The sequence below is a fragment of the Helianthus annuus genome, chromosome 12, assembly GCF_002127325.2.
Source record: "Helianthus annuus cultivar XRQ/B chromosome 12, HanXRQr2.0-SUNRISE, whole genome shotgun sequence".
Classification (NCBI taxonomy): domain Eukaryota; kingdom Viridiplantae; phylum Streptophyta; class Magnoliopsida; order Asterales; family Asteraceae; genus Helianthus; species Helianthus annuus.
In genome coordinates, this window is record NC_035444.2 from 158,027,787 (window position 1) to 158,099,875 (window position 72,089).

The following is a 72,089-nucleotide window of genomic DNA, read 5'->3' on the forward strand; positions in this document are numbered from 1 at the left end:
AGCACCGTTATGTGTGACGCTCTCATTGGTCCACGATTTCATTTTTTTGCAATCTTAGATTTTTCCGTCCATGTTTTCTTTTCCAATCTAAGTTGTTTCCGTCACGTTTTCGTTTTACGATTTTCTCGGCTTTTGTCGTGTTTGCTTGCTTACAACTCGCTCCTGCAACACGGATTTTAGCCCCCACTTTCTAAAAACTTTAAAAAAATCATGTTGGCTCACTCAGCTTTATAATACGTGTCGATACAAGATTGAGTTTCTCTACGCTTTATGCCGGGTTACAGTAAGTTCGCATTTGTCTTTACCTGCCTTTTACGTCACGTAACGATATAAATTCACGTTTTTTCTTTAGAATTTTTACTACTACCGATCGTCTTTTGCTTACTATGGTTTTACAGTTTGCTGCAACGCATGGGTTAAATACTGGTACTAGTTATAAATGTGAAACAACTCTGGCATAAAAATTAGTTACATGATGTTACTGTAGATTGTAGAAGCTTTTGCTTCACCTATCTCCACTAAATCCAAAAAGCATCATCCTCCAAACCAAACCAGAACCCTAACCGTTCTTCTTCTGTCTCTCATATATCATCATCATTCAGTCATTCACTCACACTCCAAACAATCAATAAATTGTATATTGTAAGTAATTCTGCATAAATCACTCACTATGGAAGATATCTACACCTTCCAGTTCCACTCCATATCCAATCACACTCCTTCTTCTTCACAAACTACCCTAATTCCACTACCGAACCACCACCGGACGTTTTACAGCTCCGATCATCCATTTCCGGCCACAACTGAAGCGGTTATCGTCACGCCTGATCAGATTCTTCATCAGAGTAACCGGCAACGTGATCCGAATAGATCAAACGATGCCGGTGTTGGATATAATAATCATGTTGATGCTTGTGCTTGTGGTGATACGATCAAAATGAAAATCGCTTCTCATCCTTTGTATCCGAAGCTGCTAGACGCATATATCGATTGTCAAAAGGTTTTGTTAACCTATTTAATTGCGATTTTATTCGTTTTTGAATCGGTTTCAGTTCGAGATGTTTTGTGTTCACGTAACAAACGCTGTAGATATCAACTGTAACTGAATCTCTTGCGTTTGCTGTTTTTTCTGTTACGTGCTTCTTGTTGCTGTAACCTACTGTTCTTCAATTTGAATAGGTTTTTTTTTTTTTTTTTTTTTTTTTTTTTTTTTTTTTATGTTCTTCAGCTTGAGTTATTTGTTTTTTTTGTATGTTATATGTTCTCCGTTTGAATAATTTGTTCTTTTTATATGTTTTATGTTCTTCAATTTGTATAATTGTTTTGTTTTGTTATATTTTATGTTCTTCAATTTGAATATTTTATTTTTTCTATATATTTTTCGTTCTTCAATTTGAATATTTTTTTTGTGTGTGTGTGTGTGTATTATATGTTTTTTCAGTTTCAATAATTTGTTTTTTTGTATGTTTTATGTTCTTCAATTTGAATATTTTATTCTTTGTTTTTTTTTTTTGTATACTTTACGTTCTTCAATTTAGAATAAATTTTTTTTTGTGTATTATATTTTTTTTTCAGTATGAATAATTTGTTTTTTATGTATATTATATGTTCTTCAATCTGAATTTTTTTTGTATAATTCATGTTCTTCATTTTGATGTTTTTTTTTAAAATTTTATTTTACAGTTAGGTGCGCCACCGGAAATAGCAGGTTTTCTAGAAGAAATCCGTTGGGGAAACGGTGGTTGTAATCGAAACGCCGTCGTTTCATCTTGCATAGGAGCAGATCCTGAGCTTGATGAATTTATGGTTCGTGTATCTATATTATTATGTTTAGCTTATAATATATGATGCATTAAGCTATAATAAACTATATATTTCAACGTGTGGTTGTAGGAGACATACAGGCAAGTGTTAGTGAAATTTAAGTCCGATCTGGCCAGGCCTTTTGATGAAGCTACTGTTTTTCTCAAGAATATTGAAACACAGCTTAGTTTTATAAGTAAAGGTAAGTTCATCTAAATCCTTCTTCCAAAATTTTGTGTGTCGGTGCACGATAGCATCATGACCTGGCTCATATTAGCTTCTTACATGATGTTATGACTGAAAACTCTTTCCTGTTTACCTGTTTTTTCTCTTTTTAAAGTTTTATATCTGTCTCATTTACACTACAAGAAATGGATATCAATAGCGGCGACAGCCCGGCAGGAAGGGGGCATTGGTCGCCGCTATTGCCACATTTTCTTGTAGTGTTAAACGTGCGTCGGATTTTACTATATCGGTAGTGCACATGCAATGAAGACATGCAATGAAGTCTTAGAAATAAGAAATATAATATGTGTGTGTATGACTTTATGTTACAGTGATTAGTAATTCATGACAAAAAATATAAGAAGGTAAAATTCAAGAGTGGGATGCAGTCATGGAATTTCTTTTCAACATCATTGATATACTTTTTACAGTTCTTGTGTATTGTGTCATGTTTGGTGTATATATTTTGGATTTTGGGTTTCCTTTCATTTCCGGTAGAAGTAGATAATGATTTTGGATTTTGGGTACAAGAGCCAATTCACATCGCAAAAGGCGAGACACGTATGGTTCAAAGTGGCCTTGGTGATCGTGTTGGTTTGTTTTTCCTTTTAAAATAGTTTCATAGCGTTGCTACAAGGATAATGTAGAAAGTACGAGAGCCAAGTAGCATGGCTAGGAGAGTAGGAGTGAGGCTTTTTTGGTTCAAAGCGGTCTCCGTGTATTAATTACTGGAAAAAAAGGTAAGTGGGAGATAGGAAGGAGAGATCTTGAATCCCTTTTGTGGCAGGGATAAGTTGACCTTTTTGTGGGGGCGATTGGGATAAACCCTAATGAGGCCAAAGTCTGTTGGTATTGTATTCGTCTACAAGTCCTCAACTTTAGTATGATCTTTTAAGTTCAATGAGCTTGAGGAGCGTTCAGCATGAAAGTTGAAGTGTTGAACAACCAAGGACCGTTCGGTGTGCGAACCAGAATGTAAAGGGTGTTTAGTATGCAAAGCAGAACGTTAGAGGAGTGTTTGCGCAAATATGTAATTATAAGCATGCGGTTTGAGAAACGCAGCAAGGAGTGTTTGATGTGGCAACCGGCACATATGTAGATTTAACTTGCATATTTATTATTTAGTGACATAATGATCATAAACCGATCAACAATGAAAAGGAATGCAAAAATTACCTTTAACACAAGAAAAGAAGGCATCATAAAGAAAACTCAATAGCCCACAACCCTTTGTGGTGTCAATATATCCATGATTATATGCACTAATAATCAAGAAAACCCGAAACTTCCTCACCCGAATTACATAAATTCAACCACTTGATCGATCTTAAAAATTAAAGAAAAAGGTTAAATTATGTAATTTTATTCTATCTTGGATGATATGAAGATCAAGATTGAACAAGGAGTTGCTAAAGCGGCAATATTGTATCTTGGCTGATATGAAGATCAAGATTGAACAAGGACTTGCTAAAGCGGAAAATAAACATGGAAGCCAAGTACCTAACGTGGTTTGATTTCTTGGATATGTTATTAGAACGACAATTAAGGGAATTTGCCTTAGGGTTGAGGTAGACGACATCTCTATGTATTTTAGGCCTAGATAAGTGGGCTCAAAAGAACAACAACAACAACAACCATACTTAGTAAATCCCCCAGATAGCAAAGTTAATGGAAGGGTCTAGGGAGGGTGAGATGTAGGCAAAACTTACCTCTATCCCTGAGGATAAAGAGGCTGCTTCCAAAGAGACCCTCGGTTCCGAAACCCACAACAGAGCAATCAAAAAGGACTTGGTTCCCTTTTTAGGGTGATTATGTCACCCTTTCAAAGGAGTTGTTCATTTCCCTTTTTAGGGTGATTATGTCAAACCATAGCGGGCCGGTTTGGAAGATCCCATGAGAGATTGTTTACACCAACCCTAAAATGAGTTTTCTCAATTGTCCATTTGATAAACTATCCAAGAAATCAAACCATGTTAGGTACTTGTGTCCATGTTCTTTTTCTTCGCCTTAGCAGGTTCTTTTTCTTGGTCTACACGGAAACGAAAATAAATCATGTAAACTTGAGGTTTTTTTTTTGATCATTAGTGGATATGATCATATACCTTGACATCACAAATCACAAAGGGTTGTGAGCTCTCAACCTTTCATGATGATGCATCTTTCTTCGTTTATTGGTAATTGTTGATCGATTTCATGTCTATTTTCACACAATCCATGTATTTAAATCTATCTATAAGTTAAACTTTAGTGGAGAAAGAGAGAGTTGGGTTAATGGATATGGAATTTATGGTAGATTAGGGAAGAGGATGGTTCATCATTAGGTGCCACGTAAACAGTTTCAAGAAAAACTGAAATTACAGAATTATAACGATATATAACGTAAACCTAGCTATATGATAACGCGTATATGAAATAACTTTTCTAAGAGGCTAAGATCATATGGTCAGTTGCTATGATCAAAATAAGCATACGTAAAACGGTACTCATTAACCATCTATTTATATACTAGCTTAACCTAAGATGCGAAAACTCCCTTCACTGTCTTACTTAGGCATTATAAATTTTACCATCTTGTTGTGGAAAGGTTTTTCGAGTATATTTGTGTGATAATTTTGCTCTGAATAAGGTCTTTCAAACAAGTTAACCTAGGATCGATTAAAGTTATTTGGGGTTCTTAGGACACATGTCAATGTGATGATAGTTCTTAATTAGTAATAACTTTAGTTGATACTAAGACAGTATGGATTATTGGGAAGGTTATTTAAACTATAACTTTGCTTATATCATTTAGGATAGTGTTTATCCAAACCACTGTTGTCCGAACCAAACGGCTGATACGAAAAATAATAAATAAATAAATAAATAAGGAATGCCAAACACCTCTCGCATGTTCCAATAGATTTTTATTGGAACTATAAGGCATGTGGGTATAAATTAAAATATGCATTGGAAATTGTCTAAAGTGTGTTTGTCTAGGTTAAAGTAACGCTTTTTAGTCAATTGGAAATTATATAAAACCAAAACGTACCTTGTGTAGAGTATATATAACATGAATAATTTATATAAAAAAGTTGATGAATAAAAACCAACCTGAGAAGTACAGATTATATGTAATCTAATCTCAAGGTACTACATTCTAAGTTGATTCTGGTTTCATGTGGTCCTGTTTGTGAATCATGAGATAACATTTTATGCACTAGCTAGTTGCTGTTCTGTTCTTTGTTCATATGGATTCTATCAATCTCATTAAATGGCTTGATTCTATGTATTTTTTTTAATTAACTGTACAGAAATATAATACTGTTTGTCTCCATCCCCAAATGTGATGGTGGAGATCATGCAAGTCTTGACTTTCTAAGTAGCCTTTGATGCTGAAAGCCATTATAATAAGGAAAGTGATTCAGATTTATGACAAATTAAAAACTTGCTTCGGACACTGAGATTTTACAGAGTTGGCAACTATTATATATACCGAGGATAATGAATAGTAACTTTATTTTTATAATAATATATAGTTTTTTATTATTATTATTTTATTATTTAAGATATTATAATAGTTTATTATTATATTTACTTTTAGTAACATATTTTTTTAAACATATATTTCCTTTACCTTTTTATAATTGTTTTTTTTTCTTTTTTTAAATATATTAATTTATCGATTGATTTGATACTTCTTTAATAAGTTACATTTATAACTTCTTTTCTAAAAACTGAAGTACGTAATTGTGATTGATTTCTTTCCCTTACATTCCGTTATAAGTTTTGTTAAAACGAGGTTATACTCAAAATAAAGTATTTATTTGGTATCATAAAACGGTACGATGATAAACTAAATCGTTCTAATGGTTTGACTTTCTAAACAACATGCTTTATTTTCAAATCACGTTTGTTTTACATTATCATTTACTCGGTTTCGCCGCAACGCGCGATATAAAAAAAAAACTAGTATATTAAGTATTATATATCTATAAGGTACAAGTTAACTTTCAGTAATGTTAAGATTATTTTTGCCTGATCTTGTATGCAGTTGTCTTCTTTTATTGCTCTTTAGTTGCTTGTCATTATTTTGATATTACTTTTATTTAGCTTGTTACTAAAACTATTTTGGCATTTTACAGTGTTATATATCGTGCTCTCAAACGGTACGTAGGGGGGACGTTTATCTGCTTACTGCGTTTTATGCAACATTTAGCCGTTTTGAGTGTTGTGAAAAGTGTTTGGATGGTTATGGACTTGTGGTTATGGACCTAGAATTAGTTAAAAAGTAAAGTATAAACGGGTTGAAGACAAATTAAGATTAGTTATGGACTTATGGTTATGGACCTAGAATTTATTAGAATGTTTCGGTTGTATGATATCAATTATCAATAGAGGTGGAGAGATCAAAACTCAAACCCTGCTAGGTGTAGGTATATGAGTATTTAGGAGTATGTTATAAGTTTCTTGTTCAAAAAACATGAACTCAATAGGAAGTTTAACTAGACTAGAAACACTTGATTACTTGAATACATGTATAAAGCCTAAAAACTTATTTCACTTATATAAGAGATTCACAAAAACCAATCTACATAAGTCCAAAGAAAACATAAAATCTAATAATATTATTATTATTATCATATATAAATTCTAACATTTACATGCAACACACACAAATACAAATACTATTACTACTTTTTTGGCAAAAAAAACACACACAAAGTTGAAGAATAATCACCCATGGGAAGCGGGGAAGAAAGAAGAAAGGGGTTTTCACATGGACTCCCGTGTTTTCCGCTGGCTGCCTTTTGCAGCTTTCACAAACTGAGTAATTACATACTAGACTAGTGCTGTCATTTTCTTCACTTGTCAACTCACTCCCGCCAATTGCTGTCGCTGTTCCACGTGTCATCTTGTGGGGCCTACATTTGCATGTCCTCTTCTCCCATATAATTAACTTCAATAAAAACACACACCCAGTGTATTTGTTTTGTGTTTAGAAATGCTTTCAGGATCTTATTAATTATTATCTGATTAGCTATGATCAAAACAGTATGTTTTTGTTACATGAGCTTTTGTAAGGAACTAAGGGTCTACAGTTTCTTATAAGAATTAGTTGTAGTTAAAATAATTTATTTTAGTTTGTATTATTATTTATTAATCTCAAACCCTAACTGGACACATGGAGAAATACACTATATGTGTGTGTGAGAGAGAGAGAGAAAAGTTGTAAGTTTTGTCTCAGATGACTACTCCGTAAGGATGCAGGATGCCCCTTCACCTCAGCGTCATGTCAACTCTCTAAGGATGGACCAGGGGAAATAGAGGATGGACCTATATATATGTGTGTGTTGTATGTATGTGTGTGTGAGAGAAGGGGGAGGCCCGGCCTCAGCGTCTCCGGAAAGACGGTCACGGCGACCACTAGAGGTGTACAAAAAATCGGTTTTAGAACCGAAACCAGTTTTTATAACCGGTTTTATAACCGAACCGCCGGTTTATGACCGGTTACTAATCTTGATCTGAAAAACCGGTTAATAACCGAAACCCGTTTTAAAAAAACCGGTTAAAAACCGGTTCTAACCAGTTACACCGGTTATTGTTTTGGACTTGAAAAACCGGTTGGTAACCGAAACCGGTTATTAAAAAAACCGGTTTTCATTTTGGGTGAAAAAACGGTTCGGTTAATAACCAAAACCGATTTTTGAAAAAAACCGATTGGTACAACTCTAACGACCACGCACAAGGGGAAATGGTGTTAGGGACCCGCGCGGTGGCTGGACAGGCCAGGGCCCCATACGAGTAGCCTAAGGAAACAGGAAATAAAGAAGATAAAGATATTGTATGTAGGTTAAGAGGGGTGTTTGGCTGACAGTTTGATTTGATGGTGGGGTATACCCATGCCCCTGTCAATCGCACAGTGTTTACTTGTTATGGACATTGATATGACCTAACCACCACTTGTCCTGTTCAACTATAAATGCTACTCCATTAAATATTTTAAGATTTAAAGTACAATATTTTTCACGAGTAACAAAAACAAAACAAATACTATGTTTGCATATCATTTAGAACTTGGTGTTTTGTCGTTATATATTTGGAAATTGTTTTGAAAGTGTTTGGGAATTGGTATTGCATTGCTAATATGTTAGTGAACTATAACCTATATTAAACAAGTAGTTTGAAGTTGTTTATTTTGAACTTTATGATATTTCAAAACAAATACTATGTTTGCACATCTTTTATATTATAAGAATGTATAATATGTAGATGATGGGACAATATCATCTGATGAAGAATTTAGTGGAGGTGAAAATGAAAACACACAAATGACCAGAAGAGAAGATCAGGAACTAAAAGATACACTATTGAGAAAATTTGGTGGTCATATAAGTTCCCTTAAACATGAATTCTCAAAGAAGAAAAAGAAAGGAAAGTTGCCAAATGAAGCAAGGAAAACATTGCTTCAATGGTGGGATTCTCATTACAAATGGCCTTACCCTACGGTATGCAACTTAATTAATCATTTCAAGTTTCAACTTCACTTACGTAGTTACATTTTGAGCATAAATTTTACAACTTAACCTTGACTCTTTAGACATTTTTGAGCATAAATTTTATAACTTAACCTTGACTCTTTAGACATATGAGAGCTCGAGCATGACTCGTTTGTTATATATTAATTATTTGGTTATCTTATCTTCATTTATAATTATTATGTACTTTTAAAATATAATCTTCATATTTTTTTTATTGAGTTATGTGTCATTTACGTTCCTATGGTTTGTCCACTTTTGTCATTTCAGACCAAATTTCAAAATTGTAACATTTTCCTCCATAACATTTTCGAAATGTCCAAAAAATCTAGTATAAAATTACATTTTCGTCCTTGAGCTAACAAAGTTTTTTTTAACTAGGCTTAGTTTTTTGGACTGAAATGACACATTTTGAAAAAATGTCAGGAAGAATTAAGAAAAATGGTACATTTTTTTTTTATTTTGGCCTGAAATGACAAAAGTGAACAAACGACGTAGGCGTAAATGACACTTAACTTTTTTTTATTTTATAATTTGATATATATTGGTAATTAGTAATTACTATGCAATATATATAATATATTAAATAAAAATTATATTATTAATTAGCTAGGTTATAGTCGAGCTCGAACGTGAGTTTGTTTATTAAATGGGCCACAATATAGGCTCGAGCTCGTTTAAGCTTTGGCTCAATTTGAGTTTTTAACGAGCCAATCTTTAAGTAGCTCACTAGTGGTAACGTGTAAATGGTCATACTCATGCCAAAGTTACTTTTAGAAAAATTGGCAATGTCAATAGTTGCCGACATGTTAATGGTCAAAGTAGCTTATTATGGTTCCCACCCGCTATATGGTTAGATTTATTTAAATCTTAATCTTTTATAGTTGGTTACCGTAAATCATTTTTTAAATATTTCCTTCTTTAAAGAAGTTGTTTTCTAAAATAAAAGTTAGGGTTTTTTCTTGGATTTAAACTGGCCAACTTTCACAATTTTTGGATTAAGTTCCATGATAAAAACTAAAATCGGCTTTATTTTCTAAACCCAGTTGTGTTATTCAGATCTAAATAATAATTTAGGTAGATACATTAAATATTGCATTTCTATGCACATAATTTTTTTTTTTTGACGGTTGATTTACTTATTGTTGTTTCATTTCAGCATTTGTTAATCTTATGTTTTGAAAATCAATTAAATGTAGGAAGCCGATAAAATATCGTTGGCGGAGTCAACAGGTCTAGATCAAAAACAAATCAATAACTGGTTTATAAACCAAAGGAAGCGACACTGGAAGCCGTCTGAAGACATGCAGCTAGCCATAATGGGTGGTTTTTCCGGTCATGATTTTTATGACGATTGAAACATCTGCACACAGTTAGTTTCATGCTTTTATAAAGGCATGTATATTTATACAGAAACTGTAATAACTTTATAATTATAATAATAATAATAATTCAGTGGTTACAATTGGGGTAGGTTAACCCTTAAATCAAGTCATTTTCGGGAAATAGGAACACTCTTTTAAGGGGGGTTCTCGGTAACCCTTGATCGATCGGGTACCACTCCTCGATCGGGTACGTACACCGATGCCATCTCCAGTCGGGTGATGGTCACCGATTTGTCATGTTGAATATCGCCATTGGTTTTGGTTAAATTTGACCGCTGGGGACTGGGGAGGAGTTAAAAAAACTAACCTTCTATAAATACATGTTTTTTTTTTCTTATTTTTTACACAAATTCTACCACCATTCCTTCTTAATACAAACTCCCCTGGTTAATTTTTATTGTACTACAAGATGGATGGCAATGAGCAAGGGTTATTCATTCGACCCGACACTTACGATGATGTTCTCATGCATACGATAGTAGCGTACTATTTCTCAAGGATCTTGTCAACCATCTAATTAAATATTAAATAGAAGTTCAAATATTAAAAAGAACTAGTTAAACTAGTTGAGAGCCCGTCCGTAGGCCGGGCACCCTAACGGCATAATAACATAAATACTTATAGAACATAATAAACAAAACGATAAAACATATTTATAATGTCACTAAACAAACAACGAAACATTAAAATGAACAAAACAAAAAAACATACTTAATGGAAATAAAAATCTGGTGAAGAAAGAGTCTCGGTATATATTGCTCCTTGTAACCCATGAAACCAAACTACAGGTAAGAAACAATCATCCCCTTTCTTTGTCGTGTCAATTTCATTAGCAACTCCATCATTTGATACGACAAGAAACCTGCCAGTACTTGTAATATGTGTAATAGAGCATGATAAAATAATAGGAGGCTGTATGCAAGGAAAAACCCATAATTTCACCCAACTTTCACCTTCCATCCTCCACAAATCAACCGTCCAATTAGGAAGCCCATGAGTAACAAACACATGAAGCTCTTTATGAACAACAACTAAATTTCCATCATAGTAAGCATGTGGAAATCTTGGAAAGGTTTTCAACCTAAATCTCTCTGATTCCACATCAAAGCCAAACAACATAACACCCTTATTCTCAATAAAACAGTTAACCAAAAAATATAAAACACCTTTGCAAAAAGTTCCATTAGACCAAATAGGCTTTCCACGCCAGCAACGAAGTTTATTTGCAAAAGTGATTTTGTGCCACGAGTCAAACATACTTGAATATACATGAACCCACATTCTACCACGCCTACGCTTTATGTGTAAAAGCTTGTAGTCATCCGTCTTATCCACATACAACCCAATTGCATCTGACTTAGGTTTATATAAACCACGACTATTTGAGCTGGACACCTCTTTAAATGCACGAGTTAATGGATTCCAAATAACCAATTTGCCAGTATTACGAAAACAAACACATAACAATCCTTCAAAACTTGTTAGAATATTTACTTTATTCCAAGGCGCTTCAAATGGAAGTAAGATTCTGGAGTTTAATAATGGACCTGAATCTTCACACGAAAGGGGGAATACAGAACGTAAGCGCGAACCAATTGCTATAAATTTCTGGTTATAGGATGTAGATATGTGACGACAATGCATCATAGCAAAATGACGTGTCGATAGAAGAGATAACCATTCCTTGCATACACACTTTGACCAACCCACACCCTTTGCAGGAAGCCTTATTAATATCTCATACACAAGAATGTCAAGACCAAGATCATCAATAGAAGTACTTTGTCGTCCATGGCCATGTAAAAACATTTTTCTTTTGCATGATTGTAGGTTGTTCGTACTCATTTCTCACTGGAAGTAATATTAGTATAATTATTGTTAGCACATGATTATGAATAAAATTACCTATATAATGTCATTCATTCATAAAGTTAAATCTACATGACGACAGTAATAGATAAGATTATTATCTTAAACTGGAAAACATTTTAAAATTTTCAACAAAAAAGGTAAACAAATGAAAAAACAAAACATATTAAGTACAAAATACTAAGTAATCCAAAACATTAAATAACATGAACAATAATTTTAACGTTGCATAGATCTAAGCAAGTGTGCCTCATGCACATTTGGTTCAATAACCATTTTAGTAAACTCCGTATCCTTCAACATATTAACTGAAAAAGCAGACATGTGTTACAAATTATGTTCATAGGTCATTTAAAAAATTAAAATATATAAGAAATACATATTAAGCCTATAACATACTTGACGACGTATAGACCAACTTGAGTTGAGAGACGTATATGATAGATTTACTGGATATTGCACGATATGTTCGTACAATATTTATATGCCTCGATGTGTCTAGACGCAACTTTATAACGTGACCACTGTAAAATAATCAAACACATTATATTAAAAAAATATGTATACATATATGTGTTACTTAAAACATTAAGGTCATTAATAATAAAAACGTGGCTTACGTAGCATCTTGCAAATTAATCTTAAAAGTAAACATATGCTTTATTCTTTTCCCCTTGATGATTTTTCCTATAACATCTACAATAAAGGCAACAACGTGTTAGACTTTTCACACACACACACACACACACACACACACATATATATATATATATATATAACAAATCCAAAAAAAAAATAGAAAGAATTTATGTATACCAACAATATGTTTGTGAAAACCCTTGTACTCTTTCAAAACATTAAAGCACGGCACCAGTGGATACAACGGAAAACCCTTTGAAACCTCATGTATACACGGAGTAAATTTTGTGCTTTCATTTATAACTATTTTGATACGACCATAAATTAATACGTAGCTTTTGTATGTTGGATAATCATTAAACTTGAAATTCTCAATTTGAAAATGAGAAACCGAAAAAACATGACCCACGAGTTCCATGCCATCAAATAAGTGAACCAAATTAGCGGGGACAATTGCTGCAAGTCTTCTTCTCTATAATATAAAGTATGTTACTTAAATATAATGTATGTAAACTTAAAAAACGAAATAAATAAATAAATGAACTTACATCTTTATCAAGTAAAATAAGTAGTAATTTGTTTTTGCTGACATCATACCAAGTAAATTCAACACGTACAACACTAAGATTATACCACACTCCCTAGTGAGTTAGTGAAGAAAAATCAGCTACAGTGTAATCTTCATCCATCTTCTATAAAAAACAAATACAAATACCATAAAAGACTTAAAAAAAATCTCTAATAACAAATTAAAAGAATAAAAAATGAAAGAACAAAAAAGTAATAATTATCAATAAAAATTAAAAGTAAAAAAAATGCAATTTCTAAACTATATATACAAATGGGCCAGGTTATTATATAATGAATTGAGGTTTTGGGCCATATTCACTTAACAGGCCAGGTTTGATCTAAACACAAATTGGAAATGGGCCGGGTTCGATATAGAAATACGGATATTAGACGGATAATCCGATTTAAGAAATGGATACTACATAATGCTAGTTAACTCAACCCTAGCCACAACTGTGATGAATCCAGCCTCTTTCTTGTCCAAAATCGCTTCTCTCTGCATCACGATTTCATCCTCATCATCAGTTTCCATGGCGATTCAAGATGGTTACACTTGTGTACACTCTCTTCAGCTCCGTCATACGTATCATCACTTCAATCGTTTCAAACTTTCAAGGTTTTTACCCCTCTAAACCCTAGCGTCTTATACATCATACTATTTTGTTCGATTAGGGTTCTTCATATTCGATTAACACCTTCATTGATAAACACTTGTGCAGGATAACGACTGCAGATCTGTGTTTCGCCATTTTTTCGGTTAATGGTTATGAATCTATGGTGTTAGGGTTCTTCGGATTCGATTAATACCTTTTGGATTTTAGGGTTTCAGCTATTGACACATGTTCGACCTGTATTTCCGCAGTTCTTAGGGTTAACGGTTGTGGAACGATGATATTAGGGTTCTTCATATTCGAGTAAAACTTTTCGGATTTTAGGTTTTCAATTGTTCAAATATGACAGATCTGAGTTTCGGTAGTTTGATAGGTCTAGGATTGTTCCTTGAAATGAGTATGTAACCACTGAGATAAAGACGTGGTCTAGATAAGCTCTAGAACATAGACAAATGGAGCTGTGCTGGATCCAAAACTTGGCAGACTCTTTGTAAGTTTTGTTTTTTATGTTTATCACTACATTATTGAATCAATTATTAAAGATTTTGTCTGTCTTAATGGGCTAACAGGAACGTTCAAATGAGGGACAGAAGCTAGACTTATCCTTAAGAGACTGAATCATCTTACAGACCTATTCTGCATCTTGCAACCCATGGTATTAATCATACATTATGGCACTGTAAGTGACTCTAACCACTGATTCAAACTCCTTACAATGCCTATTGGTTTGTTTTAATACAAAATTGTTTGAATTTAAGGATATAATTTACACAATTCTTGTTGTTCACAACTGTTATAGTATGTGTTTTCTATATAACATTTTACAGTAGTTAGTTATGATCTGAGACTGTTAGATTCTACACATTTGATGAAAAAATGGTCTACATATATTAACACACATATCACAAACCTAAATGCTTTTAATTGCATTGTTTAAACTATAAAAACAAAAACACAAACAAACCTATTTGTAATAAAAGCTAATCTAAAGAGATTAAGAAACCATACTTTATTTCTCCAACTGGTTCTGCAAAGGTACTCAATATGATGCTTTTTAAGATAAACAAAACTGAAAGAAAGAAGGCGACATATCAAAAATCATAGAACTACATTATATAGAGCTAATATCCGAATTTTTCTCAGGGAAGTTAATCTATATTTAGACAGTTAATAAATCATGGGATAGTGGGAAAGTGGGCTGACTTAGTAACCTCTTTATAATAACTGCATAATCGGTTACTAAACCTATAAGTTTTATATCCCAGCTATTTTTTTATTTGAATTTTTTTATAACCGAAACTGATCTTTTTTAAACTTTCTAACAAAAGCTTAAACTATTGATAGAAGTTATATTTTACACTAATAAAGACATCTTTTTAAAAACTCTTAAAAAATCTTATGAACCATAAATTTCTTGTTTATATACACATATAAGAATTGTACTTGTATATCCTTACTTTTAGAAAACCATATTATTATTATGCTTAACATTATATACTCTTTTACTAATCTACTTTTAGTATCCTGCAGCCCTAAGTGAACGCTACAGAACTGACTTGCTTGCATTTCATGCCATCTGGTGCTATTATTTCTTTCTTAAACTTTTTGCCTTTCCTTGCATTGGGCATACTTGTTGCCGGACTAGTCGGGCCGGTGGTTGCTGGGACACAGGGTGGGCCATCACCTGTTGCATTAACTGTGACATTTGTTTGAATCTATGTAATGCATTATCCGTGTTTGTTGTTTGGTTTGTTCTTATTGTCTAGTTATTTGCATTGTCAGATGTAGGTGGCTTCCTTGGCATGGTTTGCGGTGGCACCTTGAGTGATGAACCACTGATCTGACCCTCTGGCTCGTGATAGCTTGTTGAGTGTTTGTTTTGATTCTTTTGGTGGTATTATTTGTGAGTATGATTTTAACTTATAGCATATAACCAATTGTTCAAAAACAACATTATTCAAAGATAACAACGAAATAAAAATAATTCAAAAGCATAAATAACTTAAAATAAATGATAAACATACTTGAAACACAAATTACTAAAGGTAAACCTAAACTCTAAATGAAGTCAAGAAGTTATTGTAACATGACTTGCAACATGAGACAACCTTAGGCCGACAATAAGCTGCACATACTAAACATGTTTTACCATTCACAACACCTCCTTCACTATAAACCACACAGTTCTCTTCACTATCATCATTTTCTTCTTCCTCTATAACTCCATCAGTTTTTTCGACTGCCTCCTCTTTCTCCATCTCCACCCCCTCATCTTTTTATGCCATGTCCTCCGCAGCACGCACAATTCTCAAATGTTTCTTACCTTTAACATGAGTACTCAGATTTTCAGCACTCGTGCAAGTTACATCACAAAGCTCACATTTGAATCCATGAGTGGTAACAACTCCAACATTCTGACAAATGTAAAATTATATTTAAAAACCTACCAAAATATATTTATTTAGCAAAAACAACAAAACCCGAAAGATTTTACCTTTTTAATATGCCCTTTGGAAGCAATATGCGCATAGTACTGTTGCACACTATGACACACCTTCTTGCAAAGGGGACAACTTAAAACACTGTTGGGTTTTGCCCCGTTTTGTAGCACGATTTTAATTTTTTTATCCATTCTGAATAACAAAAAGAATACTGATTAAATTATTTATACTATTCTAAACGGAAGTTACTATCTAAAAAATAGGAATGTGGGATTATGGGAAGTTATTTGTGAGAAATTTGTGGAAGAGTGGGTGAGTGGAGATTGAAGTTTTATAACTAACAATTTTAAAATAACCGTAAGTTATAAAACTTAAGGATAGATGTTAATTTTATAAGTTTGGGTTTTTAACTAAATTAGACTACCAACTTTTTATATAAATCTAAATATTAAATGTACCAACCAGTATAAATGTTAGTAATTATATTGGCACAACTAAAATAATATTCACATGTATTCAATTTATCAAATATTAGTTTGATTTATATATACTTCTTTACTTTTAAATTCATACCTTTTACATGATTATTTGAAAAAACGTTTGTACTTGACTTTTAGTAGTCATACATTTGTTACTTGTAAATATTTGAAAGGTTATTATGTTGCAATTCCTTTTAAAGTGTAAAAATATATTTCTTCTGTAATAATATAAATGTATTTAAAAAAGAGAACATGTTTTGTTAATGAAGCATATAATACCTAAACAATTTTTTAAGAGTTATAGTTCACATCAAATTACAAAAAAAAAAAAAAAATTAGATAAGACCCTTAGGATAACAAACTTTAAAACATAAACAACTCAGTCATCACACTAACATAATTAGCACAAACATTCTTAAGACAAGCTAGGATATACACGAACTACTCGGTTTCGGCTTTGAATTGATACCCTACGAATCTTATTTTTTCTCTTAAAAGAGGCAATGGAATCCGCTGTGTCACTAAGCTCATGCTCTTCCCCATTATCTTCTTCAGAACTATCCACATCTATTACTTCTGTCTTGTTCTCTTCTCCAAGGGATAACGACCTTTTGTTTGTTCTTCCTTTTACCCAACGGTGCATCTATAATAAAGACGTTTAATATATTATATGACCACATGTATGAACACACCAACAAAATACCTCATCACTAAATTCCTGCTCTAGCTCTAGGTCTAGATTTGGATCCTTTAGATCTTTGGTGACTAACTGCTCCATCACATTGTCTGATACATAGACCTTTTTATCATCTTCTTCAGCCCTGTAAGTTGCTTTGACCTTACATGCATTAAAGACAAGTAATTTATCAATATACATGTTTGGATGCATACTCAAATACAATGCAGCATGTTAACTAAGAAGAGATAATATACATACAAAAAAGCTAGATTCATACCTGGATTTTTTTCTCAGTCATAAACTGCATCGCCGAAATTAGTTTGGGCTCATACAACTCAGTCTTGTACACCGGTTCCATCTTCCAATTAACACAAGCCAACAGTTAAAAAGTAATTGTTACCATCACACAACACACTAAAACATGAGTTCACTACATAAAATACCTTGGAATTATGTATTTTTTTCAGAACGATTTTGACCATTCTGTTCCATGCTGATTTAGACATATAAGATTTTAGGAGGAAGTATCTTCTTATACTGTCAAAACACATGTACACACCACAAAAACTTGACACGTGGCCACTACATCAATGCCAACTAATTCATTTAACTAAACATACGACGGTTTAGGAAGTTTTTGACTTTCAAATTACTTGGAGGGAAACAACATATATAATTAAGGTGTTCTATTTCAGTATAAATACATTTTTTTTGCAAACATAAAGTAAAAAATGATGCTAAACTTTATATAAAACATAATATTTCAAAAATGGGTTCAATTTACAAACTTTTACAACTTCCCGCATATACAGTTTTTATTCTTTTTCACAGTTTTGATCATTAGATTTAGGACATAATATTTTAATATTTTTTTTCTTGCTAACTGTTGTATCATGAATTCATCACACTAATATTTGCATGGAGATGGGAACTAACTGGAATTATAAGTTGAATCAAATGAAGAATGCATTCATATCTGTAAGGTAATCACAAAAACTATTTTACATATTTCATCACCCAATACTTATAACTTAGACATCTTATTTTGACTTCAATCTTATTGACATTACAGATAAGAAGGAAGCAAAGGATGCTCCCAAATTTTCAATGACCGATCAAGATGATGCAACAGTTTCAACTCCATGAGATAAGATCTATTAAGTATAAAGGACAAATTTTTCTTAACAATACGTTAAAGGATTCATTTAAAAACCAAGGAATATTTGATTCTGAAGCGGACAGTCAATTTGGCTTTTATTTAATCGAATCATTGGTAAGTTTTTGTTAGTTATTGTACCTTTACGGATTAATTATAATAATCAGACATACTATATGTTAATATTTAGAAAGATTAGTTTTTTTCTATTAGTTAGTATACCTTTATTATTTAAAATAGAATAGAATCAAAATTATAAACATATTTAGAAAGTTTAGTTTTTTAGTTACTTATTCTACCTTTATTATTTAAAATATAATACAATAAATCTATATACTATATATAAGCATTTCCCATGTCTAAAATAGTAATTTCCATTCAATTTTTTAAGATGGCATATGAAAGGTTAACTTAAAATCCTAATTTTTTACCATTTTGTTCCCTTTCTACCCTTCTCACATAAAATAAAATAGATACACAGATTAATCAATCTCATCTCTCTACGCCGGTTCCCTTCTCATGCGATTATCAGTTTCTTCAACTCAATCGTTCCTCTTTCAATGCAATCATCAGATTCTTGAATTCAAAAGCCCTGTCCGTTTGCATAAGTCCTCCTGAGATGACGCCGGGTCGGTGATGATGGTGTTCAGATGATGGCGGTGGTAGGTTGTGGACAAAGAGAAGCCCCAACAACGATGGCTTTAGGGTTCTGTCGCAAGTCAGTTAAGGAATTATTAGGATTCGGGCAGATGAATATTGTGGTAAAGGATCCTTCTTCAATTGCCCGTTTGTTTCCGCTAACATGATTTTGCAAAAAACTGAAAATTTTCTCAACTTAACTTGAGAAAACGGGATATAGAATAGTAGTATGTCGGGCGTGGCCTGGTAGTACCCAAAAGAACCGAAACGCTGATAAATCTTTCGACCATTCTAATTTACCAGTCGGCAGATCTGAGGTCTTTAGCTCTCTAATTTATCATTCTCGTTGTAATTCAATGAAGTTTCTGGACTGGTACCTGAAGATTGGAGTCGTATCAGCTGCAATCTATGGAGTATTTTATGATCAATACCGGCTTATGTAAGAATCATCTTTCTTATAATGATATAATCCACTGATGTATTGGTTATTTAGTTTTTATCATTTGCCAGTTGAATTTTGTTTATCTGTTTGTGTTTATGAAACTATATATTCTGGTTAATCATCACTATTAGGGTTTTGTTTTATCTTTATTCATCACCAATGAATTTTTATATTTAATCTGATTTTATTTAATTTTTTTGGGTTTGAATTCGGTTGTCGAATCGTCGGACAATTCTGCTGTTCTCGAGACGAAATCGTCTTCGGTTGAAAGAATCAGTAAGAAATCAAGTGGCGGTTTGGATGCCGATAGTGTTCAATTCGAGAATCTTACTGCTAGAAAAGTGGAATCGGACATTTCGGTTGAGGAATTGCTTCGATATGGTGACCCGAACAAGAAGTCGAAACTGGTATTCGATAAAACACAAGAACTGACTTACGAACAGAAGCTCGAAATAAGAAGGAATTTGTTTAGAGAATTCGCGTATTTGAAAAAAAGAGTTTGCGATGATGATGATTCGTATACTCTTGAACTAGAACGCGAGGGGCCGAATAAGAAACGAAATAAGTACGAATGCTTGAACTGCAACAAGGTTTTTACGTCGTTTCAAGGGCTTGGCGGGCATAGACCGTGTCACAAAAAGAACAATACGGTCGGGTCAAAACACGACAGTTGCGAAAACAGTTTAGAAGGTGACTTTGCACATACTCGAAAGGCGAAGTACGATAAGAAAACGAAGGTGAAAAAGATCAAAGGGCACGAATGCCCGATTTGTTTCAGGATGTTTAAATCGGTGCAAGCTTTAGGTGGTCACAAACGGTCTCATTTTATTAACGGGTCGATGGATCATTATGCGGCCATGGGTCACGCGGCTCCATCGTGTTCGGATATGATTGATCTCAATCTTGCTGCTCCAGAAGAGGACCAGGATTGAATGGTCAACGACTCAACGATTGAGTGGTCAACTGGTAAAAAAGTTTAATTTCTATTTTGTTGGTGATTTTTCATGGTATGAACTAGAGAGGTTAAAAGTTGCATTTTTGTTTCTTTTGGTTATGTTCATCAAATTCTTGCTATGATTCTTGAAAACATGTTGAATTCTCAAGATTTTGGGATAAGTTACAGGAATTTTCTTTAAATGTTAATTGATTTTAAAATTTTGTAAATGATGAGTAGTTATTGAAGGAACAATGACTTAGATTTCTCATGAAATAGTACTTGCTATCCTTTATCAGTAGATTGGATTTACGTGTCTTGTCTGATTTGTTTTGGTTGATTATAAATGTTTGTTTATTTTTGTTTGGAACAGGACAGGAAGATTACAACAGATTGAGACCTCTGAGTTATCGCGGTGCAGATGTTTTTATACTCGCGTTTTCACTAATTAGCAAGTCCACCTATGAAGATATCTCTAAAAAGGTAATTTGGTCTTTCGCTTTTATCCGCGTTGTTTTAATTGTTTTATAACTAAATGTTCGTACAATTTATGATCATGGTAACAGTTATACTAATGCTGTAAATCTTTGAGTAAAATGGTAACTTTCAAGTTTTAACCCCTCGTAGATAATTTCTTGATTTGACTCGTTTGTGTTGACCTATTCATAAGTAAAGGGGTCGAAATTGCCACCTCTAAATTAGTAAATAATCAATCTAGATTACTTTCGTTGTCTATTTTATATCTGAAACAAATTCGACCCATAAAAAACTCATATGCTATTCGTTTATAACATCATCATTTGTGGGGCCCGTTTGTATCGAGAAGATAGCTAAGATGTGAATGTGCATGTGTCCCCGTTTGTCTCATTTACTTGGTGTTTGTTGCATTGTGCAGTGGATTCCTGAATTGAGGCATTACGCACCCGGAGTTCCAATAATCCTTGTTGGAACAAAGCTAGGTTAGTTTTTATATTCATACGTAGACGCAATTAAATCATCTGATACTGTTATTGACCCGTATTTACACTTATCAAATGCTTTTAATAAATTTATAATAATTCTTTTTTTTGTGGTCTCTATTTGAGTATAAATATGGAAATGGTGATTAAAAATTGTTTCTTGTAGATCTTCATGATGATAAGCAGTTTTTAACGGACCATCCCGGTGCAGTTCCAATTACAACGGCTCAGGTTGCCCCTATTGCCCGTTTTCTATGTCCTTTTCCACCAAGTTTGTTTTTTTATACATAAAGTTTCATTCTTTTTATAAAATGGATATCTTTTCTTTAATTTCGACAGGGAGAGGAGTTGAGGAAGCTAATCGGTGCTCCTGCTTACATTGAGTGTAGCTCAAAAACACAGCAGGTGACATTTCAAGTGCTGGTTTTGAAAAGACAAATATTTGTACAATTGATTGTAATATGGTCATCATATTTTAAGTGAAGATTAAGGGGTAAAGGAGCTGAGCCAACCTAAGCTTGAGATCGACTCATTTAACTTACAAGAGCTTGAGCTCTAGCCTGGCTCATGCATAGTTTTTCAAGCTTGACCTTAGCTCTTTTATTATTTTTTATATACATTTATGTTTTTAAATATTATATATATATATATATATATATATTATTTAGTTATCTTATCATAATTTTATATGTGGGCCATCGGGGGACAAAAGTGAAAGTGCACTAATTTTAACGTTATTTTACTAATTTCGTGAGAATAACGTTAAAAGCTAAGGACGGTTAATCATGCATCATGTGGTGGCGTTGATAGCCGAAAGACAAAAGGGTACATGCACTAATCGGTCTTTGTCCCGATTGCTGAGTGTTATGTGCCTTATGTCCAAGGCTTGATGCAAAACTACTATCGAGCCGGGGGTCTCACTGGAAGCAGCCTCTCTATTCCTACGGGGTAGAGGTACGGCTGTCTACATCTTACCCTCCTCAGACCCTACCTTTGCTTTGCTATTGGTGGGATTTACTGAGTATGATGATGATGATGATCATAATTTTATATGTACTAATTATCACTATATAGATAGATGTATTTAATATATTAAAAGATAATAATGTAATAGTAAGCTCATTTAGGCTTGCGAGCCTACTCGATCCCGATAAGTGAATCTAAGGCTCGTTTAGGCTTGCGAGCTTACTCGAGCTTTTAGCGAGCCGATCTTGAGTAGCTCACGAGTAGCTTAGCTTGTTTACATCCTTAGAAAAGATCAAGTGTTTCGACTAAAAAAGAAACTTCATTTTTTACTGAAACTTTACGATTGTTTCTGCAGAATGTGAAGGTTGTTTTGGATGCAGCCATTAGTGTGGTTCTGCAGCCACCAAAGCAAAAGAAGAAAAAGAAGCGAAAGGGTCAAAAGGGGTGCTCCATATTGTGATTTTGGCCTCAAAAAAGTGAAAAATCTAGCATGAGGTGCTAATTACCTTTCTAAAGTATTTGATAAATTGCTCACTTTTGCTTTTTTCTGTCTCATGAAAACAAGTTGTGTTGTGCTGAATATGAAATAGACTGGAGGTGTTTGTAAGCTCATATGTATATTGTTGAGGGTATTTTTGGTATTTGAAGTTTGCTCTGTTTGGGTTGAAATTAATTTGGTGTGGTTTTTGTAACCCTCATTCTTATTTGTTTAATGGCAGTTACCTTGTTCTATTACAACATTTTTTTTTCATAGTTATTGTTTAATTTTCATCATCATACTCAGTGAATCCCACCAATAACAAAGCTAAGATAGGGTCTCTGAGGAGGGTAAGGTGTAGACAACCTTACCTCTATCCTGTAGGAATAGAGAGACTGCTTTCAGTGAGACGACCTGTAGGAAAATAATTAGATATGAAATTGAAATGTGAAAGGAGTTTTGAGTTTGTGTTTCTTAAAATGTACAAAACTGGGCTTGTTTTCAAATTTTATGAGGGGCATAACGAGTATTACATACTGGGTTTTTTGATGGGCCAGTTCGTTTTTTATGTTTGTGTTAGGTTTTTAGGGCATGAATGATTTACAAGGTATAGTGGAATATACCTCGTTGGGCCAAAATTGGTTACTATTAAATTTCATTTTTTTGCAACCTTTTTTTAGAAATAGACCAATATGGTAATCTATGTTAAGGGTATTGTACATGGTAAGTGTTGATGGTAAGTTGGTGGTATGTTCACGCCCCTTGTTGTCGTCGACTCCGCGGCAACGCGCGGGTTTCCCACTAGTATTGTAAACATATGTTACCTATAAAACTATTAAAAACTATTTGTTTAACAAAATTTTATCTATTACTTTATTAATTAGTTTACCTATAAATCTATTAAAAACTATTTGTTTAACAAAACTTTATCTATTACTTTATTAATAATTTTAATCAAACCATATAAATTTACTATTAAATAACAAAATCTATTATATTAATATTATATTAAACATCAAATCAGTTCACATACCCCAATAAAGAAATTTAAAACCCTAATAAATATAAAAAAATACATATCTACTCATTTCTACTCATTGCTCTCTCTCATTTACGGTGATACTATTCACCTTCTTCTACACTCTTCTTGCTGATCAGAACTTTCAAGCCTAATCAGGTATTTTTTTTTATTTTCTTCTATATTTTACAGTTAGGTTTTACTATGTTCACTTTAATATCTTGATTTCATTTAATTTCAAGTATTACCTCAAAACTGTTTTGGTTTCTATTGTTTTTGTTTTAAATCAGAAATACATACTTCCCATAACCGCTTGACAGTTACCAAAACCGGTTGGCAGTTATCACCTATATGTTCAACTGCATTTCGATTGTTTTTATAAGTTTTAAAGTTTTTGGTTTTTCCAAAAATATATTTAGGGCTGGTGCTGCCAGTTATCACATATATATGTTCAAATGAATTTCGATTGTTTTTATAAGTTTTAAAGTTTTCGGTTTTTCCAAAAATATATTTAGGACTGGTCCTGGCAATGTTGGCCCAAACACATTAGTCTAGATGGATAAAATAAAAATAAGAAAAATGAAATAACAGATCACTTTGACCCAAAACCCACCTGACTCATTCTAACCTTGCAACCAGAGATGTTATTGTTTTACTATTTTTAGATTAGATTTAAATTTGAACTAATGATTAAAACAACTGAAAAAACCGAAACTTTTCAAACAGTTTTGAGGGCTTGAATGTATATGATTCGAACATTAGTTGTCATTAGTTCATGATTTGAATTTTGTTCAAGAACTTTGTTCAATCGGGCTGATGTGTGATGCTCATTTAAAAAAAAAAAAATTCTAATCTCATCTTTACCCAAACTCATCCTTATCAACCTGACCCAAATCTGATTTCGACTATTATAAGTATGAGATTTTTATTTTTTGAAAACATTTTAGATGGAGTTTACAATACTAATCAAAGTAGCTGATTACAACGACCTGCAAGACCGACTGGTAAGATACATCCTGACCCAAATCTGATTTCATCTCTTTTAAGTATTTGACTTTTATCCTAACATCTGTGTTTTAAATAAAAAATATTGTATATATAGGAACTCCCAAAAATATTGAGCAACCAGCTTCCCAAAAACAGTGAAATAATCAAACTTGTTGATTATACGGGAATGAAATACAAGGTTGCAGTCGAAAGCTTGGGTCGAAGAAGAAAAACACTACATGGGCCCGAATGGATGAGGTTTTTTCAGTCTATAAAACATAAGATATAGACAAACTATGTTTCAAAAGATTGAAAGAACTTAAATTTGAGATACTTCTTTTAAACACTGACGGTTTGGAAATCAGAAAGCACTCCTCAGGAAGAGATTACATTCATGGCTGTTTGGTACAAGCTAAAGCAGAAACATACCATCATCAGGTAGAACTTTGCCACCTTGTTTTATATACTATTGTCTCTATTTTCTGAAAGAGAAACTTATAATTTATATTATCTGTTTTGAATAAAATCTAATCTCACATTTCTGAAATGTGAGATCTATAGGATTTACCGCATGGTTTGCTGTGGCTGCTATCCGAGAGGCGTTTAAAAATCGACAACTTGTTTGCTAAAGTACACGGCCCTAAGCAAAGTTGCAAGGTCGATGTGTGTTATGCTTTCCCTCCCGGAAATGAAAAAGGATTAGCTGTCGGTTTCATGGGGTCAGGTTGGACCACCTTTTGTGTTGAAAATGACATTGAAGAGGACTACCAACTGCTCTTACAATGGATGGGAAGCACTTCACAAGAGCACTTTAACTTCAACGTCCTGATATTTAACAAAGATGGCATCGGACTTCACGCAGCCACTACACATCAATGCAACCGCACCAAGCACCGCCACCACAACAGCCGCCCCAACTACCAGAAACAATTTGAACACCATGCCATAGAAACACACATGCTGGTAATTAAAAACTAACTATTAATATACTTTATTTTCATTATAATGTTGGAGATTGAATAACAAAACCAACAATTTATTTTACAGACGATACCGAAGAACTTTGTTCGGGATCACCAAATCAATAGCTACTGTAATGCTATGCTGTCATTTGGCCATGTTAAGTTTCTGGTACCGCTACGGGTAAGGACAGATCCAAGAAGAGTGGATGATGAAAACCATGTCATAATGTATGCGGACTGGCAGCATATCCTGGACGAAGCGGGGATGACTAAGGACAAAGTGATGAGGTTTGAGCTGGTGGGAGAAAAAAGTGTCGCAGGTGATAAGGTCTACTTCGAAGTTTGTTAGATATCAATTCGGAGAACTTTTTCGGATTCACTGGTTTATGTTTTTGTTATGTTTGATGGACAACTTTCCTTTTCTAACTGCATGTAGAACTTTAACAGTCACATCCCATTACGATGTTATCGTAATTTTGGTTCAGGATGTCTAAAATATATAACTGAAATATCTATGTCAATTGTCTTGGGCTATGATACAAACAGGGCCAGCCCAAGCCCAAGCGTTTTGAGGCTTGGGCTTTGGCCACCAAATTAATAGGGCACCAGATTTTAATAAAAGGTTGCATAAATTGATATATGATTTGGGCCTGACCTGCCAAATAACGTTAAAATGAATCAATATTGGCTGCAAAATGTATTTATTGTTTATCAAAAAGGCAGGCTTATGACCCATGTATGCAACATCGGACATGTATATTTAGGGGGAGTTTAGGTTACCTTATTTTCTATAGTTAAATCATTATAAGTGATAAATTCACAAACAAAATATGACATACGTAAATAACGTATCGATTTCAAACATCTTCTCTATCTAATAACTCAATTCCTTAACCAAACTTACAACTTAAAATTAACAATATCAATAACAAATCAATAAATTCACTAATTCTAATAGTTAAAAATACATATATGCTTATAAGATCAATATTTTATGTTGACTTCAAACATTATGAAAATAAGTGCATAAACAACACTACATCAAGTTTATTAGTTTGCAACTGGTTCACATAAGTAACATAGAAAGCAACAAAAGTCTTATCACAAAAAGTAACAAAAAAACATGCATAATGATTCAAGAAAACACATATTATCTAATCAGTATATTTATTTGGCTTTCGTCTTGCTCGTTTAGGCCTTACTTGTTGATCACACTCATTAGAACACTTAACAACAGATGTGGTAGCAGTTGTAACATCCCTAGTATTCGACTTTCTTGTATTAATGATAGAACCATTATCTGCTTCATAATCAAACGATTGTACCTGCTAAGAAAAAATATTCAATGCAATAAAGCAAAGTACAATCAATGCAATAGGTGAAATTAGAAAAACAATAACATACCAATGGTGTTTCATTAGACGAGACTGATGAAATGATTGGACCCCATAACAATTCATCAGCCATATCCATTTCTTCAGTTGAGACTCTTGAAAAAAACTCTGCACATTCATCTTCATTGTCTTCAAAAACATGATCTATATCATCCGTGCAAGTACTAATCGTAGATAAACTAATGTTATTCGCGTGCGATACGATATAATCCTTAATGAACTTTGACACAGTAAAGAGATAAGAATAGTGAGGTGCCAAGTTATATTCATCAATCTTAATCCGAAATGTAACACTCCTAGCACATAAAGAATCAACCAAATATGTGTGAGCCCATAAAGGATCATTAACACCCTGCAGAAACAGAATAACATTATTATTGACATAGACAAACATTAGCAAATAAATCAAATCATTCATCCATATAAAATAAGATATTAACGAAATATTTAGTTTAAACCTCAGACAAACTTTTAGAAAGCAACTCCTCCGCAGTAATCCCAATAAGTGCAATCACAACATCATCAAAAAGAACGCACATCATCTCAACATCATTATCAACCACGCGGACAACCAACTTGAAACTGTCAAAATCTTATAATTAAGAAAACAATATAAAAACACAACAATATATAAAGACTTACGCTATCTGGGGATTGAGAACATTTTGTTGACATGATACACAATAATAGGTAGCATCCATGAACCGCACATTCTTTCGACATTTAGAACATTTAACATACTTCCAATCATTAAACAAATCAACATCAACTATAGTACCAAAGATGTTATAAAATGTCCCCTGCAAAGCAAAAAAATATATGGTATCAATTAAAAACATTGTAAAAGCAAGTTAAACATTATTAAAAATAATTGATCTACACCAAAAACAAAATATATAAGATAGGTTAAAAGCCAATACCTTATAAACTCCTGCCTGAATAGATCGATAAACATCAGCAATACTAACAACTTGCGAGTCTTCATTTTGTGGTGTGTTAGCTTTAAATAAAACAGGCACCGGTAACCTTCAAAGGACGTAAAATAAGTTGCATTAAAACATACAATGCTTTGAAACATAAATAAGCTTTAATACAAGGAATAATATACATTGTCTTGAAGACATCACAAACTGGTGATGACAAGTTAATATATAATTGAGATGCAACTGTTGACATCACACAAGGAGCACCTAACCAAAAAAAAAAAAAAACACCAATGGATCAAGTATATATATTAAAAATATACATACAAATATTTCATCTATTACATTACACATACCTTCAAACAATCGAACCTGGCAAGATGTTAATACAACAACTGTATTAGTGGCATGGCGCCTCATGTCCTCATCAGTATACTTAAGTGCAAGTTGGCCCCATATAGAAGCATTGAGATTATTACCACTATATTTAATAAAAACACAACCATTCCAAAATAAGCAAAAAAAATAAATAAATAAAAAACATAGAATGTGCCACAAAAACAATCTAAAAAACTTACACTTCATCGGATAAAACAATTCGTCGTACTTCCCGATTATTTGATTGTGAAGACCGCAAATCAGTATCAAGATAACCACACACACGAAGAACACCCACAACATCTACATAAAAAATATAATTATATATAGACATGAAGACGAAAAGAGAAAAACAACAACTAAACCTGTTAGATATATGTCATTCTTCAAGCATGATCCAAGCATGTTAAAAGGCATCGGCTCAAAAACATGACGTCTAAATAAGCTCGGTTGAACTCTTGATGGACTAATTGACGTAGATCGCATAAACTTAACATAGCAATCACGTTTCAACGGACGATACCATGAGTCGTATACAAGAACCTCAAAACCATATAGCCTATACACGCAACCATCCTCCAAACGATTAGTAAAAAGATGCATCAAATGAAAAGGAATTTTTGCATGAATTGAACAATCCTGCAAGGAAAACATGCAACATTACAAAACATATATATTATAGTTTTTTTAATTAACTAAAAAATGCCTTACGTGTTCATCTGAAAGGATGACATCAAATGACAATATACGATTTGAGCTAGGAATGTATGTTGTCCAAGAACGTGTGACCATTACAGTGACTTGCCATTGGTCAGTAATACCAGGCATCAAGTCTGAAATATACCGATGTCCCATTCTATATTATGAGAACCTAAAACATGGAAACAAAAAATGTTATGGAAAGCTTATATTAATAACAAAATATACATAAAGGAAATATATATCTATATATAACAACCAAACACATAAAAACCACATGCAAAACAACGTAATTACAAATGGCATATTTAGTCAACCAAACCAGTATATAAAGTAAGTAAACATTAAATACAAGTGTTCAAATAAGAGAGACATAATATGCTACCTTTATAGAAGCGTACATGGTAGCAATTCCACTTCTCAATAACAACATACAAAACACTCAGACCAATGCATCACTTGACATCAAAGGTAAGTTATAAAAAACTTCCTTATAAACAACATTTCTTGTTAATTGGTTAGAACACTTGCCATCATTATCAACATAAAATCGTAGACCAGCTCGAGATGTAACACGGGAGGCAATCACATAAAGTTGACCATGTGAAAAAACAGGCTTTACCAAGTAACCACAAACATGTTTAAATGTTTGGCCCTGACTTTTATTAATTGTCATAGCAAAACATAGTTTCACGGGAAACTGTCTTCTCTTAAAGTGGAAAGGCCAACATGTAGAAGTTGGAGTCATATCAATTCTAGAAATAAAAGCTCTTTCTCCAACATGCGTACCCGTAATAATAACGCCCTCAATAACACGACGACTTATTTGAGTAACCACTAAACGGGTCCCATTACACAATTCTTTCTTGAGATTCAATTTACGTAGCAATATGATTGGTGCCCCAACCTTTAACTTTAATATGTGATTCGGTAAGCCAGAAAACTGTAAAGTATTAAGAAACTCTGTAGGATACATAGCCTGCATTTCTTCAATATTATTTGTACTTGCACAAATGGAATCGAGACTAAATAACTCATGATTGTCACCTGGCAACTTATCAAGAACATGTAGATTAATCGTATCAACCTCATTGTTAGTCGATGATAAAATACAACGCTCCTGTAGGTAAGAAACATCAGAGAATCGTTCTTCTATATTAGGAAATGTATCTGAAACAACCGATTCAATAGGATTATCTGAAACAGGAATCAATAGATCGCGAGGTATATTAATCCAAGTTCTCTCATCTTCCCCGTCTAGCGAAATTGCAGGAAGACGACCAGACCCCATATCTAAAATCCACTTATTGAAATCTCGATGTTGTATTACAACATCGTCATTAACACTTGAACTATTCAACCGCATATTAATCGTTAAAGAAAACACCTTACACGCACCCCATATAGTCGATGACTTATTCACAACTGAAGCAACAATCTCACTACGCGGAGCAAGCGGAATAACAGGAAGAATTTGTCGAAAGTCTCCTCCAAGAGCGACACATTTCCCTCCAAATACTCGACGGTCTGCACCAGGTATATTATTTCGACAAATATCTCTAAAAGTACGGTCAACCGCTTCAAATGCATAACGATGTTGTAGCGGTGCCTCATCCCATATTATAAGCGCAGCATCATTAATCAGCCCAGCAAGATCCGTCCCAACATCAATCGAGCAGCAAGAATCCTTATCAAGTTCAAAGGGAATCTTAAAACGCGAATGCGCTGTACGACCACCAGGTAGTAGAAGAGAGGCAATCCCAGAAGAAGCAACAGACAAGACGATTTGGCCACGTGAACGAAAACAGGAAATGAGAGTCTTCCATAAATACGTTTTTCCCGTCCCTCCACTACCAAAAACAAAAACAGCACCACCCGTCCGTCTATCAACACAATCACATACATAATCAAACACCTCCCTTTGTTCAGCATTCAATCCACAAAATAAATCATGAAAAAGCGTCATTTCTTCTTCAATATTGAAGGTGCGCTCAGCCATAATCAACCGATTTTCCATAGTATCAACCAATTGACGATCAATTTGAGGCAAATTAGGAAAATCTAATAAACTTTTACCATGACCAATTAAAACTCTTTCAATCTCAATCAATGTATAATTGAGAATCTCTTCATCTGTGAATACCACATCATTATTCTGCAGCATTGTGCGTCGATTGTAAGCAATATCATCTGATAAGTAAGGTAGACAATCAAAAAATAACCTCCGTTGATCACTAACCGTACAAAACAATAGAATGCAGACAAATAAATCACGAAGTTGATTCCCCAACTGCCATTGAGAAGCTTCACGTATTGAATCTACCCACTCTACATCATCTCCTAACAAACCCAACGCATTGCAAGCAGACATATAAGTTGGATGCTCAACACCATCAACCGTACGAATGTCTTTAAAGCTTAATGGCCCACGTTGAACATTTAATAACATACGGAGGTAATACTTTTCACCCATCGATGGGCTCACATAATAAATGCGGCCAATACAAACCGTCCTATGTCGTGGCAACCACTCCTTCTCCTTTTCATGCCAAGTGAACTTTGATGGAAACTCTACATATGTCAAAGAACGACCATGCGGAAACCTTTCATTTGCACGCATCCATTCAGTAAATTTTGACATGCTAGCCGTAGCACGTTGGGCAACTTCCTCAACCTCATCATTATCATGAAAATACACTCTATTACACCCTTCCTCCTGAAAAGGTAATCGCTCAACAGCAACATCACGGTACTTCATTTCAAATTCAAAAATCTTCCAACATGCCTCAATAGAAGATATATACCGACAATTTAAATATTCCTCAATTTCATTTTCATTATGTAATAAGGACGCAAACGTTGTCCTATTTTGAGCACCTTCCAAAACCACAGTTGCACGATCTGGGCCTTTGTTTATATAAGTAAAAAGATACTTGACTAACATCCCTTGGTTGCACCACTCAACATTAATGTGACAACCATATTTCACCAACAATTCACGGTTATAAGAAACAACATACCGATCATCAAGCTTAATATCTTGAGAACCAACTTTAACAACTCTTGAATTATTGGGCCTCTTATAACACGGCCAACAATCATTTCGGATGAATGTCTCCTCACAATAATTCTTTGGGTACCCTTTACTACATACACCGTTATGCATACAAGGACTTGAAGGGTTGAGCAAACCACATGGACCATGCATCATTTGCGTACGAACAATACCAAAAGCTATAGGGTCTTCCACCTCCGAAGGAAGCTCAACAGATATATATTTATCGATATTGTCAACCGTATTAATCTTATCTTCAGGTTGTAAAAAAAAAAGCAGAATATGAGAGTGTGGAAGTCCTCGTTTCTGAAACTCGATTGTATAGATAACTAAAAAAAATGACCAAAACAAATATTACACCTGGCTATAGAATAAAAAAAATCGTATAATATTTAAACAATGGAAATGCTAGTAATAAACCTGCTTTCGTGTGTCCAAAAGTATTCCTTTTCCTTATGTCTTTGATAAGTTCATCAAGTTTAATTTTGAAAACACGGGCAACAATGTCCGGGCGGTCGGATGCACTCATACCAGGGGTTGTTGCTTGAATGTGTCGGGTAATTTCCGGCCATTTTGAATTGCATGTCATAGTAATAAAAAGGTCCGGAGCCCCGGCCCAACGACAAATAGCCATTGCATCCTGATACTGTTGAATCATATATCTTGGCCCACCGACAAATGTTGCTGGCAGGATAAAACGTCGACCAACTGCTTCACAACTTGTTTCACCATCAGCGATACGATCATATAAACCATTATACAAATCCGAACGAATAGTGTTTTGGTTTTGTTTAAACCAATTCATCTCATGTTCAAGGATAGCTAAATAACAGTCCACAACATACGTCTGAAATAAACGGCCAGATTTGTGTAATGTCTTACCTTCATTCCTCCTAAGTTGTAAACGGTAAGAATAATATTCTCTTAATGAAACCAATTGCCGCCTACTTGATGCGGATATATTACATAGAGGAATATTAAGATGGAATCCATCTTCTCCATACGGAAACAACAAAGGATACTGCAACGCCATAAAACTTGGGTGCAATTCAGATATACGCTTTGCACTACGACTACCACGTTCTTCAATAATAATATCACGTGAGTCCGTAGGATTTCCGTCACCTGGAATCAATGCAGCCACTTCAGGAACAGTAGGCAAAGAATATTGTCCTTCTCTTCTATTTCGCATACCAAGCAAGCGAAGCGTAAGACGTTGCATTGAGTTGTCATTAAACCTTTCACGTGCCATCCTAAAAGCCTGCACCAATGCATTGTTCGCATCAAGCATCAACAACAAGTCATTCACTAATGTGCGTAGGATGACTTGATCAGGCGTTGGTGACACACAATTTCGCAAAGCATAAAAGCGATTATCAATCTCATTTTCCATGTCATAAACGTACAATTGAGCAAATCTAGGGCGTCCATTAGGATGCATAGGCAACAATGATCCAATATTATGATGGTTGTGGCCATTCAAACGGAATGTATAAGGCCCACGACCATCATTTAAATCCGTAGATATTCTCCCACCGGTTGAGGTAAATGCAAACATCGCATTTAAAAGCTTTATGTTTTCTCTAAACACTCGAGATCATGATTCCCCATTGTAATCAAGAATACGACCCAATGTTTGAGGAGGATGTCGAAGAAATGGCAAGCAAACCTTTCCTTCACTACAACATAATGAAAAAACTTGGAACACGAGGAGTTAAACTTTTAATAGTTCGTTCCTCATACCAAAGCATAGCTCCACAATGAACACAACTATGGTTTGCATCACCGATATCACAATACGACGGACATCGCCCTAAAAAAGGTAAGTAAAGTGTAAGCAAACACTATCAATGTCATATAAGGTGTTCATATATACAAAGTATCACAAGAAAAAATATGATGTTTACGATGTCTGTTTTCGTCTTGAAAGACGTTTGCACGGGAAGGTACTTCCACCTGATTCGAATGTAGACATCCAGATGTTTGTGAAACCGTTGAACCTAATGAAGATTGCACAGCTCCATTTGTTCTACTGGTATAATGCACAACGCCTCTGTTGATACGATCAACTAAAAAAAGCAAAGATAACAATAAACCTATTCAATTTAAAAGGCTTAACCCACATAATATAAAATCATGGGTGCTATTGGATGAAAACACATAACAAACACGAGAACTCAATCAAGCGTACCATTGCAACGTCTTTGAGTACTTGTAGCCTCACATGTCAAAACAGAAGGGCGATCACGTAATCGAGGACGACCCATTTGGCCCGTCCGTCTACGCCTAACTTCAGTCGTTGCATTAGAAGATATATTTTCCTGAGTGGTACGTATAACCGCAAATGAATCCGAAATTGAAGTGATCGGAGAAGGTTGCACATTTTCATTTGGCATACGCATATAGCGTACCACATTTCTGCTAGAACTACCAACTGCATACACAGCAACAGTAGCACTAACAGGTTTAAAGGGTTTACATGGTAAATATAAACATGCAAACCCCATAACAAACGAACAATAAGGGGTGTTAGTATATGAAAAAAATCATAAGAAATACAAGAACATAGATAACCACACCGTAAGAACACCGTTGTGAGGATGCAACATCAGGCGTCACTACAGGAAGTCGCTCCCGCAATCGAGGACGGCCCATACGACCACGGCCCCTACGACATTCAACACGTGTAGATGCTGACGTTTCATGCGAAGGGACCGAAGAAATTGAATCGGAATCAGTTGATATAGGTGCACTCATATCAACACCTTCTGATACATATATCTTTAGAAAAGCATGACAAGAGTCAATTATAATGTCACACAAAACATAAAATGCTAGTAACATATATAATATCTCAAGGACAACCAAAACTTTAAAAATTGCAACATCAAATTACCAAAATAGAAGCAACAACAAAAGAAACATTATGACAACTACAAGGTACCACTTAAACTCAAAGTTACGAAAATTACAAGATAAAACTTTCTCAAACTAATAATCCGGGGAAGCTATGGTCTCTGTGTAAACCGCACCATGCATTTGCCTATAGAAAAACATACGGCAGAAATAACCTAGATGATCCCGTTGCAAATCAATTTCAATCACTTTTCCAAATTTCGTTATCACAAGACATGTCCCTGGCAAATTGTAGTATGTGAAAGAACACATAGTTGATAATGGCATCCACAACTTATAAGGATATGCAAAAACCTTCATCCAACTTTTATTTTTAAGCCTCCACAATACAATTTCTCGTCTATAGTCATAGTTTCCAATACAAACATACATATGAAGCTCCTCGTTTATGTTAACTAAACTTCCACTAACTTCATCGTCATATACATTGGGGAAACATAATTCAGAAAACGACTTTGAATTCACATTAAAACGAATAACCGTCAATCCATCTGAACGACCATGGCATTGGGTAACGACAAAATATAAACCACCACCACACAAAGTTGCTGGCGACCAAAGGTAGGTATAATGGTGGTACGGGCGGTGTTTTAGGAAGCGTACAGTACTCCATGAATTCAGCTCCATCGAATAAATATAGACGATCATTGTACCTCGTCTACGTTTAATATGTAAAATGTTGTAATCATCAGAAGAGTCAACAAAAAATCCTAAAGCATCACTATCAACTTTGTAGAAACCTTGCGAATTAGAATTTGCCAACTTCTTGAACTTAGTCATCAATGGATTCCAAACAACCAACTCACAAGTGTTTTGGAGACAAACACACAACATACCATCCAAACTTGCCAAAAAAACATTCTAGAAGGATGAGCATAGAACGGGCGGGTAACACCTCTTGGTAAAATAAATCCCGGGGACTTATAATTTAAGGAATGTACTTCGATAGTCTTCCAACCAACCATCAACAATTTTTGATCAGCCGATGCACGCATGTAATGACAATGAGCCCTTACAAACTTACGATCTAAAATGAAATCTAACCACTCCTTGCAGACAAGCTTACATTGAGCAACATTTTTTGGTGGAAGTCTTGCAATTATATCCAACATTACTAATAAAAATGGAAGGCACGACATACCGCTTTTATCTAAAAACACAATTTACAAAGAAAAATAAATTAAATCATCGTAAGTTTCAAGCATAAGATAAATACTAATAATAGGTCTTGAATATTTATACAATATTATAACTAACAAAGAAAACATGTATTATCACAATATAGGATAATAAAAATATTAAAAATAAAAAATAAATCAACAAAAATATGTTAACTGATAACAATAAAACAATTATTACAAACTAAAGTATGAATTTGTATCAATATGGGCCAGATATATCACATTTGCATTTTGGGCCAGGTTATCAAACCGGATCAGGTAAACATGAGACGGACCGGTTTGGATACAGAATACGGATAATCCAAATTAAGAAACGGATACTACATAACGGCAGTTAACTCAACCCTAACCACATATGCGATGAATTCATCCCTCTTTCTTGTCCAAGTCGCTCCTCTCTGCATCCCGTATTCATCGAGACATCAACAGTTTCCACGGCCAGTCACCATGGATATACTTGTGTACACTCCATTCTTCTCCGTCATACGTATCATCAGTTCAATCGATTCAAAATTTCAAGGTATTTACCTCTATAAACCCTAGCATATTATACATCATACTATTTTGTTCGACTAGGGTTCTTCATATTCGATTAATACCTTCTTTGATTATCGATTAGGGTTAATGGATGTGGATCTTCATATTTGATAAATAACCTCCAGATTTTAGGGTTTGAGTTATTCAAACATGTCAGAACTGTATTAAGGCAATTTTAGGGTTAACGGTTGTGGATTGATGTTATTATGCTTATTCATATTCGATTAGAGTTATTCGGAATTTAGGCCTTCAGTTATGCAAACATGCCAGATCTGTGTTTCGGTAGATTGATGGGCTTAGGATTTTTCGTTGTCCTCAATATGTTACCACTGAGTTAAAGACATGGCGTAGATAAGCTCTAGAACATAAACAAATGGGGGCTGAGTTGGATCCAAAACTTGGCAGACACTTTGTAAGTTTTATTTCTTATGATTACGACTACATCATTGAATCAGTAGTAAGGTTTTGTCTGTTTTAATGTGCTAACAGGAGGGATCATATGAAAGACAGAAGCTAGGCTTATCCTTGAGAGTTTGAATCAGCTTACGGACATATTGTGCATCTTGCAACCCATGCTCTTAATCAAAAATTATGGCACTGTAAGTCTTTCTAACCACTGATTCATACTTCTTATTATGCCTATGTGTTTGCTTTAATAAAAAATTGTTTGAATTTAAAGGTATAATTTGCACAATTTATGTTTTTCATATAAGTTATAGACTGTGTTTTAGATATAACACTTAAGTGTACTTAGCTTTGATCTAACACTGGTAGAATGTTCACATTTAATAAGACATCGGTCTACATGTATTTGAACACATATCAAACACCTAAATGGTTTTGATTCTATTGTTTAAACTAAAAAAGCAAACACACATTCATACTGATTTGTAGAAAAAAGATGAACTAAAGAGATTAGGAAAACATACCTTAATTCTCCAACTGGCTCTCCAAAGCTACTCAATATGATGATTTTTATGGTAAAGAAAATTCGAAGAAAGAAAGCGACACTGTAAGGTCATAGAACTACATTATATAGAGCTAATATCCGAATTTTTCTCATGGAAGTTAATATTAATTCAGACAGTTAATAAATCATGGGATAGTGGGAAAGTGGGAAAATGGGCTAAACTGAAAATATTTTTAAAATAACTGCATAATCAGTTACTAAACCTATAAGTTTTATATACCAGCTAAATTTTCATTTGAATTTTTTATAAACAAAGTTGAACTTCTGTAAACGTATCAACAAAAATATTAAACTATTTGATAAAACTTTTTTTTTCCACTAATGAAGATATATTTATTAAAAACTTTTATGTGTACTGACATTGGAATACAAAAACAATTAAAAATATAATTTTATATTTATCTAAACATAATATATAAGCAATTCTTTATAAACAAATAATACACAAACAAATAGTAGAGCAAAAAGCAAACATTAACTAAAAAAAGAACATTACATCCGATGAAGGAATTTTTCAAAATTCAACAAACATTTCGAAGCAAAAAGAAAAAAAAGGATTAGCAAACAACATGTATTACTGAAGACTTGCCGGCACAATAGTTTCCACATACATTGTTGTCCGTATAGCATGATTCCAATCGCTTGGTATGAAAAGGTCACATGTCTTCTTGTTCAAATCGATTTCATAAACCTTACCCCAATCTGTCATCACAAAACACTTTTCTTCTGAACTAACATGTGTAATTGAGCACCAAACTGGCGTTGGAATATAACTGATCTTCGGAAACAACATGACCTTCGTCCAATGCTCACCTTCATAACGCCGTAGATCCATAGCCATATCTATAAACCTATGACTAACAAACACGTGAAGTTTGTTATTCATATTACCCAAGTTCCCCTGGCATGTTTCACCATTGCCAACATATGGAAACCCTATTTCTGAAAACGTCTCTGTATTCACATCAAATCGAATTATGACAATATCACCAGCAAGCCCAAACTGGAATACAGTAAAATATAAACCATCCTCACAAAAAGTCCCCCCGACCACACATAACCATTAGTATGGTAATGCCTTTTTTGTAAAAACGGTATTCTCTTCCAATGACTGGTCCTCCTTGAATAAGCCATAACATCAACTGTAAAACGACCACGTTTTATATGTAAAACTCTGTAATCATTAGAGGAATGGATGTATAGGCCAACAGCATCGGAATAGATTTTGAAAAAACCATAAGACTTAGAATCAGATATGTTGATGCAGCTACGGATCAACGGATTCCAAATAAGCATTTCAAACGTATTGCGTAAACAAACACATAAAAGCCCATTCAAGCTTGATAAAATCCACACATCAGAAGGGCGAACATGAAACGGTAGGGTAATCATGGTTTTCTCATCGACTGAATCAACACCCGTGCTGGAAATAAAGCATGATTCCTGTCCAATACTAAGAATTTTTTGTCTAGACCCCTTACACATATGTCTACAGTGCATCATGACAAACTCCTTTGACGATATACATGACAACCATTCTTTACATACCTTCTTTGCACGACCTACACATTTTATAGGAAGTCTTGGCTGTCACACCCCAACCGATGGCGGAAACATCGGGATGAGACGAAGTGTGTAAAGATTGCTAGAGAGTTCATAACACTATGTGACAATATTTAATTAAATTCGAATTTCATTTCAAGACTAATTGTCATACAAGATTCAAATAAAAATAACAACATTGTTTCAACACAAATCATAACAATAAAAGATAGATTAATCTAGGTGTGTATCTAGTCCACCCTAAACCTTGTTTCATCGTGTAACATCACTTCATCAATTAACATGCAACATGTATTAAATAGAGTTCAATGCAAAAGCAAAGGCGAGTATACAAGTTTGACTACATAGCATAATAGAATAAAAACTCATATCCAACATGTTACATAATGTGTAAATTACTAGCAATGCAATTTTTGGCGTACAATATGATCAAACCCAAGAATACAACGCATAACAAGCCTAATCCCAAAAGTTTAGCGGGGTGGTAAAGTTTAACTTAACAATACCCACAAGAATAACGGGCGGGGCGTCAATCCTATAGCGCTATAATTGTTAAGGTGGGCTAGCAAAGTAAATGAGCATATAACGTTCCAAATCGTTCATAGAGCATACAAGCATAGCAAATATTCACAATAGTTTCATGTCACGTTCATAGATAGAGTATGTTTTGTTTAAGCATAAAAGTTGTTTTGAATAGGTATACATGTTGCATCCCAAAGTGTAAAGGGGAAAAAGGGATCGAGTATACTCACGGTTTGCAAGTCTTGACTTGAAGATCCGAGAGTAAGCTTGGTGGGTGATTTAGCTTGGAGCACCTAGTCCTTCTACACGAGGAAACGTAGGTGTGTGAGTTTGGCGTTTACGGAAGATTTAGAATATGGAATAACTTAGCATAAAGAAAATATATATGTATAAAAATAATCATCTTTTAAACCTTATAGCCATCATATGACACTAGGTAACCAATATGGTTATTTAATGTTTTTCATGGGTAGTATACCCATTAGAATCATATTAAGGCTTAGGTCTTGGATGATGTTCTACTTCTTTAACATGTAAACATAAGTTTAACATCAAAGGTTCGAATGAGTATGTGCTTATACTTAGGTTAAATATTACATATTATTTAGGTCCAATATTTCAAGTAGGAGGTAGAAGATTAAATCTCCATTTAGGCACCTCTAGTTACAAGGATGTCATGTATGGGGTAGGAAGACTAAGCTTCCATTTAGGCACCCCTTTGATGTTCACCACTTCACTTGATGTAAAGACAACCAAGGAGGGTCACGAACTAAGGTCTATACAAGTATGTAAGATAAACCAAACTAAAAGAAATCATCAAATCATGTGAGGATTGTATGTTTGAACAACCCAAGTTGTTCCATAATCACTCATGTATCAAAGTCTAAGTTTGACATGACTTGTGGGTTAAAACCCTAAACAAAACACCAAGTTTATGAGGTTTAATCCTCTGATTTTTAAGTGTCTCAACCTTGTTTTTAAGCTTAACCAACCACGAGAAGTGTTGTAAGCATTAGGACATAGGTGTGAGATGAGTAGGCTCAAGTTTGATAAGAAATAACAAGTTGTTGAATAATAATAAACAAAACAGAAAGTTTTAGTCCATTTTAGGGTAAATCCAAGCATGATTCTTCCAAGGAAAAACCAAGGATTTAAACCCAAGGACATAACAAAGCAATAGAAAGAAGAACCAAGTGATTTGGTTGAGAAATTAGCAAGTTACACTCACTTTTGTAAAGCTTCACGAATATGTCCAAAACTCATATTCTCAGCTGATTAGAGAGTAATTTAGTGAAGATTTAGGAGTTGTGAAAGTGTCAAATGGGTTGGAGAAGGTGGGTATTTATAATGGAAGAGTTATAAGGTAATTGGAGGTGATTAGAGGTGGATTAAAGGTGATTGGGGGAGTTGGATTAATGGGATTTCGTGCACAAAAGCTCAAAGAAACACATTTTGCCGAAACAAGGGTCTAGCGTGACGCGAGGGACCTTGGCATCACGCGGCGCCCTAGTTCCAGTAAGTTTCATTAATGTTGCACTTTGACTCCTGAAGTTTAGGTTTGATCCTTTTTGATGCATTTTTGATAGTTTAGGGACTTGTTTGGTCACAAAAGCATAGTATAAGGTGAAATCAAGTACGACGATCAAAATCAAAGTATAATTAAGCGTATAAATGTCATAATCAAGTATAGTTCTCATTCAAAACACGTTCAATGCATAAGTTTAGTTTAATTACAAGTTTAGCACATAGTTTCCAGGAATAACGTTCAAGCACAAATTGATTCACTAATCGAACATACGAGCATAATAAGAGTGCGTACAACAATAATGTAACAAAATACAAGTTTCATTAATGATCCAAGTCTCGGTTTGACAATAATTACAAGGAAAGAACGATTACAAAAATACAAGGTTTCCAAAAATAGAAATACGAACAAAACTTTCTATAAATGGAAAGTACAAAAGAGCCGGGCGTTACAGTCTCCCCTCCTTTAGGAAATTTCGTCCCGAAATTTAGGAAGACGTAGGGAAGAGGTGAGGATACTTTGACTTCATATCCTTTTTGAGTTCCCAAGTAAATTCGGCGCCACGTTTCCCTTCCCATCTAACCTTGACGATAGGAATTTTACTGTGCCTTAATAACTTGACTTCTTGTTCTACGATTTCCACCGGCTTTTCCACAAAATGCATAGTATCGTTGATTTGAAGATCTTCAAGAGGAACTTGAAGTCCTTCATCAGTGAGACATTTCTTAAGGTTCGAGACGTGGAACGTTGGATGAACGTTGTTGAGCTCTTGAGGTAAATCGAGTCGATAAGCCACTTTACCAATCCTTTCGAGTATCTTGAAAGGACCAACATAGCGAGGGGCAAGTTTTCCCTTTTTACCAAAACGAACCACTCCCTTCCAAGGAGACACCTTGAGAAGGACATGGTCTCTAACGTTGAATTCCATAGGTTTGCGTCCCTTGTCAGCGTAGCTCTTTTGACGACTTCGAGCCTTGAGTAGATTGTCACGGATTTGGAGAATCTTATCCGTTGCTTCTTGTATGATCTCAGGGCCGGTAAAGTGCTTGTCACCAATCTCATGCCAGCTTAAAGGAGATCGGCATTTGCGACCATACAATTCCTCGAAAGGAGCCATTTGAATACTGGAGTGGTAGCTATTGTTGTATGAGAACTCGATCAAAGGTAAATGCACATCCCAACTACCACCAAAGTCGATGGCACAAGAACGGAGCATGTCCTCTAGGGTTTGGATAGTACGTTCAGTCTGTCCATCTGATTGAGGATGAAAGGCCGTACTGAGATTTAAATGAGTACCCATAGCGAACTGAAAAGTTTGCCAGAGACGCGAAGTGAATCGACCATCACGATCAGAAATGATGTCGAGAGGAACACCATGATGGTGTATGACTTCATTGGTATAGATGCGAGCAAGTCGTTCAACCTTGAAATCCTCCCGAATGGGAATGAATTGAGCGGACTTGGTCAAACGATCAATGACCACCCAAATGCTATCGTAACCAGAAGGTGTACGAGGGAGCTTAGTTATGAAGTCCATCGCAATGCTATCCCATTTCCAGACGGGAATTTCAGGTTGTTCGAGTAGGCCCGAAGGTCGTTGATGCTCGGCTTTGACTTTCGAACAGGTAAGACACTTGGAAACGTACACAGCAATGTCTCTCTTCATACCGGGCCACCAGTAGGATGTACGTAGATTATGGTACATCTTGTCAGCGCCAGGATGAATTGAGTACCTAGATTTATGTGCTTCGTTCATGATGAGGTCACGAAGATTGTCACGATCTGGTACCCAGACGCGATTACAACAATAGAGGAGACCATCAGGTTTCGAAACGAGTTGACCTTCAGATGCTCCACGTATTTCTACAGCCATGGAACCTTCGTTGATAGATGAGTACTGCGCTTCACGAATACAATTGTGAAGATCGCTCGAGATATGAAAACAACAGATAACATCTACATGAGCCTTACGACTAAGCGCATCGGCCACGACATTCGCCTTACCAGGGTGATAGCGAATCTCGCAGTCGTAGTCGTTGAGTAATTCTACCCAGCGTCGCTGTCGCATATTGAGTTCTTTTTGGTCAAAGATGTGTTGGAGGCTCTTATGGTCAGTGAAAACCACACACTTAGTACCGTATAGGTAGTGTCGCCAAATCTTTAACGCAAAAATAACTGCGCCAAGTTCGAGGTCGTGGGTAGTATAATTTTTCTCATGTATTTTGAGTTGGTGAGAGGCGTAAGCGATGACTTTGTCTCGTTGCATGAGCACACAACCAAGACCACGATTCGAGGCATCACAATACACCACGAAATCATCATTCCCATCAGGGAGAGTGAGGATAGGAGCGTTGCAAAGCAACTCCTTGAGAGTTTGAAAAGATTCCTCTTGCTCAGGACCCCAAGCAAAAGGTTTCTCTTTTTGAGTCAACGAAGTGAGTGGAACGGCGATTTTTGAAAAGTTCGAGATGAACCGACGGTAATAACCCGCCAATCCTAAGAAGGAATGGATTTCAGAAGGAGATTTAGGCACGGTCCAATTCTTCACGACTTTGATTTTTGAAGGGTCCACGTGGATTCCTTCTTCACTAACAACGTGTCCAAGGAACTGAACTTCTTTGATCCAAAACTCGCATTTAGAGAACTTAGCGTATAAACGTTCAACACGCAAGAGTTCAAGTATAAGGCGAAGATGACGTTCATGATCGGCTCGAGATTTAGAATAAATGAGAATATCATCAATGAAGACGATCACGAAGCGATCCAAGTAAGGCTTACAAACACGATTCATGAGATCCATGAACACGGCGGGTGCGTTGGTCAAACCAAAAGGCATAACCACGAACTCGTAATGTCCATAGCGAGTACGAAAGGCGGTTTTGGGGACATCCTCTTCGAGAACTCGAAGTTGGTGATAACCAGAACGAAGATCGATTTTGGAAAAATAGGTAGTGCCTTGAAGTTGGTCAAAGAGGTCGTCGATACGCGGAAGAGGATAACGATTCTTAACGGTGAGTTTGTTGAGCTCACGATAATCGATGCACATGCGGAAAGAACCATCTTTCTTTTTAACGAATAGCACAGGAGCACCCCAAGGTGAGGTACTTGGACGAATGAAACCCTTATCGAGGAGTTCTTGAAGTTGCGTTGACAATTCTTGCATCTCAGAAGGTGCAAGACGATAAGGAGTTTTGGCAACAGGAGTCGCACCAGGTACGAGGTCAATACGAAAATCAACAGATCGAGGAGGAGGAGGGCCGGGTAAATCTTCAGGAAAGACGTCAGGGAAGTCGCGCACCACTGGAACATCACTTAAACTTTTTCCCTTGCCCTTTTCTTCCACAACGTGGGCTAAAAAGGCAAAGTACTGTTTGCGTAAGTATTTGTTCGCTTGTGTGCAGGACATCAACTTTAGTCCCTTTGAAGGTCGGTCTCCATAAACGTGTAAAACGTCACCGGATGGAAGGGGTAAGCGAACGAACTTCTCGTGAAAAGCGATTTCGGCATGGTTCTTTTGGAGCCAATCCATGCCTATGATGACGTCGAAACTACCCAGTTGCATGGGTATAAGATCGATAGAGAAAGCATGCTCGTTAAGAGTAAGACGACAATCGAGGAGAATGGAATCGACTAAGATAGACTTGCCATTGGCGACTTCAACGGAAAACGACTTAGGTAGCTTAGAGCGTGCACAATTTGACAGTGATTCGAATTCTAAGGACACAAAGCTTTTGTCCGCACCAGTATTAAATAGTATTGAAGCATAAAGATGGTTAACAAGAAACGTACCGTTAACGACATCATTGTCGTTGCGCGCTTGATTTGCGTTCAAGTTGAAAGCGCGTCCACGAGGAGGTTGTTGCTGCTCTTGATTCCATTGTGGGCATTGAGGACGAAGATGATTAACATCCCCACATTTGAAACATGCCCTAGGTGGTCTTGCGTTCTGAGGGGCAGGTAGAGCTTGTTGAGCTTGTGGAGCCGGAGGCGCTGGAGGAGCCTGCTGGTAAAGGCGGCAAAAAGCGGTATCGTGTCCATAAGATGGCAACTGCCACAGCGGCGGCACCTAGCATTTGCGGGATGATGGTAATTGCAAGTGGCACACTTGGGGTGAATCCCAGTGTACGGCTTGGGGGTATTAACAGGAGCAACAGGGTTCGGGTTAACAGGCGGCACAATTGCGTTGCAAACGAGGTTGGATTGCTTTCGCTTCTTCCCCCTATTGTTATTCGATTGTTGGGTGATTTGGTGGGCTGGCTTTGAAGAAATGGGGATTGCGACTTGCTTATCACGAACACGGTTGTTATTAAGGGAAGCGGCCAAGCGGTAAACAGCTTCGATGCTATCGAGTTTGGCTGCCTCGACCGTATCGCGCATGCTAGGGGGTAACCCATTGATATACTTGCTTTTCTTGCGTTCAGGGGTCATAACAAGGTGAGGGACAATGAAGCTGAGTTGCTTGAACCGGGTGGTATAGGCTAGGTTATCATCTCCCACTTGCTTAAGAGCCCAAAATTCTTCCTCTAGTTTTCGTTGCTCGTGAGGCGGGCAAAACTCGTCCATCATCAAGGCTTTGACTTCCTCCCAAGTCAACGCATACGCTAGCTCGTTCGACCGGATGTTTCTTTCGCTCGTCCACCACTCAAGAGCTCGGGCTTGGAATACCCCAGTTGCGCTACGCGTTTTTAGCTCTTCAGGGCAGTCACTGTTGATGAAAGTGACCTCAATGCTATCGAACCACGCGAGCATGGCGGTCACCCCATCATTGCCAGTGAATGGCTTGGGATTGCAAGACGAGAAGTGTTTAAAGTTGAACGAAGCGGGCTTGCGTGCCTCGACCTTAGAGTCGACGGAAGAGTGAGGAGTTTCGAAAGCTCGAATCTCAGAAATGACTTTGGGGACGACACGCGCAAATTGATCGGCCATGAAAGCCATCATCTTCTTTGTGGAGCGAGACTTTGACTTCTTAGACGCGTTGGAGTGACGTGAAGACATCTAAGATTCAAAAGAACGAATAGGTGAGACTTGGTCATAATGTTTGTTTAAGAAATGAAATTGATCATATAGCATAAAGGGTCACATAGCATAAAAGGTTCACTTGATTCACATGGCATAAAATGTCATATAGCATAAAAGGTTCAACTCGAGTTGTATAACATAAAAGATTAAGACGTCTCATATAGTAAAATCATGGGTTTCACATAGCGTAACATGAATAAGGAAAGCATTGTAAATTTAGTTTGTTCACGAGAGGGATTATTATTATTTGCGATTGCGATAACGTGCAAATGGTTAAAACGACATTTGGAAATGAAAGAACGTTCAAGTATAAAATCACATATAAATTGAGATACATAAAAGAGAGGCTCAATAAAACATTGGATTGTTTCGGGTAGAGAAACGTCGACTATTCCAAAGTGGGTCGAAAGTCCTTTCGAGTTAGAGATATTGTGCTTTGGCCTATAAGTAAGATACTCTCGTCGAGAAGCGATTAACGGTATCTTACCCTTCCGGTTACTACACATCTCTAAATGATTGAAACATTCGGGACTTTGGCGAGAATAAAAATCGAGGAGTGGGACTTAATCGACGAGATGCGGGTTTCACCCCTAACTTGACGATTTCGTACCCTAAATTTGGTTGGTACTCGTCGATCAAAAATAAAATTTTGACACTTTGACGAGGGTCCACTAGAGTTGAAATGGAAATTACCATTAAGTTGTGGATGTCACTCCTAGCTTAATGGTGAAATTTCGTGCAAAAATAGATTAAAGGTAGGATGAGAGTCTTTTACCAAATTGTGGGTTTCACGCCTATTTTGGTAAATTCTTCTCGTTGATGTTACAAGAGTATAAAAATAGCATAAGTGTTTTCGTGTTAGCCTTAGGAAAGGCATGTAAATTTAATCAACAAGGAGTATAGCTAGGAAGCATGCATGGTAGAGTACAAAAGTTTTAAACAACAAATAAGAGGCAAAATTCCTAGAACTATAGATTAGGGCAAAAGCATGGCAATTTTTCCTAATTCCCTATAGTTATGGCTCTGATACCAATCTGTCACACCCCAACCGATGGCAGAAACATCGGGATGAGACGAAGCGTGTAAAGATTGCTAGAGACTTCATAACACTATGTGACAATATTTAATTAAATTCGAATTTCATTTCAAGACTAATTGTCATACAAGATTCAAACAAAAATAACAACATTGTTTCAACACAAATCATAACAATAAAAGATAGATTAATCTAGGTGTGTATCTAGTCCACCCTAAATCTTGTTTCATCGTGTAACATCACTTCATCAATTAACCTACAACATGTATTAAAATAGAGTTCAATGCAAAAGCAAAGGCGAGTATACAAGTTTGACTACATAGCATAATAGAATAAAAACTCATATCCAACATGTTACATAATGTGTAAATTACTAGCAATGCAATTTTTGGCGTACAATATGATCAAACCCAAGAATACAACGCATAACAAGCCTAATCCCAAAAGTTTAGCGGGGTGGTAAAGTTTAACTTAACAATACCCACAAGAATAATGGGCGGTGCGTCAATCCTATAGCGCTATAATTGTTAAGGTGGGCTAACAAAGTTAATGAGCATATAACGTTCCAAATCGTTCATAGAGCATACAAGCATAGCAAATATTCACAATAGTTTCATGTCACGTTCATAGATAGAGTATGTTTTGTTTAAGCATAAAAGTTGTTTTGAATAGGTATACATGTTGCATCCCAAAGTATAAAGGGGAAAAAGGGATCGAGTATACTCACGGTTTACAAGTCTTGACTTGAAGATCCGAGAGTAAGCTTGGTGGGTGATTTAGCTTGGAGCACCTAGTCCTTCTACACGAGGAAACATAGGTGTGTGAGTTTGGCGTTTACGGAAGATTTAGAATATGGAATAACTTAGCAAAAAGAAAATATATATGTATAAAAATAATCATCTTTTAAACCTTATAGCCATCATATGACACTAGGTAACCAATATGGTTATTTAATGTTTTTCATGGGTAGTATACCCATTAGAATCATATTAAGGCTTAGGTCTTGGATGATGTTCTACTTCTTTAACATGTAAACATAAGTTTAACATCAAAGGTTCGAATGAGTATGTGCTTATACTTAGGTTAAATATTACATATTATTTAGGTCCAATATTTCAAGTAGGAGGTAGAAGATTAAATCTCCATTTAGGCACCTCTAGTTACAAGGATGTCATGTATGGGGTAGGAAGACTAAGCTTCCATTTAGGCACCCCTTTGATGTTCACCACTTCACTTGATGTAAAGACAACCAAGGAGGGTCACGAACTAAGGTCTATACAAGTATGTAAGATAAACCAAACTAAAAGAAATCATCAAATCATGTGAGGATTGTATGTTTGGACAACCCAAGTTGTTCCATAATCACTCATGTATCAAAGTCTAAGTTTGACATGACTTGTGGGTTAAAACCCTAAACAAAACACCAAGTTTATGAGGTTTAATCCTCTGATTTTTAAGTGTCTCAACCTTGTTTTTAAGCTTAACCAACCACGAGAAGTGTTGTAAGCATTAGGACATAGGTGTGAGATGAGTAGGCTCAAGTTTGATAAGAAATAACAAGTTGTTGAATAATAATAAACAAAACAGAAAGTTTTAGTCCATTTTAGGGCAAATCCAAGCATGATTCTTCCAAGGAAAAACCACGGATTCAAACCCAAGGACATAACAAAGCAATAGAAAGAAGAACCAAGTGATTTGGTTGAGAAATGAGCAAGTTACACTCACTTTTGTAAAGCTTCACGAATCTGTCCAAAACTCAGATTCTCAGCTGATTTGAGAGTAATTTAATGAAGATTTAGGAGTTGTGAAAGTGTCAAATGGGTTGGAGAAGGTGGGTATTTATAATGGAAGAGTTATAAGGTGATTGGAGGTGATTAGAGGTGGATTAAAGGTGATTGGGGGAGTTGGATTAATGGGATTTCGTGCACAACAGCTCAAAGAAACACATTCTGCCGAAACAGGGGCCTAGCGTGACGCGAGGGACCTTGGCGTCACGCGGCGCCCTAGTTCCGGTAAGTTTCATTATTGTTGCACTTTGACCCCTGAAGTTTAGGTTTGATCCTTTTTGATGCATTTTTGATAGTTTAGGGACTTGTTTGGTCATAAAAGCATAGTATAAGGTGAAATCAAGTACGACGATCAAAATCAAAGTATAATTAAGCACATAAATGTCATAATCAAGTATCGTTCTCGTTCAAAACACGTTCAATGCATAAGTTTAGTTTAATTACAAGTTTAGCACATAGTTTCCAAGAATAACGTTCAAGCACAAATTGATTCACTAATCGAACATACGAGCATAATTAGAGTGCGTACAACAATAATGTAACAAAATACAAGTTTCATTAATGATCCAAGTCTAGGTTTGACAATGATTACAAGGAAAGAACGATTACAAGAATACAAGGTTTCCAAAAATAGAAATACGAACAAAACTTTCTATAAATGGAAAGTACAAAAGAGACGGGCGTTACATTGGCAGTATCTCTGACATTATTAAGTCAGGACCAAGGTCAGGCAACTTAGTGTTCGACTCAGAGGTTGAGTAGAGGCACCCCTTCAACTTTTTCATAACTCGTTAGTTTCTGATATTAGAATCTAGAAATACAGTAATACACGAATTTTAGTGATATTAGTGATATCTTATATAGAGCTACATGTCCGACTTTTAATGAAAACAGTTCATTTATTGAGTAAAACTTAGGTAGTTATTCAATCATGGGTTAGTGAGCAAGGATCATGACAAGTGGGTAAGTGGACTGACTTAGAAATAAACTTAACATAACCGAATGATTATATTAATTTCTAAAAACCTAAGGTAGTTACTTGATCATGGCTTAGTGGCCCGATGATCATGGTAACGTGACTAAGAAGGCTGACTTCGACATTAATTCAGTATAACCGTCGTTTTTATAGGTTCTTTAAAATATCTTATTCTTTTCCCGTTGTTATTTATATAACTGAATGCTATTTTGAATTTTCGCTCTAAATAATAGAAAACTTATTATTTTAAAAAAAAACCTATAAAGGACTAAATATTTTTTAAATACCTAAATAGGCTTCTTGTTTGAGAACACGGAATTTGTTAACATGAAACAGGATATTATTGGGTACTTAATTTTCTAGTTTGTTTTTCTATGAATTATAGGTAACTACTTATATAACTATTGAATTTATGCATATCTGGACTTTTTTTAAGTATTTTGAAAGTAAAAGAACATTTAACCTTTATAAACATAAATACAAATTGGTGAAAACCGCTACTTACATCTTCTTTTTTATTCATAACAGTAATGTTTATTATTAAATAAACAATTAATCATCAACATATATGCTAAAACTTATTATAATAGTAACAAAAACAATAAGTTGTTACGTGTTAAATTGATTTGTGTGTTACTAAAACTGTATACCAACTATGTGTTAGGAAAACTTAATCTAACTGATTGGTTGATTTTGATGTTAACACATTATGTAATATGTAATATAGTTAACATATAAAACATAGAAAAATCAATTGAAAAAAGGAAACTACATTTAAACTAAAAATAGTTGAACAAACAAACCTTAACAAACACTGACTTGAAAGGCAAAACATAAAAGATGACTATGACAAAACAGGACTTAAACTGAGTAAACTTAAAATGCAACCCATCCAACATGATCATTGCAATTTTTAGTTATACGTGGAATCTTTGATCTTTTCAATGGACTATCCAAAGAGTCTGCTGTATCACTTAACTCAGACTCCAAATCATCTTGTTGTTTTGCCTTAAAATCATCTTTCTGACCATTCGAATCTTCACTTTGGGTAATATCAATGACCTCATCCCATTTCCAAGTTAGGAGCACATGCTTTCTTTTAGCTTGTTTTTCTATATTCTGAAACTACAAGAACTAAAAACATTAGTATAATACATTTTAAAAAAAACATATAGGTGTGAAACAATCATGATACACTTATGCAATTAAAACTTTATTTTAAAAAAACACCACCTGTTCAATAACCTCCCTATGCATTTCAGATTTGAATGGACTAAAATACTGTCCATATGAAATGATCTCTACACTTCCACTGTCCGTCTGAAACAATAAATTGATAGAATTTAACAAATCAGACTAAATATCAAAACAATTTTTATACATTAGCTGTGACTTAAAACGATACCTTCGGAGGATCTTTCATTGGGCTGCATATTTGATTCTTCTTCGGTGTCATTGCACTAAAACCCAGCTGAAAAAATTACAATTGCTACCATATATTAGAAGACTAAATATTTGGTGCAATTCACAAACAATTAGAAACCATCCACATTTAGATAGCATTTTATAAATATGCACTATAAAAAAAAGGTACCATAGAAGAATCTTTCTCTGGGCTAAACATTTCAATATCAATTTTCTTGGTTGTTGCATTGGAACTCAACCGCAAAAAAAGCTTAGAATTCTAACATTTCAATCTTCCTGTATGCTTTGCTAACTAATAATTTACATTCCAACTTACTTTCATTGCAGACTCATCGTCTTCATAAATGTCCACGAAGTCATCCGAGATATCCATTGCTGCAGATATGTTGCTGTATGAATACAGGAAAAGCGAAAAAAAAGACAGAAGTTTACACTACCTAAACTTGTATTATATAGCCACCAAAATATGCAGTTAAGTGTCCACTACCCCACTAAGTCCCTGAAAATAAGGAACACATTTTAAACCGCATTGCAACCTGCATTTCTGATTGGTGCATTTTGATAAACTGTAGGAAACCACAAGATCATGGGTGAGAGAGTGCTGAACTGCCGTGAACTGCTGCTTCTAGAAGGAATTTAGAGACTTTACACGGCTGAGATTAAAAGTTGATGACTTTGAACGGCTGTAATTAGCCCAAAAGACGGTTAGCAACAACGGGGACAATATAATATAGAATATTCAAACAGTTATATTCCAGTGCCTATAAATTCACTACGTCTTCCAAGGAATATTTTCACACGTCTAAAATATAGGTGGTGTCAATTTCCGATTGAACCACTAGGACCTTCGAACCGACACTCAAATTGTTGACGCTTAAATCCTGCACTTACAAAATCACCTCTTCCTTAAAATGATTAACAATATACATGCACAGACAAGTAGTGGAATTCGGTGTTCAACTATCTTTTTAATGAACTACGAATTAGGAAGGGGCAAACCCCAGATTTAGACTGTGGGATATGAGGCTTGGGTTGGGGCGTGGGTTGGCTGAAAACGTCCAAGCCACCACCCCGGGTGGGCTTGGGTTGGGGCGTGGCCTAAGGGGTGGGAGTTTAAAGCCGGGCGTGGGGCGGGTCTATGAGTATGACATGGCGGGTTCTTGTTGGCCAAACCAAACTAGCCGTTGGCCAACGGCTATGTTAAAAAAAATTATTTTTTCACTATAATACTCACACTTTTATTCCTTTTTTTACCACATTCAACCACAATACACTCCACATCTTCTATAATCATCTCTATTCTCATTCTACAAAACGAAAAATGCATCCTCATAATCGTGGTTATGACCCGAACAACCCGTTTGCATTCCAAGAAAATCCTAGCCCACCACCCAATCGTCCAATGCCTCGTCCATTTTTAATACACTCCTCTATGCCCGATATGGCGAGTTATGCATCGTATCTTGGGAATCGTTTGTTTACTAACGCCCATCAACCTTTCACCAACCTCCATCAATCTTTCCCAAACCGAAACCGTCCCCGAAACTCAATCATCCAACGATGGTCCTTCTGCATCCAAACCCATCAAAAAGAGAAGTCATAAGAAAAAAACCGAGGCGGAGAAAGCACTTGAAACCGCCAAACGAAAACAACAAAGATGGGTCGTTAATGAAGAACTTGCATTGGCGAGGGCTTGGCTTCAACAATCTCAACATCCAACTTTAGGTATTTTAAATATTTTGTAGCCCTTATTTTAACTTTGTAATATATTAAATTTTGTTTTTATTAAAATAAGAAATTCTCAACATCGAAGCCTGTAACACCTCGAAAAATTTCGTCCAATAATGCATTGACACGTGTCATAGGCTTGGAATATGTGAAAACATACTTTAGAGGGACTAAAGTTGACAAAAAGTGAAAACTATGGAATATAAGGGTCCAAAGTGTCAACAATGGATAAATAGACTCTATAATAACCCTACATGGTGTTTATAACCCTAAACGGATAGATCATGGATCATACGAAGCGGAAAATGCACGAAAGTGAGGAATTACAAACTACAGGGACTAAAAGTGTCAACATGTTGAATTTATACCTCTGAGTGATCTTTTAGCAGCCCCGAAGCTTTGAAATGCTAGTATATACTCACTAGAATATGTGGTAAAAATTTCATGAAGTTTCGTTATCGTATGAGAAAGTTATGGCCAAAACCGTACTTGAAGGGTTAAAAGCGTCAACGTCGAATTTCATGACTTTTCGGGTGAGCGCAAAGTTAACCGAGGACTTTACCATGTTGGTAAATGTCCCAAGGTTCCTAAAAACCAAGTTTGAGGGTTTACGAGTCAAGATAAACGGCAAAAACCTCGTGTGCGAAGAACAGGGACCAAAACTGCAACATTGAAACAATTTTTGGGCCTGCAGACCCCCAGGCGGCCCGCCTGGGCAACCTTAAGCGGGCCGTGACCCGAGCCCAGATGCAGAAACTCGCGAACAGTGGCTTTTAAGTCCGAATTTTGAGTTGGTTACAGCTGGTTTCACCTCCAAAACTCACCAATAGATTTACATGCATGTATGGACACCTGTGAGCCTCTCATAACCTCTGAAACACATTAAAATCAGATCAAATTCTTCATTTGAGGGCACTTGAAGTTGTAACCAAGAACACTTGAACATTCAAAAATTCACAAGGCAACTTCTGGAGCTTCCTGGACGACAAGGCGCCTTCATAGTGATAACTAAGCTTCATTAGGACTCTTGTAAGCATTCATAACCTCCTCTAATTCGTTCTAGCTTTGATTATTAGCCAAAAGCCAATCCGTCATAGTTATAGTTTGACTTTTCGATTAAACGAAAATGGCTCAGTCATTTCTCAAATTGAAAGTACCTACAAGTTGGTATTTATGTGGGAAACAAACCCTCAAAAGGGTATTCTCTGATTTCCACTCTAAGCATGCTATTTGTCGAGTCAAAGTTGTTCTTAAAAAGTCAACAGAACTTGTTTTTGCAAAATATAGCATAAATGGTAATGTAGATGACATGCAATCAGTTTGATCATCAAAAATAACTTTATAATGAATATAAGAATATGTTGTATCATGATCAACTCGACAATCTTTAGTATAAACTCGGATCGGAACCGAAAATCTTATAAAATGACTTTTTCTTTGACTCTCGATTCGGATCCGTGCATGCATGTTTGAGATCTGCATTAGAGCTTTTTTTGAACCATTTATATTTATGTTTAACTCTCTGGAATTTTACATCTTGATTCCATGCTTAACCGATTCATATGCATGTTTCCGATTATGCTTAAAGTTGACTATTTTGCCCTTTTTGTTATAAAACGTGATTTTTGGAAAAGTGAAAGAGTAGAAATCTTCATTACTGATTTATAAACTTGCACCGAAAATTTGATATCAGTTGGAGGTCCAGATTTAAAGTTATGGCCGATATCGTAAAACTAAAGCTTTATGTTAAATAAACGGCGCATTTAGCGTATAACCTATTTAAGGCCACGTTTTGATATAAAACTTTTTACCCACTGATGTTATATAATATTTTGGGATTTTTGAAGATTTTTATTTAATTTTTGGCTGATCGTATCATAGGTCTCTAAGTTGATTCGGTTAATACCGGTTTTGACCTTTTAAGCCATAAAATGAGTTTTATGCATCCTTTTGACCCCAAACCTTTTTCTACTGATTTTATTTGTTAAATAAATTATTTTGAGCATTCTGGAAATATAAAAATCTCAGCTTTCTTTTGAAAACCCGGAAACGGCTCTAAATCGCCTTTCTAAGCGTTTTTAACGCATAGTATGCGTTATACCCATATTAAACATATAAGGATTATACCTACTGATGTATTTAGCATATTTTTATAAAATAACAGTAAGTATAAGTTTTTGAACTCAGATTTCCAGTTTTGACATTTTTAGCCCTTGTGAAATTACCAAAATACCCCTAAGGTGCATAGTTTGAATTTAAATGATAAGTTTTGTATATGGGTCATACCCTACTGTTATAATATGGCAAATTAAGTATATTTACTGTATAAATCAGACCTGTAACTCAGATTTCCAATTTAACCCTTTTATAATCTTTTAAATGACCAAAATGCCCTTATAAGGCATAAATTGAGTTTAAATTCATTCGGGGCATAATGGAACATAACTTGCTGATATTATATCATATTTAAAGCATATTATCTCAGGGAACTTGCATATGACTCTTTTGGCTACCCGTAACGCTCTTTTAGCGCTCGGTTCGGTTTATGTAACTAGTTTGCATAAATTGACCGAAACGGGTCAAACGTTATCATTTTTGTCTCAAAATCCAGAATGTATTTAGTACACCCATATTATACAAGTATTCAAACTTGTCGGGTCTAAATCACATTCTATCCGGTCTTCGCTTAATCGTGCGCTTGAACCGTATCGTCCTTAAAACTAACCGGTCAAGCTTAGGCTTAAATAAAAGACCCGTTAGGAATCTAATAGGTTATTATAAACCTTTGTTCCAGAGTAGGAGGCCTAGTAAAAGCTACCTTCACTTGCCAATTGTGATTCATACTTACTAAGGTAAATACTTTTAACTTATTTTCCCTATACGGGCTTGGGGTAAGGTATATAAAATACCGCTTGGTCCGGCATCGAATCATTTAATCGTATAGTGGTTGAATTCATTGAGATGACCTTGTTTTGAATGTGTTTTATTACTTGAAGCCTTTGGGGGGTTAATGACCATGTCCCGGGTATCCTTGGCATCATCTTACGAGATGGCCACGACCTGAGCACGGGGTGTAGGCGTACACCCGTCAGTGTATAACTCTATATTGTGGTGTGTCTATTAATCTTTAACCCGGTCTATGGATCGGGCTACTGAACGCGGAGTAACATGTAAATCCATTACAAGTTTATATTGCATAATTATCCCAAGTTATAAAAATATTTTATGCCATGTGCACTCAAATCAATTTTCAATCATTTTCAAAATGAGTCAGTTAATTTGTATTTACCAGTGTAAACTGACGTATTTTCCCAAAAGGTTAAGTGCAGGTACTACACGTACTAGGCTGGCTGTCTCCTAGAGCGTCCACAATAGTCTCGCAAGCTCGGACGACAATAAAACTGTTGAACAATTATCTTATTTTATTTGATCCGCCTGTGGATCCGTTTCAACTACTCGTGATATTTAATATTACATTTTATTTAAAGTTGAAATGAATCTATTTCTGCTTCCGCTGTGCATTATTATATTGTGTTGTTTGTCTATGATGATGCCAACTACGTCACCATACCCTCCACCGGGCCCACCGGTGACACGTGGAAATCAGGGGTGTGACAAAGCCATTTGTGGGAAGGGATTAGTAAAGCATTCCATGAAGAAATGGAAAGGGAGGTTTATCGTAAAAACGATAGCTTATCCTATAAGTGGAGCGAGATAAGCGGCCAATTACAAAATTTAGTACTTTTTTAAATAAAGAAAAGCAAAACACAAAAAATGGTGAAACCGAAGCCGACTTTGTGACGAATGCATTGGTTACATTCGAAACAAATGTGGGGAGCGACTTCCGTTTCATGCATTGTTAGGAGATTTGTAAGTTTCATCCAAAGTGGGCGAATATCCCTAGTGGTAGCGAAACTAACACGTCTTCCAAAAGGTCAAGGGCCTCGTCCCAAGCCCAGTCTGATGCACGAGATCAAGAGTTAGAAGACTTTTTGGATGATTCACCAAACCGTCCTAGATATGGAAGAGATGCCGCAAAAAGGCACGCTCAAAAATCAAGATCGGGTACGGCATCGCCTTCAGTTGGGAGTTCGGGCTCGCGTAGGGGAGTATATAGCGATCAGTTGGATGACATTGCATGCAAGTTAGATACATTCAACGTATTCCAACAACAAAGGGTCGAAATTCGAAAGAACAAAGAAGCTAGGGATTAGGGGTGTGCAGAATTCGTTTCGAATTCGAAAAATTCAAAATTCGTTTAAATTCTATTCAATTATCAAGAATTCGTTTCGATTATAAGAATTCGAATTCGAATTTGATTCAATTCGAGTTAAGTAAATCGAATACGAATCGAATACGAATTTATAATTTCAAATTCGATTCGAAATTTGAATAAAAATTATACATTTTTATATATTATTTTTATATATAATACATATATAACTTTTATTAGGCTATACTGTAAATTATTTTCAAATTTTTTTCCAAGTATTAAAATTATCCATTACCAAACTCACTACATGGCCCATAACTAAAACCTAAGTAACAAATCTATCAATAGATTTCTAAGCGTAAAAATATTAACTTGTAATGTGGAGTGGTTACTCCCGACTTCTCGTTTTGAATTTTAGACTTGTGGTACTTTATTTAAAACTTTGTAATGTGATATCGTGTTTTATGGCTGCTTTAAAATTTATGTTTCATTTTGAAAGTTTTTTGCATGTTTTTAAAGAATCTGAATTAAATCGAATTTATTCAAATTCGATTTGAATTCGAATTGTTAATCGAATACGAACCGAATACGAATTGGGTTTTGATGACGGGGGTAGCCCAAGATTAAATAAGATGACTAAATATGCAAATGCTTAAAAGGTTGAAAGGTTCACCGGATGAAAAGCTGTAAAGTGAGAAAAGCGAGGAACAGTAATCAATCACATCTGAGAACTCGTCTCACCAACTCACGCCCACAAAATCAGAGCAGGTCTGCACGAATACACGCTATTAACCAGGGGTCCAAAGCCTTCAACCCCAAAAGGGGAAACCCTCCATTGCAAACAGGTTCCACTAGTCTTGTACATACCATTTTAGGAGATGTCTTCCCCTATAAGAAGACAGCTCATTTCACTCCAAAGACATTCCGAAACAGAGAAAGATTCCCTCATCTCTGGTCATTCATAGAGTACTTGCTCACTTCCAAGTTACTCTTCATAACATTCACCACACACTCGTTCTATTTGCTTTCTTTTCTGGATTCGAGCTCGCCTCGGAGAGAGAACTTCAAAGCAAATAACAATTACATACTAGTGAACCTCCTTCCACGTTTTGCAAACGTGGAGGGACCCCGCGACCTGCGTTAGGCAAAACTGAACCCTTCAGCCCTTTTGCCTAACCACCTCAGCTACCATCCTCGGTCTAGTATTTGTTGCATCAACAAGTTGGCGCCCACCGTGGGGCTACGACGCTGTTTCTTCTCAAAAAAAGACCTAGTAGTGTAGCTCCCTTCACTCAAAACCACCATGTCAGAAAGTGGATCCCCGGGAGAGGTGAACCAGATCCCTAACACCTCCACCCCGGGTAGTGGCTAAGCTCACACAACTATAACAACACCGTTTTCAACTCCGGGGAGTACACCCGAGCTCCTTACCTTCAACACGCCAACCCCATCCAGATCCGGGGCTCCGTCTCCCAACGTTGGTGTAACAGACGCCCCAACGCGTGTTGAACTTACCCCCGAGGGGGTCGCTAATAACTTTCTCGAGTTAAGGTCACTTCTTAACCAGCATGTGAGTAGAGAAAGGGAAAAGGGGGTAAGGATTCGTCTAGATTATGACGAACCCGAGCCAACGTTGTCTCCTGGGCCACCCCTACCACCCTTTGCTACAAGAGGTGAGGCTGGTCCCAGCAACCCTTCAAACCCTCATCCTTATCTATCCACTATGACAAATCCAACGGTTCATCCTATTCTCTCTTCCCAACCAGTTACTAGTGGCACTCCTCTGGGACACGAGCTAACGCTTGACCAACTCCTACAGTCCCCGGTGACAAGCTATCCCGCTTCTTTAACAACCACATGGGAACAAGCTCTGTCCGTGCTCCCTTTAGCACGAAGTGCTGTAACTAGCACCCCTCTCGGGGTAAACTGCTCAGTTGGTCCAGGAAGCCTTCAGGGTTTCAACCTCATACCCAACATGATGTCCCAGATGATGGCCAACTTCCCACGGCAACACTTCATTAATCAAGTGTTAGCCACTCAAGGGAATCATGGCAATAGTCACAATGTGGATACAAGACCTGAAGAAGACTTGGCTAAACCTTACAAGCCAAGCAACCTTTCATGCTTCTCAAGGCAGATAGCTGATTATGATTTTCAATCAAAGATCAAGATGCCAACCCACATCAGAACGTATGATGGGACTGAAGATCCCGAAGATCACCTCCAGATCTTCACTGGTGCTGCTCGAATAGAAAAATGGTCAAATGTTGAATGTTGCCTAATGTTCATGCAGACTCTTGTGGTATCCGCCAGGATCTGGTTCAACGACCTTCCTGCTCAAAGCATTCGAAGCTTTGACGATCTCAGCAGAGGTTTTCTGGCAAACTTCTCCCAACAAAGGCGATACGTCAAGGACGCAACAGTAATCTTCCAGATAAAACAACGCGACGATGAAAGTCTTCGAGCATTCATTGAACGATACAAGAAAGAAAGACTAACCTATGTAGGGGCTGACGAGAAAATGAGAGTGGCCGGTTTTATGAACGCCATAACCTCCAAATACCTCACACGAGATTTCAACAAATCTCTGCCCAAAACCTTGGAAGAAGCCCTTGAAAGGGCCGAAGCTCACATTCGGGGAGAGGAGGCTGTAGATATCAAGGAACAAAGGAAAAGAGGGTCTGGCTGGCGAAGCAACAGCCCAACCAGAAAAAGAGGAAACTTCAACTCTTATGACAGGCGCCCAAAGGGTTCAGACCCTCGAAGGGTTGAAGGTCGAAACCCTTCAGGCAGAGATAAAGGCATGAGTTTCACTCCCCTCACCAAAACCTCTCAAGAAATCCTGGCAACGGAAGAAGTCAAACAAAACTTTAGACCTCCCAGGCCTCTCCCCAAAAGCAGAAAAAATGAGAACTCCACGCAATTCTGTGAGTTCCATGAAGAAAAGGGACATCACACCAACGATTGCTTCCAACTAAAAAAGAGAATTGAAGAGGCTGTCAAGTCAGGAGAGCTCGCTCATTTGGTAAAAGGGGTTCGAGACAAGATGGCTGAAGGCAAAGGAAAGGAAGTAAACATGGTGTATTCTGATGAAAAGGTTCCTCACAAGAAGCAGCGGTTGGAAGACTGGGAGCTTCAGTGTGTCTGCTTTCCCCCAACAAGGAAAGACCCACTTCCCAGTCCCCTTGTGGTTGAAGCCACCGTGGGCACATTACAAACATGTAAAGCATACATAGACACAGGAGCAGCCACTGAAATCATGTTTGAGAAATTCTTCAACCGATTAAGCGATGAGGAACGTTCAAGGCTTCAACCCTCCGGAACCTCCATAAAAGGTATCGCCGATATAACCTTGAAGCCTTTGGGGCAGATAACCCTTGACGTTCGTTTCAACGAGGGATCGAAAGAAAGAACCCGATCACTGACCTTTGTGGTTATCAACATCCCTTCGAACTATGACGTAATCATAGGGAGGCCCGGACAATGTGCATTTTACATGGCAGTGTCTGTCGGCCATGGCACAGTCAAATTCCCTACTGAAAGAGGGATAGCAACCCTTCAACCCTCTCAGGAAGCTTACATGATCGAGGGCGAAAATTCAAACAGTGAAAAGGACAAACAAGGGTTAGTCATAAACCCTAAATACCCTGAGCAACGAATAAAGGTCAATCCCAACCTTTCCCAAGAGACTCTTTCATACCTTGAAAAGCTGCTGAAGCATCACAGCGATGTGTTCGCCTGGTCTCCTGAAGATATGACTGGGATCCCCCGAAACATTGCTGAACACGAGTTAAGAATACCATCGGATGTCAAACCGGTGGTCCAAAAGAAAAGAAGCCTGGCACCCGAGAGAAGCCTGGCAGCTTGCCAAGAGGTTGAAAAGCTTGTATCGGCCGGTATTCTCCGAGAGGTCAAGTACCAATCATGGATTGCAAACACTGTTATGGTCAGAAAACCCGACAACTCTTGGAGAATGTGTATAGATTTTAAAGATCTTAACAAGGCTTGTCCCAAAGATTGCTACCCGCTGCCGGAAATTGATCTCAAGGTCGATTCCCTCACGGGATATTCGTTTAAATGCTTTCTTGATGCATACAAAGGTTATCACCAAATCCTCATGAAGAAGGAGGATGAAGAAAAGACAGCTTTCCACACAGACAAAGGTATCTTTTGTTACCAAAAGATGCCTTTTGGCCTCAAAAATGCAGGTGCCACCTATCAGCGACTCGTCGATAAGGCCTTTGAAGACCAAATCGGTAGAAACATGGAGGCATATCTCGATGACTTGGTGATTAAGAGCAAGACGGAACATCAAATGCTTGATGATATCCAAGAAACTTTCAAGAACCTTAGAAAGATTAACATGAAGCTCAACCCGGAAAAATGCTCGTTTGGATTCGATGAAGGAAAATTCTTGGGTCACATCGTCGGGAAGCAAAGTATCAAAGCCAACCCTAACAAAGTGAAAGCTGTCCTTGAAGCTAAACCACCAAGGACCAAGAAGGAGGTTGAAAGCTTAAACGGGAAGCTTGCAGCCTTGAAGCGTTTTACCTCAAAACTGGCCGAAAGGTCTCTACCCTTCTACAAAACGCTCAAGAACTGCTCAGATAAAAAAGATTTCAGATGGACCGATGAAGCTGAAGAAGCTTTCAATCAAATGAAGCAGCACTTAGCTTCCCTACCAGATATTGCAGCACCAAAAACGGGGGAGGTCATATCAGTGTACCTTTCAATTGCCGACGAAGCCATCAGTGCGGTTCTCACCATTGAAAGAGACAAGGCTCAGGTACCCGTTTATTTTTTCAGCAAAACTCTAAAACTAGCTGAAACCAAATACCCTCCCCTCGAAAAACTTGCTCTAGCCCTGGTTCAAACAGCCAGAAGGCTTAGGAGATACTTCCAAGCACATCCTATACAAGTGGTCACTGACCAACCTATCAAGAATGTGCTTGAAAAACCTGAGAATTCGGGGAGGCTAGCAAAATGGGCAATGTAACTAGGTGAACATAACATCACCTATGTCCCACGAAAAGCCATTAAAGCTCAGGTCCTAGCAGACTTCCTGGTTGAAGTCCCAAACCAAACAATTGAAGAAGTAAACACCACAACCGCTGAACCCTCCAACCCTGAAGCCTGGAAATTATTCACTGATGGGGCTTCAAGCGTTGAAGGGTCCGGAGCTGGTTTAGTCCTAATCAACCCTGAGGGACTAGAATTCACATATGCTCTCCGTTTTAATTTTCAGACCACCAATAACGAGGCTGAATACGAAGCATTGATCGCTGGTCTACGACTGGCCAAAGAAATGAAAGTCAAGAAGCTTGAAGTGTTCACAGATTCACTACTCGTATCAAGCCAAGTTAATGACAGCTATGTTGCCAAAGAGCCCAACATGAGAAGGTACAAAGAAAAATCCAAGGAGTTAATGAACATCTTCCAAACATGCAGCATTAAACAGATTCCAAGGTCCCAAAACAAAAAGGCCGATGCCTTGAGCAAATTGGCATCCCTCACATTCGCCCACCTCACGAAAAAGGTGTTGGTTGAAGTGTTAAAGGCCCGGTCGATTGATGAATTGGAAGTGCAAGATGTAGTCACCGAGCAAGATCCAAATTGGATGACTCCCATCAAAAAATTCCTTCAAGATAATGAACTACCCAATGATCAAACAGAAGCCGAAAGGGTCAAAATCAAAGCAAGACAATATGTGTTGCAAGGAGAAACCCTCTATAAAAAGGTTACCTTGCACCCCTGCTAAGATGTGTGGGTCCTGAACAAAGCAAGTATTTGATCAAGGAAGTGCATGAAGGAATATGTGGAGCTCATTTAGGAGCTAGGTCGGTAGTTGCAAAGCTCATGAACCTTGGATACTTCTGGCCGTCAATGCATCGTGACACCGTTGAACAGTTGAAGAAATGTGATGCCTGTCAAGTCCATTCCCCAATCCCAAGAAGTCCCAAACATGACCTGGTTCCAATAACCTCGGCATGGCCATTCCATAAATGGGGAATGGACATTGTTGGGCCATTCCCTCCAAGCAAAGGGGGAGTAAAATTCCTATTGGTAGCAATTGACTACTTCAGCAAGTGGCCGGAGGTTAAACCCCTTGCCAAGATCACAGGAAAGCAAGTCATAGACTTTGTTTGGGAGAATATCATCTGCCGCTATGGGTTGCCGGGGGTAATTGTTACCGATAATGGAAAACAATTTGCCGAGAAACCTTTCAGCCTTTGGTGCAAGGAATACAGGATCAACCAGATCTTTAGCTCAGTGGCTTACCCGCAGTCAAACGGCCAGGTTGAAAGGACCAACATAAGCATCGTGGAAGGCATCAAAACAAGATTGGGGAGGTATGAAAGTAATTGGCTCGAAGAATTGCCTAGCGTTTTATGGGCAATTAGAACAACAGAAAAAGCAAGTCACAAGAAAACACCTTACAGCTTGGTATTTGGATCCGAGGCCGTAATCCCTGCTGAAATAGGAGTTGTAACCCAACAAATTGTCAACATGGATCCCGAAGTAAATCAACAAGAGACCATGTTGAATTTACAACTCCTAGAGGAAGCCCGAGATCAAGCGGCAATACAAGAAGCCAAGTATAAGCAAAAAATGGAAGCCTACTACAACAAGAAGGTTAAGAATGAACGATTCAAGCCAGGGGATCTAGTCCTCAGGAACAACGAGGCTAGCAGAAAGGAAAACCAAGGGAAGTTGGGCCCAAAATGGGAAGGTCCATATACCATCCTAGAAGCACATAAGGGCGGATCCTACAAGCTAGCAGACACAGAAGGCAAAAGGCTTCCAAGGCACTGGAACGGAAAAACCTTGAGAAAGTTCTATGTTTAAAAAGTTTGGTTTGTATCAAAATGAAAACCTTTTGTAAAAGCAGATACTGCTTGAATGAATGAAGTTTATTTATCAAACTTGTCTTTCTATCCTAATATCAGGTTGAGAACCTAGCAAAAAACTCCATGGCAAGGGCCATGTAAGGGGATGAGCTCCCAGGCCATATCGCTCAATAGGTTCAAGGGTTGAATGAGCCTATATAAGAGGTGAGTTCCTAAATCAATACAACTCCATGAGATTTATTAAGAAAAAACAATAATGTCTCATAGACAGGTTTGAACAGCCTACACCAATCGTTCCTTAAGTCTTAGAAACATAATCAACAAATAGACTTACGAAATCAAGTAGATTACAAAGAAATGATGAAAAGGATAGATACTACGTCTTGTTGTTAATAAACACTAAGGTAAAGTGTCTGCAGCACTGAACCCTTTAAAGTGTAAAAAACATAAAGACAAAGTAAACTCAACAAAGACAAGACCAGAAAATAAAAATAACTGACAAAAATAAGCAAACCCATCAATAAAACATGCAAACCAAACCAAAAGCTATCAAGGTTTCAAGCCAACAGAAAATAAGCTCGAAAGGTTAAAGGCTTTAACCCAAAAACAGCTACACAAAAGGCTTGAAGGGTTGAAAACCCACAAAACAAACCAAGCAAAACAAGTAAACAAGCATAACACAAACAACATAGCAACCATCATACCATAATTAGGAAGGCCATAAAAGACCTTCGGAAAAAGTTAAAGCAAGTTCTAGTAACTTGCAAGAAAAACTAGTGTTCAAACGGCCATACAGGCCTAACAAACCACCAACAGGAACCTTAAGGGTTCCTAGAAACCTAATATTGTTTAAGATATTACAGACATAAAGTGTTTGCTAAGAAAGCTACGAATAAACATCAGGTAGCAGAAGGCTTGGAACCTTCAGCTTTGGACTTCTTGGCTTTCTTAGTCTTCTTGGCCTTAGCACCCTCATCACCACCAACCGCGGAGGCCTCTAAACCAGCATCTTTTGAAGCATCAGGCAGACTTGAGAGGGTATCATCGCTATCCCCAGAGTAAGACCTCTTCCTTGAAAGGGAACCCAACACCTCAGCACACACCTTCTCATTCAACCCCTCAGGTTTCAAATCCTGTAAAACAGATAAAGGCTTACCAAAGCAAGAAGAAACTTCATGAATGTAAGGGTAGGTTAGCCTCTCCATCTGCTCAACAGAGCCTTTGAAAATATCAGAAGCCTCGGGGCGAAACATAGGTGATTTCTCTAAGGGTTGTCCAGACTCATGAAGCTTGTAACCAGCAGTAAGGCCTTGATGTTTCCCCAGGTTCGGAAGCTTAGTATAAACATCACCAAGGGCAGAGTTAAACTCCTTGGAATGTAAAAGGTAAGTGACAACCTGCTGGAAACCATGCTCAATCAACCACTGATTGTCCGCAGTAACTTGGCCAACCGAAGCTTTCAACCCTTCTTTTTCTTCACGAAAAGCCTGTTGCTGAACAGCCAAGGCCTCCCGGTCAGCTTTTAACTTCAGCAAGTTAGCCTCAAAACTCTTCTTCAAATCACCCATCTCGATATCGTGCATCTTCTTCAAATCACTAACCTCCTTCCGCCACGCTGCTTCCTTCTCCGCAAAACCAGCTATTTCCTTCTTCATTGATGCTAGGGAGGATTTCATCTTATCTTTTTTCTTGGAAAAGTCCTCGTATTCTTGCATCCTTTGACGAAAACGAGTAATCCCTTGAGGAAGCATAGCCGCAAGGTTGCAGGTGCTTAAAACCATGCGAGACAACATTACGTCATCATCCATCTCAGCAATGGTCTTGTGCACAGAAGGAGGAGCAAGATGACTAAGAGCATCCTCACAAACAGCAGCATCCTTGAAGGCGTCATCATTTTTTACCAACCAAGCAGGCACATAAGTACCTTCAGGATTCAACCCTTCAACGTCCCTGCTTGAAGATTCCTGAACAGGGGTAGAGACAACCTTCTTGCTTTGAACCTTTTTACCACGAACAACCAACTCCTTGTCCTTCTCAACACCTGCTTCAACTTGATCTTCCGAAACTTCAATATCATCACTCAAATCCACTGGTTCAGTAGACGTGGATTGAGGGCCAGCTTTCAACAAACGACGAGAAGATCGGCGAGTTGAAGACTTCGGAGCATTAGACTTAGTAAAACCCTTAACGTTGGCAACACTAGCATAACCCGTGCCCTCAAACCTTTGCTCGACAGTCCTAACCACAACATTCTCACCCGGAACAGACGGGGCATCCTCAAACACAACATCAGAAGTGTCGTCACTCTTGATAAAGTCCAAAGCAGACATAACTGGCAAAAACAAACAAAAGGAAATAAGTCATAAGCAAAGTGAAATAAGAAAAAGGCATAAGGGGAAAATGCATACCAATGCCATTTCTCATTAGCACCGGATCCTGATCGGCTTTCCCCCAAATATTACTAACCCCTAAAAGCACTAACAAATGTTCGGGAAAGGGACGAACCCTCGAAGGGCACCCCCGAATGGCTGTAAGAAAAGCATCGTTCAACTCAGATTCAGAAGGCTCCGGATCATTAAGAACAGCATCCGGATGCCTCCACACCATTTTGAAAGGAACGATAGACTCAGAAACCCAGAAAAATCGATCCTTCCAGGACCCAAGTGTTGTAACCATGGATGAAATAAGACAAGTATCAACCTTTGATGTCTCAAAGGTGAACCAGTCACCATTCTTGGCCAAACGAAAAAACCTCCGGAAGAGCAACAAAGAAGGATCGTATCCAAGAGCACGACACAAAACTTCAAAGTGCAAAACCCTAGCCATCCCCTTCGGATGAACTTGCCCAAAAGAAACGCGATAATACTCAAGCAAGTTCAAAACGAAAAAAGAAAAAGGGTAACGAAGATTTGACCATTGAAAATGACGACAATACAAAGCAATCGAACCAGGATTTGGTTTGTCAACGGAAACATCGCAAGCAGGGGCAGTTGGGTTAAATTTTTTATCAATACCATATTCCAAACAAAACAAGTCTACTTCCTCTTGTGTCATTCGAGAGAATGACTTTGCTAAATCTTTAAGAGCACCCATTTTTGAAGAAACTAAAAACGAAAGATGGAGAAGAAAACTAACCTCAAAGAAGGAAGAAACTTGGAAGAATTGTGAGTAAAATGGAAAAGGTTTACAAAGTATAAAATAAATATGAATTTAGGACAGGGGTAATAAAGGTAAATAAATAACTCCTGCAAAACCGCCGCCTGACACACATCAATCAAATCAACTGTCAAAATTCAAAAAGTAACTGCCTTCAGCCTTTCAAACCTCCAAGTAACGAACCCTTGAAACCTTTAAATAACAAAACATATGCATAAAAGTCAGAAGTCTTTGAGCATACTACCCCAAAAACCTCTGACTTGGGGGGCTGATGACGGGGGTAGCCCAAGATTAAATAAGATGACTAAATATGCAAATGCTTAAAAGGTTGAAAGGTTCACCGGATGAAAAGCTGTAAAGTGAGAAAAGCGAGGAACAGTAATCAATCACATCTGAGAACTCGTCTCACCAACTCACGCCCACAAAATCAGAGCAGGTCTGCACGAATACACGCTATTAACCAGGGGTTCAAAGCCTTCAACCCCAAAAGGGGAAACCCTCCATTGCAAACAGGTTCCACTAGTCTTGTACATACCATTTTAGGAGATGTCTTCCCCTATAAGAAGACAGCTCATTTCACTCCAAAGACATTCCGAAACAGAGAAAGATTCCCTCATCTCTGGTCATTCATAGAGTACTTGCTCACTTCCAAGTTACTCTTCATAACATTCACCACACACTCGTTCTATTTGCTTTCTTTTCTGGATTCGAGCTCGCCTCGGAGAGAGAACTTCAAAGCAAATAACAATTACATACTAGTGAACCTCCTTCCACGTTTTGCAAACGTGGAGGGACCTCGCGACCTGCGTTAGGCAAAACTGAACCCTTCAGCCCTTTTGCCTAACCACCTCAGCTACCATCCTCGGTCTAGTATTTGTTGCATCAACAGGTTTTTTATTCGAATATGAATTGGAATCGAATTCGGTAGGTTTTAATTGAATTCGAATCGAATACGAATTCAAGGAAAAATAAAAATTATTCGAACAATTCGATTCGAATAATTCGAAAATTCGATATTCGATTCGATGAACACCCCTACTAGGGATGCCCTAAAACAAAGACGAGATGATATGAAATTTCTAGCCCAGCTCATTGATCACCTAGAGGGTGAAGAGTTGGAACTAATGTTGAAGACGAGAGAAGAGATAAAGAAAAAATATAAGCGTTAAGAATTTTTTTATGTAATTTTCTTTATTTACGTAATTTTCTTTATTTAAAAAACAATAAAAATTTAAATTTTTTGTTTTAAAAAATACAAAACAGCCATTTGGGCTGGCCACGCCCCAAACCCCCGCCCCACCACATCGTGTTCAATGTGGGTTAGCCAGCGAAGGCCCCCAAGCCACGTGTCAACCCATGCCCCAAACCCCCGTCCCACCATACCCCACGTTCTTAAAGGCACTTAACAGACTGCAAACTACGGAGAGGTATGTCCCAATTTCATAGAAAGGGTATTTGATGAACCTATGAGCAGAATACGTGCCATATGACTCATAAGAGGACAACGGTAACAGTAATGATGACGATGACTGCAGTAGGGTCTTCCATAAACCCTGGGAGGACAAACATTCAACCGATTCCAATTGCTCATTTGATTCCATTGGATGTCTTTAGCTTTTTTATCTATAATTTTAAGTTAATATGTAATGTTTTATTAGGTTTATGTTATGTTATATTTTATTATGTAATATTGATTTAAAAATCATCAATATGTTTTAAAGAATTTTATCATATGTTTTACTTGTTAAATGTAAGGATCAAATACAGGGTAAGAGTTGACTACAAAGTCTACTTTTTCTACAATGTGTAGGAAGCGATCTCACTGTGACATGTGAGTATGTGACATATAGAGTTTTTTTACTAAAGGGCATAAAAGTAATCAAATAATTATCTTATTTATGGAATATTATTATATCATAAACAAAAAAGGAGATTTTTAATGAAACAAGATATATCATATCAATTCAAAACCTGCAGTTACTTAAAATTGCAAAGATTGATTCATGAAGAATTTATTCACGTTGTGTTTTATTAGTCACACACAACACGCCATATGATCATTCATGAATAATTTCTCTACGTTGTCTTTTATTAGTTACAAGTTTATTCACAATGTGTTATAGCAGTTTATGTTATAAGGACACGCCTTTGTAATTCTTGATGTTGTGTTTTGTTAATTATTGGTTTCATCGGGATGTGTTATGCCAATTTATGATTCACAAATGACATTTTTTTTTCTTGAGAATGTGTTTATAAATATTAGGTTCTTCATGATGTCTTGTAGTGTATATGTAACACTAGAGTAAAAACATCATAACTTGGTCACCTTTGAACACACTAATAGTACATCTACTATCAAACATAATATTGAGTTCTTCATGATGTGTTATAGTGTATATATCACACCAGATGTAAAAAGATCATAATTCATAATCTTTGAACACACTAATGGTACATTTACTATCAAACATATTTTTATCCATATCAAATAAGCAATTTAGATCCATTATATTAAAACACATACTCGGTTTGCCCAACAACCAATAAAAAAAGGAATGCAAACAAACAAATATAGCATAAAACACACTACTTTGAACACAACATCCAGAAAAAAAAATTATAAACAACCACATCAATCAGTGCCTTTGTCTTCAACACAACCCATTGCCTTCTTCTTCAACACAACCCACTGGATACTTCAAACGCATGATCTAACCAAAAGCAAGCTACAACACATCATGTTCTTCTGGTATAACACAACAATCATGTTCTCGTATAACACACTGGTATAAACATACTTTGATCTCTTACAATCAAAACAACTTTCAAACCCTAGGCTTGAAGTATAAAAACACACCTTTGCCCGATGATCCCTTCTTGAAATGTTTTTTTGGAATAGATCAGAGCTTCAATTTTTTGCATTGTCTCAATGTTCCTGAATCTTTTTCTTGCAAGAAAATCGAAAAAAATAAACACGACGATAATGGATTTTCAACTTCCAGGATACAAAAAAAACACACTTGTATTTGAGTGGGAATTTCTTATCTAAATCCATTTCTAGCTAATTTTGCTATGACTGAGGTTTCCAGAAGTGTGTGTTTAGAGAGAGGAAAAAAATGCATGAATGTAGGGAGTTAGGTTTATGTCGACAGTTGTATGACTAATTTAAAACACGCATAATGACCAAAATACCCCTAATCTATTAAAACAATTTATTTTTAACACACAAATATTACCAAAATGCCATCAAGATGATCTTAACCATTAAACACTCCCATCCTATGGCTAAGATAGCTTCCTACACTTTGTAGGAAAAACACACTTTGTAGAGGAACTCCACCCTCAAATACAAATGGTTCTTAACATAAAAAATGGCTTTAATATGAGAAGTGAAGGAAGTTTTTTTTTTTATTTTTTTTTTCTATCTACGAAGTATGAGGTTTAATTGCAAAATGTAAAAAAAAAAATCGTGATTATACACTAAACGTACGAATGACAGTTTTTTACGATGGCATTTTTGTAATTAAACATACTGGTACAGTTTGTCTTATTTCCTCCCATTTTCAACAAAAACTGTCATTTCAAAAGATCAAAGCCCTAAAAAATTCAAAATGCTCTTATTCAAAGTCTTCAAATCTTCAAAAAATCTTCGATTCTACCATTAGCCATGTCTACACAAAGTAATTTCAACGATAATGAAGCATTTGTAGGATAATTTTGAATTAGTTTTTTCTCAACCGCTATTCATCTGATCTTCTTTTTGGTTTTTTTTTTTTTACAAAATGCAGATGCTACAACAACAATGAAGGATAACAATGAGAAAAAGTCGAAAACCGTTGATTCTGGTATTAATTTTTCTGAAATATTGATAATTTTGTTGCGTTTGTAGGGTAATTTTGAATGAGTTGTAGCCTGATAAACTCGTAGGGTTATTTTGAGTGTTATTTGATTTAGTGTACAGTTGTTTTGGTTGTAGGGTAATTTTATTCTATTATAGGATAATTATGAATGAGTTGTTGTTTGATGCACCTCTAGTGTAATTTTGATTGTTATTTTGATTTAGTGTATTTTATTGTGGTTGTAGGGTAATTTTGTGAAAGAGAAGGACGCTGCAAAAGAAAAGCCTGTTATGAAAGAGAAGGACGCTGCAAAAGAAAAGCCTATTGTGAAAGAGAAGGACGCTGCAAAAGAAAAACTTGTTGTGAAAGAAAAAGACAGTAAGGGAGAACAGAAAGACCATAAAAAGGATAAAAAAAAGTTTATGAAAAGGAGACTCGTAAAAGAAAGCAATTAGACTCACAAGACGATTTTGAGTTTCCGGTTGAACAATTGAAATCTTTAAAATCTACATCGGAAAATACTGCTACGAAACAGAAGTATAGTAGGAAAAAAAAAAAAAAACAGTAAAGATGACCAAGTTTGTGAAAAGGATAGTGGCAAAAGAACAGAAGTGGACTCTCAAGACGATTTCGAGTCGCCAA

General features: G+C 36.4%; 3 protein-coding genes and 1 long non-coding RNA gene across 4 annotated transcripts; 2 read left to right on the forward strand and 2 right to left on the reverse strand.

Annotated features, from left to right (window-relative positions):
• Nucleotides 1-449: 449 nt before the first annotated feature.
• Nucleotides 450-10,007, forward strand: LOC110896076 (homeobox protein knotted-1-like 6). Its single transcript, XM_022143513.2, has 5 exons — nt 450-1,000; nt 1,684-1,806; nt 1,894-2,005; nt 8,278-8,513; nt 9,743-10,007. Exons 1-5 carry the CDS (start codon nt 671-673, stop codon nt 9,899-9,901), a joined length of 960 nt encoding a protein of 319 aa, XP_021999205.1. The 5' UTR covers nt 450-670; the 3' UTR covers nt 9,902-10,007.
• Nucleotides 10,008-20,850: 10,843 nt separating this feature from the next.
• LOC110896077 (rac-like GTP-binding protein ARAC3) lies at nt 20,851-22,955 on the forward strand. The gene is made up of 6 exons (XM_035981412.1): nt 20,851-20,870; nt 20,954-20,966; nt 21,283-21,346; nt 21,513-21,577; nt 21,686-21,751; nt 22,668-22,955. The coding sequence occupies exons 1-6, from the start codon at nt 20,851-20,853 to the stop codon at nt 22,770-22,772; spliced, it is 333 nt and encodes a 110-aa protein (XP_035837305.1). The 3' UTR covers nt 22,773-22,955.
• Nucleotides 22,956-26,911: 3,956 nt separating this feature from the next.
• On the reverse strand, nt 26,912-33,764 carry LOC118485145. The gene is made up of 11 exons (XM_035981413.1): nt 32,627-33,764; nt 29,683-32,535; nt 29,297-29,323; nt 28,653-28,755; nt 28,431-28,555; nt 28,260-28,341; nt 28,072-28,177; nt 27,893-27,951; nt 27,610-27,733; nt 27,162-27,503; nt 26,912-27,082 (listed from the first exon to the last, which is right to left on the reverse strand). Exons 1-11 carry the CDS (start codon nt 33,762-33,764, stop codon nt 26,912-26,914), a joined length of 5,130 nt encoding a protein of 1,709 aa, XP_035837306.1.
• A 36,333-nt stretch (nt 33,765-70,097) lies between these two features.
• On the reverse strand, nt 70,098-70,741 carry LOC110896064. Its single transcript, XR_002567606.2, has 2 exons — nt 70,466-70,741; nt 70,098-70,319 (listed from the first exon to the last, which is right to left on the reverse strand). It is a non-coding gene; the product is annotated as an uncharacterized LOC110896064 (long non-coding RNA).
• Nucleotides 70,742-72,089: the final 1,348 nt, after the last annotated feature.

Excerpts from the sequence above, each read along its gene's own strand:
- LOC110896076 (XM_022143513.2), top strand. The coding sequence starts at position 671 with ATGGAAGATATCTACACCTTCCAGTTCCACTCCATATCCAATCACACT. Across the intron at positions 1,001-1,683 it reads CATATATCGATTGTCAAAAG|TTAGGTGCGCCACCGGAAAT; the intron begins GTTTTGTTAACC and ends TTTATTTTACAG. Across the intron at positions 8,514-9,742 it reads ACAAATGGCCTTACCCTACG|GAAGCCGATAAAATATCGTT; the intron begins GTATGCAACTTA and ends AATTAAATGTAG.
- LOC118485145 (XM_035981413.1), bottom strand. The coding sequence starts at position 33,764 with ATGTTTGCATTTACCTCAACCGGTGGGAGAATATCTACGGATTTAAAT. Across the intron at positions 28,556-28,652 it reads ATTGTTTTATCCGATGAAGT|TGGTAATAATCTCAATGCTT; the intron begins GTAAGTTTTTTA and ends TATTAAATATAG. Across the intron at positions 27,083-27,161 it reads CGTCTAATGAAACACCATTG|GTACAATCGTTTGATTATGA; the intron begins GTATGTTATTGT and ends TTTTCTTAGCAG.
- LOC110896077 (XM_035981412.1), top strand. The coding sequence starts at position 20,851 with ATGAAGATATCTCTAAAAAG. Across the intron at positions 21,578-21,685 it reads TTCCAATTACAACGGCTCAG|GGAGAGGAGTTGAGGAAGCT; the intron begins GTTGCCCCTATT and ends TAATTTCGACAG. Across the intron at positions 21,752-22,667 it reads GTAGCTCAAAAACACAGCAG|AATGTGAAGGTTGTTTTGGA; the intron begins GTGACATTTCAA and ends TTGTTTCTGCAG.